At 47.8% G+C, this 70,885-nt stretch overlaps 4 protein-coding genes and 1 pseudogene across 5 annotated transcripts; 2 read left to right on the top strand and 3 right to left on the bottom strand.

Annotated features, from left to right (window-relative positions):
* Positions 1-23,109: 23,109 nt before the first annotated feature.
* LOC136515260 (uncharacterized) lies at positions 23,110-24,291 on the bottom strand (annotated as a pseudogene).
* A 142-nt stretch (positions 24,292-24,433) lies between these two features.
* LOC136515234 (acyl-CoA-binding domain-containing protein 6-like) lies at positions 24,434-30,510 on the bottom strand. Its single transcript, XM_066508890.1, has 18 exons — positions 30,133-30,510; positions 29,862-29,932; positions 29,393-29,456; positions 29,207-29,278; positions 28,884-29,084; positions 28,725-28,802; positions 28,060-28,170; positions 27,905-27,971; positions 27,745-27,806; positions 27,310-27,449; positions 26,616-26,742; positions 26,420-26,534; positions 26,093-26,181; positions 25,933-26,016; positions 25,701-25,859; positions 25,306-25,461; positions 24,911-24,970; positions 24,434-24,742 (listed from the first exon to the last, which is right to left on the bottom strand). Exons 1-18 carry the CDS (start codon positions 30,277-30,279, stop codon positions 24,566-24,568), a joined length of 1,980 nt encoding a protein of 659 aa, XP_066364987.1. The 5' UTR covers positions 30,280-30,510; the 3' UTR covers positions 24,434-24,565.
* Positions 30,511-30,634: 124 nt separating this feature from the next.
* LOC136515243 (protein GLUTELIN PRECURSOR ACCUMULATION 3-like) lies at positions 30,635-37,846 on the top strand. Of its 2 annotated transcripts, none has more exons than XM_066508898.1 (17): positions 30,635-30,971; positions 31,077-31,174; positions 31,395-31,533; positions 31,627-31,655; positions 31,760-31,856; positions 32,229-32,284; positions 32,381-32,488; positions 32,778-32,834; positions 33,319-33,410; positions 34,081-34,165; positions 35,118-35,270; positions 35,708-35,802; positions 35,885-36,061; positions 36,147-36,250; positions 36,819-36,888; positions 37,032-37,124; positions 37,238-37,846. In XM_066508898.1, exons 1-16 carry the CDS (start codon positions 30,889-30,891, stop codon positions 37,089-37,091), a joined length of 1,503 nt encoding a protein of 500 aa, XP_066364995.1. In that variant the 5' UTR covers positions 30,635-30,888; the 3' UTR covers positions 37,092-37,124; positions 37,238-37,846. The 2 variants fall into 2 exon arrangements, with proteins under 2 accessions (XP_066364995.1, XP_066364998.1); XM_066508901.1 differs by having other exon boundaries at positions 30,929-30,971; positions 31,077-31,170.
* A 1,210-nt stretch (positions 37,847-39,056) lies between these two features.
* LOC136515270 (ferredoxin-3, chloroplastic) lies at positions 39,057-41,519 on the top strand. Its single transcript, XM_066508914.1, has 2 exons — positions 39,057-39,358; positions 40,889-41,519. The coding sequence occupies exon 2, from the start codon at positions 40,905-40,907 to the stop codon at positions 41,358-41,360; it is 456 nt and encodes a 151-aa protein (XP_066365011.1). The 5' UTR covers positions 39,057-39,358; positions 40,889-40,904; the 3' UTR covers positions 41,361-41,519.
* A 1,088-nt stretch (positions 41,520-42,607) lies between these two features.
* LOC136515224 (actin-3) lies at positions 42,608-46,154 on the bottom strand. The gene is made up of 5 exons (XM_066508883.1): positions 45,941-46,154; positions 44,526-44,602; positions 44,037-44,430; positions 43,309-43,922; positions 42,608-43,031 (listed from the first exon to the last, which is right to left on the bottom strand). The coding sequence occupies exons 2-5, from the start codon at positions 44,583-44,585 to the stop codon at positions 42,966-42,968; spliced, it is 1,134 nt and encodes a 377-aa protein (XP_066364980.1). The 5' UTR covers positions 44,586-44,602; positions 45,941-46,154; the 3' UTR covers positions 42,608-42,965.
* Positions 46,155-70,885: the final 24,731 nt, after the last annotated feature.

Below are 70,885 nucleotides of genomic sequence, written 5' to 3'. Positions count from 1 at the left end.
AGTATAATTTATTTATTTCTGCTTCATTTCGGTGAGCTATATATTGGCATTGTCTGTCATACTATACAAAAACACTAATATATTATTCATCACATAAAAGCATACTTGTTAAGATTGGCGTCACATACATATATTTTTATCCCCAATAAGCAGCTGAGTGATTCGATATACAGCCTGTTCGCTTGCTCGTAAACGATCATAAATTTCCAGCCAGGAACAGTGTTTTTCTCTCACACCAAACCAGCCAACAGTAAATAATCCACGATACGATACGGCCTCCCGAACAGGCTGATAGCTTGCAACCCACACTCTCTACTGTACCACTGAACACTCCCTCCAATCCAGTCGTCCAGGTAAGATAGATTACCTTGTCGAGTAGGCTCGAGGTGTTGCCTCGCTTCAGCATGGCAGCGGCCAGACAAGCGACGTCCTACTTACAGAGTTTCAAGCAATGAGCAACCACCAATCTCAGCATCTGAAATTAATCTCTATCTCTATCTCTACCCCTATAATACACCACTTCAAATTATTCTACAGCCACCAAATAAATCCCACCTCTACAGTCACGACCTAAACTACATCCACCTCACAAAACGCATATAGAAAAATATAACATTAAAAACGTGCGCACCAAATTAACACTCATTTATTTTCTCTCCTTACTCAACCACATCTGACGACCGATATTGTTTGGATCTCCCACACCCGATCTCCCCACTTCACCGCTCCTCCCCACCCACGCGACTACGCGAGCAATCTCCGTCTTCCCTGTTATCCCCCAGCCCCAGCAAAACCTCGATCTTCCATGCCTTTGTCTGCCCACCCTGCGCCGCCGCTACCGAGAGGCCTCGGGTAGAATAGCCAAGTGGGAGAAATAGCCAAGTGGGCTGTCGAACTCATGGGGGAAACCTTGTCTTTCGCGCCTCGGAAAGCAATCAAATCGCAGGTCCTGTCCGACTTTGTAGCCGAATGGACCGACACACAGCTGCCACCCGCTCAGATCCAATCAGAATGCTGGACCATGTACTTCGACGGGTCTCTAATGAAGACTGGGGCTGGCGCGGGCCTGCTCCTGGTCTCGCCCCTCGGAGTACACATGCGCTACATGATCCGGCTTCACTTCGCCGCCTCCAACAATGTCGCCGAATACGAGGCCCTCATCAACGGCCTGCAAGTCGCCATCGAACTTGGAGTACGACGTCTCGACATACGGGGTGATTCGCAGCTCGTCGTCGATCAGGTGATGAAAGAGTCAAGCTGCCATGACCCCAAAATGAAGGCGTACTGCGCGATGGTACGTCGCCTGGAGAACAAGTTCGACGGTCTCGAACTCAACCATGTTTCACGAAAGTTCAACGAGGCCGCGGACGAACTAGCAAAGATGGCGTCTACACGGACCCCGGTCCCCCCGAACGTCTTCGCCAGAGACCTCCACAAGCCATCCGTTGACTATGCCTCAGCAATGGAAGAGGGCCCATCGGCCGAGCCCACCGTAGGGCCCGAGGCCCCCTCTGCCACCGAGACCTCGCCCGCCGAGCCCGAGGCCATGGCGATTGACGCAGAGCCTCCCAAGGCCGACCAAGGAACGGACTGGCGAGTCCCTTTCCTTGATCACCTCGTTTGAGGAGAACTGCCTGCTGACAGAACCAAAGCCCGACGGCTTGCGCGACGCGCCAAGACTTATGCCCTCTGCGACGACGAGTTGTATAGGCGTAGCCCATCTGGTATTCTCCAACGATGCATCACCACCGAGGCTGGCCAATCCTTACTTTGGGACTTGCACGCGGGAGTCCGCGGACACCACGCGGCGCCTCGGGCGCTCGTAGGTAACGCCTTCCGCCAAGGTTTCTATTGGCCAACGGCGGTTGCCGACGCCACGAAGCTAGTACGCTCCTGCGAGGGATGCCAGTACTACGCTCGACAGACGCACCTTCCGGTCCAAGCCCTCCAAACCATCCCCATCAATGGCCATTCGCTGTGTGGGGGCTGGACATGGTTGGGCCTCTGCAGAAGGCACCCGGGGGCCATACCCATCTGCTGGTAGCTATCGACAAATTCTCCAAATGGATCGAGGCTCGTCCAATTGCTCAGATCAAATCCGAGGAAGCGGTGCTGTTCTTTACCGATATCACCCACAGGTTCGGGGTTCCTAACACCATCATCACTGACAATGGGACACAATTCACCGGACGCAAGTTCCTAACGTTCTGCGACGACCACCACATCCGGGTGGCTTGGTTGGCCGTAGGGCACCCAAGGATGAATGGCCAAGTAGAGCGTGCCAACGGCATGATCCTACAAGGCCTTAAGCCAAGAATATTCAACCAATTGAAGAAGTTTGGCAAGAAATGGCTTGCCGAACTCCCGTCAGTCATCTGGAGCCTAAGAAATACCCCAAGCCGAGCCACGGGATTCACACCGTTCTTCCTGGTCTATGGAGCCGAGGCCATCCTCCCCACTGACTTAGAATACGGTTCCCCGAGGCTATAGGCGTACAACGAGCAAAGCAACCGCACTGCCCGCGAAGACGCCCTCGACCAACTAGAGGAAGCCCGAGACATCACGCTGCTACACTCAGCCAGGTACCAGCAAGCCCTACGGCGCTACCAAGCCCGGCGCATCCAAAGCCGAGACCTGAAGGTGGGCGACCTGGTGCTGAGACGGAGGCAGAGCAACAAGGGCCGCCACAAGCTAACCCCACCCTAGGAAGGGCCATACATCGTCGCTCAAGTGCTGAAGCCCGGGACCTACAAGTTGGCCAACGAGAAGGGTGAAATCTTCACAAACGCTTGGAACATAGAACAGCTACATCGTTTCTACCCTTAAATTTCCAAACGTTGTTTACATTGTTTCTCGAAATACAATAAAGAAGCGTTCTTAGTTGTTATAATCTTTCGAGGAACCCCCCTTATAGACAAGTCGATTGTATAGAACCTAAGGACCGTACGATCGTCTCAAAGGCGAAAAGGCCGGCCGAGCCGTGAGAACGGCCCACGCCTCCGGGCTACGGCAGCTCCCTCACCACCTTTTCACCCAAAGGACAGCGTAGGCTCCGAGGAAGTTCTATGCAGAGAGCGGGGCTCGACGTCATAATAGCGCTATAAGGGAGACTCGGCTCTGCCTCTGCAAAGCCGAGCCTCCCTCGGGGGCTAAAAAGGGGAAACCCCCTAAGTCCCAAAACCCCCTAAGTCCCGAAACCGTTGGTTAATGGTCTTTCAAAAAATTTCTACGCCAAACTCTCTCGCGCTCCGACGGGACCTTCACAAGAAACCCAAAGACCAAAAGTTTGTCTAGAGGCCAAAGGGCCGGTCGAGTCGTGAGAACGGCCTACACCTCTGGGCTACGGCAGCTCCCTCACCACCCTTCGCCGAAGGACGGCTTAAGTCCCGAGGGATTTCTTTGCGGGTTCCCAAGATCGAGACAGAGGGCACAGGCTCGGAAGTAGAACAGAAAATGGTTAAAAGACGCACATACGCAAATACTTTAAAAGGCCTCAACAGGCACAAAAACGTCACGATACGGCAACTAACTCAATCCGGTTACATGGCCCCTTTTGGCCCAGGTCAAAGCTCAAGGATCGGTGGCCGGCGCGGGAGGGACCACCTCTTCTTCAAATAGACCAGCTAGCGCCGTGCCAGGTGCCTCGGCCGCCTCCAACAGCTTCACGACCTCCGCATCAGCCTCCTCGTCATCTTCTAGCAACACATAGCCGTCGCTGACAGCCTCGAGGTTGATGGCGTAGTGCGAGGAGACGACGGCCAGGGCGCGCTTGACACCCGTGTGCAACGCCCCCCGGAGCCTCTCGTGGACGCGGCCGCTCAACGCAATCAGGCGGCTCCCAAGGGAGCTGGCTGATTGGACCTCCTCGACGTCCAGGGCCTCGTAGGCGGTACGAACAGCGCTGCGTAGCGCCTCGTGCTCCCGGACCTCAACATCCAGCGCCGCTTGCGCTGCGACGGAGGCCTCAGCCGCCTGGGAAGCTTCTTTTTTCAGATCTACGTCGCAACGAGGGGTCAGGAGTCAAACGCAAACCGGAGCAAATGGAACAAGGAACACGGTTCAGCGAAACTTACCCTCGGCCTTGTTCTTCCAGGCTAGGACCTCGACCCGAGAGGCCTCGGCCGCCTTGGTAGCCTCTGCCAAGGCGACTCTCATCGCCTGATGCTCGCTCTGCTCCGCACCCAGCTGCCCGGCTGTGGCCTTCGCAGAGGCCGTCGCTTCTTGGGCCCGAGACCTGAAGGAGTCTCGCTCCTCCTCCAGTTCCTTGATCTTCGCCACCAAGGGGGCAGCCTGCCCCTTAGCCGTGACCAACTCGGCCTGAAGGTCAGCACAACGAAGGCGGAGGTCCTCCACTTCCGCACTTCGCGCTGACAAAAGCCCCTGGGCGTCGGCAAGCAGGCCCTTCTGCCACCGGAGCTGGTCCCAGATATCCCTCTCCCTTCGTAGGAACACCGATTTCCCAAGGGACCGGGTCTCAAGCTCTTATAAAGGTAAGAAACGCGCGTCAAAACACTGCGAGGGGACTCGAAGAGAAAACAACTCGGCACGGGAAAGGAAAGTACTTACCTGGGTGACACCGGGCAAGTCCCGTCCCATAATAGTCATCGCCATCTACAGCGACCGCACTGCCAGTTGGCGGTACTGCTCGAGGGTATCCCACCGCCCCCCCTCTGCGATATCTTCAAGGGCGAACACAGGCTCCCCCTCGGGATCAGCCTGGTTCCGCCAGAAAACACGCGGGAAGTTCCACCCACGGGGCTCGGGCCGTAGCCGGGCAAGGGCCGAACTCCCCTCGGTGGGATCTAGGACCGGCTCCTCCGCGGTACTGGCCGCCTCGACGTCCGCCGCCTCCTTCCCTCGGGAAGAATCATCAGACGAGATTATCTGAACCAGGGGCGGCGCCAAAATTTGCTCCGTCTCCACCTCCATCGCCTCGGCCTCGACGGACCCGGGGGCTCTGGCCTCCGCCATCTCTACCTCGGTGGCCCCGGCGTCCACCACCCTGGCTTCAGAGGTCTTGGGGGCTCCGGCCTCACCCTCAATGACCTCGGCAATGGTGGACGCCCCAGCCTCCTTCGCCCCAAGACCCGCGACATCGCGAGGCGTGGGCTCCTCCTCCTCCACTCGCTCCGCGGCTGCCTCGGCACCCTTTTCCTGGGCAGCCGCCTCCTCCGAAACGGCCCCGCCCGACGCCGCGCCATGCTGCACGCCAGCCTGCGCCTCCGCTGCCTGATGGGCGGAGGAGCTAACATTCACCTTGAGCGCCTTACGGGGCGCCAAGGGAGGATCTTCCACCAGATGCGTCTGGCTGGAAGCAAAGACACTCCCAAGGTCAGCATGCAACCGAGGGGCAAACAAGAAGTACTACGGACTCCACCAGAAAAAACGCTTACCATGAACGGGGATGCAGCCGCTTCGACACCGCCAGCCTCCTCTACAACGGCGGCGATGGTGACAGCAGCGTGGCCTCGGTGTCCACCGGTGCCAGCTGGCCTCCATCGGGCCCCGGCACCTCCTCGACCCTTCGCGGAGACGATGGGGTCGCCCCCACCGTCGCCGGCTCCACCTCCACCGTCGAACCCATCGGGCTGACGGCACGCTCCTCCAACACCCGCGCCTCGGGTGTGTCGGCCTCGGCCCCAGGACGAGCCGCCACCGGCCCCGGGACACCTCCTCCTCCTGGGAGCGTCAGGCTCCTTGCCGGCGCCTCGGGCACCATCTCCCTAATGTCGGGGAGGTGTTCCAGGCAGGCCGTCCCCACCTCACGCCCACCGCTGTCACCCGAAGAATCCGACATCGACGACGAGGGAGACGGCTACAACGGGAGACCGTCGAGCTTTTGACGCCGGCGACGGGCGTCCAGCTTTTCGCGCGCGAGGAGCTTCTTCGTGCGCTTCGCCTCCTTGGCATCTTTCTTCTTCTCCTCCTCCTCGGCACGCGCCCTGTTCACGGATCGCCGTCGGGCGTCCTCGGGAACGGGCGGCGGGGAGCCTCGCACGTCTCTTATCCCCTGTGGGAACAATGAAGTAAGACAACAGACAAAAAAGAAAAAAAACGAAAAACAAGAAGGCCGCGAAAGCCTCGACAACATCCAACTTACCAGCGAGACATACCCCCGCGACGGGCGCATCGGGAACGGCATCAAATCGTCAATCTTCGGCTTCCCGTCTACCGCCTCTCTCACCCGACGCAGGGTCTCGTCATCGGTAAGGGCGAAGGCGGACATCTTGACACCAGTGATCGGATCGCCCGGCGTCATCTCGAACAGCCGCCGCCGCCGGGCCATCAGCGGCAACACCCTCCGGCGGTGAAAAGCCGCCACGACCACGGCCGCTGAAAGGCCATGGTCACGCAGCTTCCCCAAGGCCCTCAAGAGCGGTTCCAGCCTAGGCTGATCGACCTTGACGACGCCGTATCCCCATTTCTCTGGTTGACTCTCTACAACCCGCCCGGTATAAGGGGGAAGTCCTCCGCCGTCGTTGCGGAGGTAGAACCAGCCGTCATACCAACGATGATTGGACGAGGACAGCTGGGCCGGGATGTAGAGGGACTGCCGGTCTTAGCGTACGTGAAGGGTGCAGCCGCCGGCCCTCTACACCTTCCGAGCCCCCCTCGTTCCCCCCGGCTTGGTGGTGAACGTCGCTCGGAACAAGTGGAGCCACAACTCCTAGTGGGGAGCGATCCCCAAGTACCCCTCACAGACGGCGACGAAGATGGCCGCCTGCGCGATGGAGTTGGGGCTAAAATTGTGAAGCTCCACGCCATAGTAGTGCGGGAGCGCCCGCATGAAGTTATCCACCGGCGACCCGAGGCCTCGCTCGTGGAAGACGACGAAGCTCACCACGTAGCCGTCGCGCGGCCTTGGCTCCGACTCGTTCCCCGGAGCAATCCACTCTGGCTTGTCAGGGTCGGTGATCGGGCGAAGAAGACCGGCCTCCACGAGCGACTGCAGCTTCTCCTCGGTGACGTCGGACCGCTCCCAGGGATCCGCCGGGAGGATGACGGGACCACCAGCCATTGCGCGGCGGAGGACGCTGCTACGGTGGTAATCTCTCTCCCTCTCTCTTTCAGTCTCTCGCCCTTCCCCTTCTCCTCCCCGGCGCTCTATGCTCTCAGCAACGGCACGGAGGCAGCAAAGGCGAGTGCGGAAAAGGTAAGAAGGGGAAGGGCGAGGTTCTTTGCGTATTTATGCAGGGACAAGACGAAACCGCCGGGCGACGAAATCGGGGAAGTTTCCCCCAAAAGATCCGGCGCGGTTATCCAGATCCGGTTTTACCGCCCACGCGCCCACTCCCTCCTCATTAAATCGTGCGTGCAGATACGTCCCGTCGGCTGACGCCACGTCGCGTCCAACCGCAGCAGCAGCAGGCGCCGTTTCGCTACCCCGAAAAAGTCGCCTCAAAAGACGCGCCTGCCGTTGTTAGCCGTAGGGAGAGAAATAACCCCCCCCCCCCCCCCCCGATTCCTTTTAGGCAAAGGAACTAGGCACCGAGCCCGCTACGGTCCAGGGGTTCGAAGGCTGGGCCCTTAGGGGTTTCGACAGCCGCCCCAGGGCAACAGAGTCAGGGGCGACTACGGGTGAGCCTATACGAGGCCGAGGCCCAAGCAAGCGAAACGCTTGGGACGCCCTGTGTCGTGTCCGAGACCGGTAGGGAGGTCTTCGAATGGGATCCCACCGTAGGGAGGCACCGAGCCACCGAGGCCCAGCGAACGGCCTCGGCACCCACTAGAGAAACCCTCCGGTACTCTTGGAGCGCGTCTCCGGACCGCTAGCCGACCCCCAGCGAACGGGGTACGGGCCTCCACTCGGACTTACCCGATAACAGCTCACCGGAACTGCCATCGCTCGCGCCCACCGAGGGTAGCGTGGCACATTCCACCCCTCCTTCCGAGCGAAAAGGAAGCGCGAGGGTCGAGTAAAAAGTCAGGAGAATCCCTGACGGCCCTCTTGCTCCGCGCAGAGGCTAAGGGACTCTTCCTGCAAAAACATTGCCGAGGCCCAGCGACTTAGGCTCGCACACGAGGGGGCTCGGCAAAACAAACCCTCCTTCCGAGCGAAAAGGAAGCGCGAGGGTCGTTCAAAAAGCCAGAAGAGCTCCTAACGGCCCTCTTGCTCCGTGCAGAGGCTAGGGAGCTCCTTCTGCAAAAGACGCCGAGACCCCGCGACCTAGGCTCGCACCCGAGGGGGGCTCGGCACACAGACCCTCACGCGCGAGGGGCGAACCAAAAAGCCAGGGGGACCTCTGATCGCTCTCTCGCTCCGCGCGAGAGACTCGGGGGCTCCTCCTGCAACTTTGCCGAGACCCAGCGGCTCAAGCTCGCACACGAGTGGGCTCGGCAAACAGCCCCCCGTTCGAGCGAAAAGGACGTGCGGGGGACGGACAAAAAAGTCGGGAGGACCCCTGACCGCCCTCTCGCCCCGTGCGGAGGCTCGGGGGCTCTTCCTACGCCCAAGATAAAGACAAAGCGACCCAAGCCCGTTACGGTCCAGGGGTTCGAAGGCTGGGCCCCCAGGGGTTTCGACAGCTACCCCAGGGCAAAAGAGTTAGGGACGACTACGGGCGAGCCTGTACGGGCGCACCCTGTGTCGTGTCCGAGATCGGCAGGGAGGTCTCCGAATGGGGTCCCACCGTAGGGAGGCACCGAGCCACCGAGGCCTAGCGAACGGCCTCGGCACCCACTAGAGAAACCCGCCGGTACTCTTGGAGCGCGTCTCCGGACCGCTAGCCGACCCCCAGCGAACGGGGTACGGGCCTCCACTCGGACTTACCCGATAACAGCTCACCGGAAATGCCGACGCTCGCGCCCACCGAGGGTAGCACGGCATCTTCCACCCCTCCTTCTGAGCGAAAAGGAAGCACGGGGGTCGTACAAAAAGCCGGGGGAACCCCTGACGGCCCTCTCGCTCCAGGCGGAGGCTGAGGGGCTTTTTCCGCAGCATCGTCAAGGCCCTGCGATCCGAACTCGCACCCATGGGCCCAGCAAACACCCCTCACTCAAAAGAGAAAAAAGCCCCTGAAGAAGTGAAATCACTCCTCCAGGGCCTCGGGGGCTACACCCGGCGGGTGCGCTCGCGCGCACCCACCGAAACCTCGAGTACAAAACACCATCCCAACAGGAACTGTCGAGAGCCAATCCTCGTCAGAACCTCAGGGGGAGTGCCTCCACTCCCCCCAAGGCTCGGGGGCTACTGTCAGATATCGTGAGAAGGGGTACCCTAAGCAAGACCCAAAAAACGACTGCTTAGACTTCGTAAAGATCGAAACCAGCTAAACACCGCTGGCCTCGGCCGATTCTCCGACTCGCCCGAGGCCCCCTCACCGCTGGCCTCGGCCGATTCTCCGACTCGCCCGAGGCCCCCTCACCACTGACCTCGAGCGACTCCCCGCCAAAGGCCTCGGCCGGGCCACTGACCCTCCGTCTCGCGCGAGGCGGGCTCGGCAGCACTCCGCTGCCTCTTCCTTCTCCCGTCCCTCTGACAAAACGTCGTATCGCATTAACTCAGCCAACTGCTGCCCCTGACATCGGCCGCATGCTCGGCACAGTACAGCGGAATGGCCGACGGGACAGGAGGCAGGACGGGGCAGGGGTTACCCGCCACTGTGCTAACCACTATGCACATGGTTGACGCCCATGCCTCACTGAGCTGCCAACTCCTACTCCAAGGACAACGCAGCATGGGGAGCCACGTCTGGGCTACTGTGGCCTCGGAATCAGTACCCAGGACCAATAATTCCCTCCAAGGCCTCGGCAGTTTGCTTCAGGGGCTCGGCAGCCTGAGGAACCACGTCCGCCGGGGCCCCCCACGATGGCTTGGCCTCGGCACCTGCAGAGCCACAGCTCCCCACGACGTCATCACACGATGACCTGCACGTCGCCCGGACTGGGCTGGGGTTACCCGCCACTGTACTAACCACCATACACATGGTGGACGCCCATGCCTCACTGTGCTGCCAACTCCTGCTCCGAGGACAACGCAGCGTGGGGAGCCACGTCTGGGCTACTGTGGCCTCAGAATCAGTACCCAGGTCCAATAACTCCCCCCAAGGCCTCGGCAGTTTGCTTCAGGGGCTCGGCAGCCTGAGGATCCATGTCCGCCGAGCCCCCCACGATGGCTCGGCCTCGGCGTCTGTAGGGCCGCTGCTCCCTACGACGTCATTGCACGGTGACCAGCACGTCGCCCGCCATGTCCTGCATCAAGCTGTACTGGAGCCCCACGACGCGCAAAATCGAGTATGACCGGCGTGTCACTTCTGCACGACAAGGACGGGGCCACTCCATCGACCATACCACAACAGTGGCCGGCTACAGGGCTCGGACACGCCACCCCATTTACAGAAGCGCTATGTAGCAATCTATGTACGGTCCCAGGTCTCCCTTAGAGTATAAAAGGGAGGGACCGGGGCCATTTCTAGGGGCGACCGGAAGAAAAACGAACACACCGCTAGAACTACGCACTCCTACGCTGCTTGGGAACAACGCCTCAAGTAGCCCGCACCACCCACGCCGAGACCTGGGGCTAGCTCCCTCTCTCACCTAGTTTGTAACCCCCTACTACGAGCACTCCGGTGCAAGGAATACAAGATCGATCTCTCGGACTGGACGTAGGGCCTCGATTGCCTGAACCAGTATAAACCTTGTGTCTCTTTGCATCACCATTCGGGATTAGGGGCATGCAGCACAAATTCACTCGTTAGTTGAGGGACCCCTGGTTCCAAAGCACCGACATCGCGCTTTCTAAATCGTCATTTAAAGAATCATTTAAATAAAAAAACTGATTTCTATATCTTTCCACACTGTAACAACTCTTTTATATCACTCTAGGGAGTCGATCTCCATCTTTGGTTAGCGAGAAACTTAGAAAATGACTCCATTTGATATCTAATTAAAGAAGTCGTTGAAGATTATTTTCTAACTAAAATATCTATTTTTAGACCGAAGTTGACTTGGGTAGAGGTAATAAAAGGAGACTTGAAATGATGGAATATAACCTAAAGACTTAGCCTTAGATAGGAGTGTTTGGAAAACAGCTATTCATGTGCCTGAACCTTAGATTGCTTATGCTGGGTTTTAACTCTAGCCTACCCCCAACTTGTTTGGACTTAAAAGCTTTGATGTTGTTGTTGTAAAATCTCTATTTTTAACGATTAGAATGGATGCAGAGAATCTCTTATATCTATTCGATCAAATGAACCTGTTTTGTATGGAATCTATACACGATGGCGATTATTATCATTATATATTCTGAAATAAGGTACGATTGTAGATGCACAGACGCACTCAAATTTATGCGCACACACTCTACAGATGCAGGGCGCGTAGGCGAGACTGGCGTGCATGGACGCAGTGTTGAGTCGGTGGCATCATGCAGACGGCACGTGCGGCGGCGGGTTGATAGTGGTCAGTACAATAGCTGCTCAGAGCTCCGCTTTTGACAATTGAAGAACGTCCGGTTACCCGGTTCAAAATCAGCGTCCAGGGCTCTGAAAATTTGACTTTCACCTAAAGAGAACTACCGAGGTTGCGCAAAAGAAAAAAAGTGTAATGTTCACGCTACCCATATCGAGGCGACGAAGTCAGGGGCTCAGGGCAGCTGCCGATGATGGCAGTTGTCTCATCAGCGAGCTTCAGCTGCAGAGCGCGTGTTCGCAGCAAAATACAACTAAGGCCTCGGAATGATCGAACGATCTCTCCATGGTCCGCGCTACGATACACAAGACGCCGCCTACGGCCGGCCGCCACATCAGTTGACGCGCTCTCGGCACTGCCCAGCCCGGCCGTCCCGATCCTCCGCCACCTCTTCATCTCCGCAGCAGGGCAAAACCCCCGCCGGCCCGCGACCTGCATCCAAAACCTTCTCAGAGAAAGAAACATCTCCAAATTAATACGCAGCAAGCTAATAAGCAGTAAGCACCCGAGGCATCGACCTTGGACGCGCGCGCAACCAGCTGCCAGCATGGAGGTGGACGGAGCGCCGGATCTGACCGACTTCATGAACGACTGGTTCTTCGGAACGGTCGGCGCGCGGCACAGTGGTGGCGGCGGCGGCAGCTACGACCTGACTGGCGAGAGCAGCAAGAGGCCAGCATCGCCAGCGGGGAACAAGAAGCAGGGGAAGAGCGGTGGCGGCGGCAGCAGCGCGAGCAAGCAAACGCAGGATTGGCTGGAGGAGGCGAGGAGGATGGTCGGGGCCGGATCACCGGGTCGGAAGGGCGTCGGGTCGCCGTCCAGGCAGCTGCCCAGGTTCGCCGGCGGATCTGGGACGGAGCCCTCGCCGACGCTCGACCGCCGGGACCCGATGTCGCGGTCCGCCATAAGGTAAAACTAGATCACTTTCATGCGCGTGCGCTCACGTAGGCTCACGTACTCCTTATTGTAGTCCTACGACGAAATGAGCTGGTCCGACAAGTTCGTTCGATGCACTAATGTATTACTCACTTTTCTATAACCACCACAACTGTTAGCCATTGCCTGGAGTTCCTGTGCAAAACATCGTTGGCTGGTCACGGGCAAGGTCGTTTCTAAATTGATTGGAGGAGTTTGGGTAGGATAATATGATTGTAAATTTAATAAAAAAATTATAGAAATATATATCCTATTGAATATAGTATCGTAGAATCAGACCCATTGATATCACAAATTTTAACAGCTATATGTCACGGGCTCACCGCTCACGACCCACACGTACTACTTGTAGAATTAGAAGCTTCACACAGTTAATGGTGCATTTGGATGACAGAAATATTTCGGATTCTCACACACTTTGTCCAGTGAAGCTATTCTCCATGGAACCCATAAACCCACCCAAATATTGTTTAGTTCATTTCAAGGAGACTCTGGTCAATAGTCACACTTTTATCAATTCTTGCCAAGTGATTCTATTTCAGTAGAAAACATTTTTAAAGAGAATCTAAATCTTTTTTAGAAGAATCTAGATCCCTATCAAACTCACATTTAGATACTATAGTTTGGGTTCACATGTTCATTTCCGAGTACCTAGGATTGGATTCAGCTGCTTGGGTGAGCGCTCCAAACCAGGGCGATATCCAAACATACTTCGAGAGTTCTAGCGCTGTCCTGCTGCACGATTTTCTAAATATTATAAATTGAATATCCAGTCTTAAACATGCATCACAATCTTTTTTTTTTCAGAGTTATGCGCCACATTTTTTTTTGACCATGACAAATAACTTATGCTCTATCTTCAATATTTCTTTTAGAATGACACCTTCAATGGATTCGTAATAAAGGTCTTAGCTACACTCATACTCTCCTCATCCGCGTGTATTCAGATGAAAAATTATCAATCCACTTCGACGTACGTAAATTGAGATAATACGAATGCAGCCAAACAATCCTCCATGGGCCCGTTCGCGTGCCCTTAAACCCGGCTTGATCCGTTTTTTTTTTATCTGGTACAATATTTTTCTTTTACAAATTTTTCCAGATTTCTTTAAATTTCTCCAAACTAACGGGGCTCGTAAGGACGTCCTCAACAGTCCTAGACGGTTGCTAGTTAGAAGGGTATCCACGTAATCAAATAGGATAGCACACCAAATTTATTTTTCCAACAATTCACATTCTCCAAGGCAGTCTTATCTGCCACAGAGGCTGGCGCATGGAAGCACACGAGAGAGGAAGCATGCGGAGCAGCTGCTCACATGGTGGGGCCAGCACTCGGGAACCGTGCAATTGGCTAGCTATACTTGGCCATGCAGCCGGAGGCACGACGGCACAGCACGAAGCCCGCTTTTTTAGTCCGACACGAGCACGGCATGGCCCGGTGACATGCGGGCCCGGGCTGGCTCGACCCGAGGCAACAGGCCGTGCCTGGGCCGCTGCTCAGGCCCGTGGGCTGGCACGGCACGACCCGGCCTGAGTCAGCCGGCCCGGCAACGGCCCGATGCAAGCCATGGCCTGCTAAAAAGGCCAATCGCCCTAACCCTAAATCCCCCCTCCCAACGCATAGGCGTAGCCCCGTCCCCGTACCCGCGCCACACTCAGAGTCACGGACTCGTTTCCCACCTGCTCGCCACCTTGCCGCGGCCGCGCCCTGGAAGGCTGGAAGCACAGCCACCAATGGGGGGCTCCTCACCGCCGCGCGGGCGCACCTGGAAGCGCCGCCACCTGCGGGGGAATCGGCCTCGACCGCAGTGGCTTCCTCGAGAGCAAGCGCGCCGACCTAGGGGACGCCGACCCCGAGCTCTGCCCTGCTCCCTTCTCCGCTCACCCCGACGGATCCGGCGTCAAGCGCCCTGGCTACCTCCCCTTCGCCCGCGCAGCCCCCTCCCCACCAGGGCGAGCGCGCCGACGGCGGCCACCGCTTCCCGTGCGCCTCTTCCACCTTCTCCGCGCGCGGTGGCGTCTCCCTCGCGCGCCGCACGACATCCGCGGCCAGATTCGAACGGCGATGGGCGGATTCAAGCTCGCTAGCAACCACCGCCTCCTTACCTCCCCGCGCGGCCCCCACATCTAGCCTCCAGGGCTAACGCGCCGGCGGCGGCCGTCGCTCCCCGTGGCTGCCCTTGCCTCCTGCTCTCCCCTTCCCTCTCTCTGTGGGCCTCGGGCCAGCCTGGCATGCTTGGCAGGCTGTGCCTTCTCGGGCCGGCCCGGCCTGAAAAACGGCCTAGCAGGCCGTGCTTGGGCCCTTGGTCAGGCACGACGCCCGGCTGGGCACGGCCCGGGAGGCCCGCGTGCCGTGCCAGCCCAACATCCTCCGGGCCGTGCCGAGCCGGGCCGGCCCGATGGCCAAGTATACGGCTAGCTAGTTGGTCATCGCTAGCGAGGATGTATTTAGGGGCTGTTTGGTTCCTGCAGTAACTCCTAAAATTTCTGTCACATCGAATATTTGGATATATGCATGGAGTATTAAATATAGACTAATTACAAAACTAATTACATAACTTGTGACTAATTTGCGAGATGAATCTTTTAATCCTAATTAGTCTACGATTTGACAACATGGTGCTACAGTAAACATGTGCTAATGACAGATTAATTAGACTTAAAAAATTCATCTCAAAAATTAGTCTCCATCTATGTAATTGGTTTTGTAATTAATCTATATTTAATGCTCCTTATTAGTATCTAAACATTTGATGTGACATGAATTTTAGGAACGACTAAAGAACCAAACACCCCTTACGTTCTCTTCTCCACGTTGGCTTGTAGGATGACTCAGCCGGCTCCACGCTAGCCCGTTGGGGGCGTCCTAAGTGTGTAGCAGCGGAGCTAGGACAATTAAGGGGGTGTGGCAAAACCGTTTGAAAGAGCACATTTACGGAGGCGTTCGTCTTCCATTCGACATTAAGCACACCGAAAGTGAGCTGCATCAAATAGTTTCGCCGGACACACCCTAAGGGAGAACCCAAATAATCCACATTTTTCGTCCATGATCCAATAATAAGAACAAGTTTATAATACTTAGTCTATTTCATACAATAAGAGTTCTGAAAAATAAATTATTACAATACCAGGTTCAGAGTGCGGAAATTAAATAGCGGAATCAAAATGACATCTAACAATAAGATACAAGGATCCATTTGTGCCCACTAGAAGAATCATCCACACAAGTCACTCCTCAAGCTGCACCTGCAATATGGGTAAATAAATCCTGAGTACGCAATGTACTTGTAAGACTTACCTGACTAGAGGGAATAATTTCCCGACTCCAAGGGATATGATAGGCTTTATGGTTTGCTGGGTTTTTCTTTTTTTTGCAGAAAGCATTACTAATAGTAAATCCTTATGGTTGTATTTATTAGCATTCATGATTAGTTCATTAGCTAACCATTCTATGTAAGCACATGTTCTACTTTCAAGCATGAGTTGAGCAATCAGATTTATTCATCATCCTTTATCTTCTAGTTCTTACTACGGTGCTAGATCATAGCCATGTCGTACCGCATCACACGGTGATTCGTGAACCAATATATCCTAGCTAGGTACCCTGAAACACACGCCCCGCTTGTACCCCAGGCACATGCAAGACCAACCCACCACTCTCCTATCATGGGGTCCAGGTCCCCGTCTAAACTTGGACTCCAAGCCCCCGTACCCGAGTCCCGGACTCAGTACGGTGCTTAGACCTCCACCATCCCTGCCTCCAATCAGTAGGTCCGGAAAGAGCCGGAACCCATGACAAGAAAGTGACAAAGTCTTTCCGCTCCCATAAGCAAGTATGTGCTCAGGATAAAAAGTCTGTGACCTGAATACCATCCACGGCAACAGACGGTCCTTAACCGACACGGACAGGGAAAATAGTATAATCAAGCTATGCCCCGTTGGCCGCGGTACACAACCTATTACACCCACCAATACCCGTACCATATCTCTACCCGGTCTCCAATTTCCTTTTACCATTTTATTTTGAGAGCAGTAATAATAATCACCTACTTTGAGTAACGGCAGATTACTCATGCTACCGAAAAAAACTTAAGCATAACAGCTACTCGACCTAAGCTAGTAGGACTCATAGATAGGTATATCTATACATGTAGTTTTAACAATAAGCCTGTAACATAAATGCATATCACATATATATATATATCCAATGGTTATTCAAAATAAGGGTTATGCACCGAGTCTTGCCTTGGGCTGGCGGGTGGTCAGCTATGTCAGACGTCAGTGGCTCCGAGGCTCCCTCCTGTATGAAGACCTTCTCCTCGTACTCAATCATCTCCTCGTGCTCCTGCTTGCTCGCGGTCACGAACTCTACCAACTCGTTATCTACATGCATAAAATGATAATGCAACACTTAGTAATACGGCAACAACAACTCTTAAAATAAAAATACATCTTTCAAGCTACTAAGCTAACTTTAATGACTAAGACGCTAAGTTACCTATTATTCCCACTAAACAGGTATGAAACCTTTCAAACATTATCTTAGCAACTAAAGGCATCCTTATTCTTATTATCGATTTAATATATATACTAAAACAAGGAGTACTTATCTACCATATTTCTAAACATATTCTAAGGCTATAAAAATTACAGTGAGCACATAATAATCTAATGAATCTACTGTAAAAATTTCATGGCCAAAGCTTTTACCAATTTGCCACAAAAAATCCTACAATATTAATCTAAATAATTCTAAACATTCTCAAATGAATTAATAAGCCTTAGCATCAACTCATACCTACATAATCTAATCATACCATCTGATAGACAATATTTTTAGGAGCCTAACAAAATTTATCTCACAATTTTTGGACACCCAAGTGAATTGATATTAATTTCCAAAGTTTAGCTTAGAATGTAAAATATAAAACTATTTCTATTTTCTTAGGAAAAAGAAAAGGCAATTCGGCCTCGCGGCCCACGACGGCGCGACCCGTGCGGACGCGGCCCACACGCACTGACGCATTTGCACAGAAGTCCCCGCGCTTAAATGAAATCACGCGGCCACTATGCGCGCTATTCATGCAGTCAGCAATCATGCACTAATGACACAGTAATAATTCTCCTTCACATCAGGGAGGTCCCTGGCCACCCCTGCGAGTGCTAGCGCGGCAGACGCGGCACTAGACGACCACGCTGGCCAACCGAGACCCGCCCCAGCCTAGCTAGTGGGCCGACCTGCACCTACAGCCCTAGTGCCTACACTAGCCGAAGCTACGGTGATGGTTCGATCACCCTAGAACACCGCACAGCTACTGGCTAGCACGAGAGCATCACTAGCTTACCCTAGTCATGGCTACGGTGATGGTTCGGTCAGAGATACCCCGAGCAGGGCTAGCCATGTGCGGCTGGCAGGAGGCGGCGGCGCTCCGTGACGGTGTGGCCGCGTCAGCAACACCAACGAGGCGGTAGAGGTGCAAGTGAGGCGCACAGGGTGTAGTGGAGGTGGAGGCAAAGCTTGCGATGCGATTGGTTTAACGTGAGAGGCTCTGGTATGGATGAACGCTCTCGGCATTTGCCGATGCGGCCTTAGAGGCCCGGCGGCGAGCGACTCCAAAATTGAAGCTCGTCGTGACGCGAGTCAAGACAGGGTAGGGTCAGGTGGCTAGATGACTCATAGGTGGAGCCAGAGGTGCATCGACAGTCAGCAACCTTCGTTAGTCAGTGGTCTTCGACAGTCACCAACCTTCGTTAGTCATGGTCTTCACCAGTCCGTAACCTTCATCTATAATTGACTATTATTAGTCAGTAGCCTTCGTCAGTCAGTGGTCTTCGATAGTCAGCGGCCTTGGTCACTTATGGACTTCATCAGTCGGTGGCCCTCATCTATAATTGGCAATTATCAGTCAGTAGACTTCGTCAATTATTGGCCTTCATCATCTGTTAGTGGACTTCATCTATTATTGGTTCTTAGCTGTCTTCATCACTTATTGGCCTTCGTCAGTCAGCGACCTTTGTTAGTTAGCAGTCTTAGTTAGTCATTGGCCTTCATCAATCAGCAACCTTAACTAGTCAGCGGCCTCCATCAGCAATAGACCTTCGGTGGCGACTAAACCCTTGAACCCTCTAACGCTAACATTTTCCTCTTTTTTGCAGGTCATATCGTTTATTTTTTCTGTTCGAATTTTTATAATATGCATTATCCCGATGTTATTTGATCTAACCTTCATAGGAAGCTAGTACTTTTTATATTCACTGCTACAAATCATATATATGCCCATGTAGGTTATTAAATGGGAGCCTTCGCTAGCCATATAAAACTATAATCCTCCCATTCAAGAGCATTACTCTTCATGTGCAGAGCTTGACATTTGTTCAAGCATAACTATCATTTTTTGCAGGATGCACAATGAGTTTACACCTTTTAAATATTTTTGCGTAAATGCTTTCATTCTCATCATCGTATACATACATACATTGTATAAGTACATTGCACTGCAGGGCCCAGGCCACCTGGAAGAAGTCCCAAGAATACACGGGCACTAGGACTCTATGCATCAAAATCCTAGAAGAAGTCCTGAACCAACACAGGCACCAGGTCACGAAGCTAAGGCTTTCATGCTACCTTCACATATCATATAAATGACTAACCGTCTTTTGCAGTAAGTAGAAAGCCAGTGTCTTTCTGAGTGTCAAAAGACTTATAAGCAAGTCGATATTCGACAAAGCTATAACGCACAAACTTAGTCCCTAGAAAATACAGGGGATCAACTCAGGTGCATTTTCACACGACTTCTCCGGCCTTCAACACACGGCGTCGGCATCTTCATCCGTATCGCCTTTGCCAAGCTCTTCGGCACGATTGTGGCGGCGATATGCTACGCGTGGATGCTGCCAAGCAAGGGGGATGGCCACACAGTAGTGCCGGTGCTGAACATGCGCCGGAGCAGGATGGCTAGGTACAGGCAGGCGGCTTGGCTCCTGTATCACGTTGGGGTTGACGCCTCCGCGCTGCTCTTCGCCGATGAGGTACATCATGTGATCTTAAGCTCTGTTCGCTTGGCTTATAAGTTCGTACTTTTTTAGCCAACCAACAGTGTTTTTTCTCACCGCAAATCAGTCGACAATACTTTCAGCCATGGCTTATCAGTCAAGCGAATAGAGCATTAATGCGCATACACTCTGCCTCTTTAAGACATGAATGGCGATGGCTGGCGTACGGTATGGAGTTAGTTTCAAACAGATTCGACAACTGTCTTGGTCCCAGAGTTATTTGAGGCAGAGGCAGAGGCAAGGGCGCAAGGCAACAAGGATGGAGTATATACAGCAACACATTTCAGTCATGTCATGTGGGTGTCCTCATTTTTTTAGATGAAAGGTTTCCCCTGCTTTATTGGATAAAGCATTCAAAAACGTTTAAGCACAGCGTATTGGCGCGCCCGCCAACGTTTACGGCAAGTTCTTAGAAACACGGCCTAAAGGCCCATAGCCATATGAATGTTTTTCGGGACCGAACGCAAATTAAGATTGTCTTCTAGCAGATTAGGCGGCATCACATCGGTAGAGTCCTGCTCCGCTTCCTATCCCAAAGACTGAGAATCCAACATCTCCCGACTGGCTTGGTGCTTGGTCCGGTTACTCACTGTTTGGGAGTCCGGATCGCCAGTCCGAGCACACGAGCAAGTGGTCTACGCGCGGCAACGGTCGAGTTCAAATTCTGAGCTGACGTGGTGTAACATGATTCGTCGACGGGAGGATCCGGACCATGGTCCGGTTGGTGAGTCTGGATTCCCCGAGAGTGCATAACGGTTTGGAAATTTTAGGGGGGCTTTAAATAGACCTTGATCGGTTGTTTCTCACCCTCTTGGCTATTTGCATTACTTGCACTCATTCTAGAGCTAAGAAACACCACTCCCACTCCACTCTCTTGATTGCTAATCATCATGTGAGTTTGGGAGAGCATCCAAGTGCTTGTGCTTGTGTGATTTGCATCTAGTGGCACTTGTGATTGCATCGCTGTGGTTTTCTTGTTACTCTTGGTGTTTACTGACACCTAGATGGCTTGGACAGCGAGGAGGAGCTTAGCACGAGTTGGTGATTGTTCATGGCCATTTTTTGGTTGATTGTGAGGGGTGTTGCACCTTCCCTGGCGAAGAGCCAAAGGTAGCTCTAATACATTGCTCATGACATTGAGTTATCTCACTTGTGGTAGGTGCTTGGTGCACACTTGGAGGGTTTGGCTTGTCACGCCAATTAGCGCCCGCACCACCAAGTGTTGGTCAACACAACGGGGACTAGCTTGCTGGCAAGCAAGTGAACCTCGGGAGAAAAATCGATTGTCATCTTGTCTCCCTTATTGATTGGAATTCTTGGTATTCATCTTGATTGGATCATCTCACTTGCCCAGTGGTGGTATACCTTTCTATCTCAATTACGTTCTTGCAAACTAGTTGTACTTAGCTCTTTAGTGTAATTAGTCTTGAGGGCAAGCTTTTACTTGTGTAGTGATTAGTGTGTCTCTTTTGTTAGTTTTTGAGAGCACACTAATTTAGTGTAGTGACATAGCCTATTGTGTGTGCTAGAGATCATACTCACTAGAATTGTGGATAGGAGGCTTGCATCCCTTGTAGAGCTAGTGCCAAACTTGCTAAAGCCATTTGTTGTACTAACCTTTTCATTCAAGTGTTGTTGTAGAAAATTTTTATAGGCTATTTACAACTCTAGCCATTTAGGACCTTTCAACTGTTCTTCACCATATCAGGGGTCAGCTTCCCATCTAGAGCTAAGTTGCTAAGTGATACAACAAGCGTGTTCTAGCTGTCCGGCAATGAGCTTAACAACAGCAGTGCCTGCACCTTATCATCAAGATTTATCTTCATTGATGTCAGCTGATTTATGTGGCCTTGGAAGACATTTAAGTGTTCAATAACACTGCTGCCATCTCGATACTCTAGCTTCGCAAGTTGCTTTATCACCGAGGCTTTGTTAACTGCTGTCTTCCGCTCATACATAGACTTCAATTTCTACCACAACTCAAACGCAACTTTATCATTAGCAACATGGTGAAAAATAGTATGGCTGATGTGTAAACGGATCAAACCTACTGCCTTCCGATTCAATACTCTCCATTCTTCTTCCGTGACTCCGGTGGGTATCTTATCTTTCATGATTGGCTCATACAAATCCTTGCAATAAAGCAGGTCTTCCATCATGGGCTTCCATAGAGCATAATTTGAAGCATCAAGCTTGATCATGCCACTTGTAGTGTTGCTGTCCTCCATTGCCAAAGTGAGAGATATCACCTCCAACAATTAATTACGGCTTTGATATCAGTTTATGTTGGGATAACCACACTAACACAACCGTTAATGACAGCGGAAGCGCTTAATTTCATCACAATGCGAAATCAGCCCAGGTCATCACCTATTTACGGAAGGAAACATATGCATCACACACATATATGGAGGAAATAGCAGTAGTCACAACTGGTCCCAATCAGTTGTTATCACATCAACCTAGTGGCAGCTGATCGCAGCTGATTGCAACTGATCACAACAACACCAACAGCAGGCTCAACTAGTTGTAGCTGCTCAGTTTCAACTGCAGTCGCAACTAGTTGCAACCAGAATCGCAGAAATAACATGACACCAGATTTAACGTGGAAAACCCCCAAATCGGGGTAAAAACCACGGGACCAAGCTAGTCAAATCTTCTTCCACTATATGCTCATGTGATTACAACAAGTTTATCTCTAGATAGCACTAGAGGCAACCATATATCAAGATATAGCAAATCTTGGACAACAACAATAAGATTTGGGGTTGCTACTTAGGAAGTGGAAAGACCTCACCAATGATGATGGAACTTGGATTAGAGGCACCAAGGAAGTGGATCTGATGCTTCACAACCTTGAAGATGAATCCTTCTTGATCTATTGCAAGATCTCCTGTCTAATCTCACTCTTCTCCCTCTCTTTCTTTTTCTCTTGTTTTCTTCCCTTCTCACACACAAGGAGCAGGGCTGAACTGGAGCTGCTCTGTACTGCTTCCATGGAGTCCAGAGACTTTCTATGCTTCTCTTGTAAGTCAAGAGACAAAAACACTAGATGCACACAAGGTTGATCCATTTCCTTGAGCTGCACCTATGACATGTGGGCATGCTCACTAGGAGCATTTACTCTCCTCACCATCCACTCATGAGGAGGATTTTCCAATAGTGGTTCCGTTCGGCTGGCAGAATTTTAGCTGAAACTGGCTGAAAAAGATTGTTCCGGCTGAATTGTCGTGAGAAAAACATTGGTTCGACTGAAAAAAGAAGCCGAACAAACCGAATATGGAGTAAGCCGAACAGGGCCACTGTGGTTGTGTTCCTTGAGCTTATATGATCAATGGCACACATTATGCTACAATCAGTCAGTATTCAGGGATTTGTGCCCCTATCTGCGGGTTCCTCGTTCTTGAACGGAGCAAAAATTAAAGAAATTAGGAGGATTGAGATAAATGAGAAAGATCCTTTTTTTTTTAAGAATTCAAGAGTACTCCATGGAGGGACCAGCTCTTAGCTGGAGTTTCCCAGGATAAATCAGCATGAATGCATGATTGGGAAAGGCAATGCCATTGCGAATCCTGCCTGTCATGTTTCTCAATCAGGACCAGCCTGTTCCTAATCCCCAGGACAGGACGATCCTGTGCCCCTCCAGTCCAATCCTCCATGTGCACAACACACTCCCACGCATAGTCCCATGGGAAGGATTAAGGAAGGAAGGAAAGAGAAAATGGCCCCAATCATTCATTTCGCATACACTTCCATGTCCCAATAATCCATTAGTATTACATGATATGAATTATTGGTTCATAACATGGTCAGGTGTCCACTGTAATGTAGCAACCAGCTAGTGTAGAGGAACAGGAATCCTAGCAGCTCACTCAAGTTTCCATGCGTACAGAAACAGGCAGAAATCAGAGTACTCATCAGTGTGGAGGTCCGCAGCGGCAGTGGACAGCAGCGGCTCGGGCTTTGAAGATGAACAGTGCGTTCCTCATCTCGGTGCCAAAGAGCCAGTCGTGCGCGTCCCAGACTCCCAGTACACCTGCACCTTGAGGTGGTTGAGGGAGATGCACTCGTTGCCACTGAACTTCCACTGCAGGTGCCTGACGAGGACGTTGACGGAGCCGTCGATCTTGATGACCATGTCGACGTCGACGCCGACGCCGGCGCCGCTGAGGTTGCTGCTGCTGCACTCGATGCTGATGTCGTGCAGCTTGCCCCTGTCGTGGAACCTGGCCTTGGTGAGGAACCGCTTCTTGCTGAAGACGTGCTCCTTGCACATCAGGACGGCGTCCCGCAGCGACGGCCGCGACTCGGTGCGCCGGAACGCCTCCTTCTTGAGGTTGCCGAGGAGGAGGACGACCTCGTCGTCCGACACCACAGCGACGTAGTAGTCGGACAGCGGCTCGGGCTCGTCGGAGTACCTCGCGCTCCGGAGGTCCCAGACGACATCGACGGCCCTGCCGTCGACGTGGAACTGCTTGGCGCCGTACTTGCGCCAGAAGTGCCACGGCTGCATCTCCACCTTGCAGGCGGTGCTGCAGCCCTGCTTGGAGGACGCGCCACCGTCGGCGCCGTCGCCCCGCTCCCTGCTGCCGCCGCCGCCGCTCCCGCTCTTGTCCTTGCCGCCGCCCGCCGCCCCTTCGATGGACACGGACAGGCCGTGGGTAAGCAGGTTCCTGCACCACGTCACCGTCACCAGGCGGTCCTGGCCGGCGATCCCCGCGCGGTAGACCAGCGTCGCCGCGCCCTGCCCGGACCTGGTGGCCGCCGCGGACGCCGGGACGTCCGGGAGCTTCTCGCCCGCCGAGAAACACGAAGGGACCGAGAACAAGTCCTGCATCATGTCGATGCTGTGGCTGGCTTTTGGTGGTGGAACACACAATGCGATCCTAGCTATCTATCTATCTGATCGATCAAGGTATATATGCACCGGACTGGACCCTGAGAATGAGGTCGACAGGGTGGCTGAAGGAAGAAGAAGGCAAGCTTGCTAATTGCTATACATATAGGGATAACGATTTTCTATAAGAACACAATATAACGATCGCCAGAGCACCTTATTCTGTGTGGTCAAAATGAACACGAATGCCATAAGTGACAAAAAATTGTAGAGAATGTCAAATGATATATAATGTTACAAGTAAAATATATGAATCACGGCCTGTACGAACTAAACTGCTGGTGGTGGGCTTCCAGCAAGCCAACCCCACATGCCACCAGAACTTTGCCTCTGCTTTGCGTCCAGCGCTGCTTGCTCAGAAGCGGCTTTCTGTCGCCGAAGCAGTTCGACCTCCTTTTCCAACGCATCCATACTCTGAAGCTTTTGTCGAAGTTCCGCAACATCGACCTGAGGCATTTTGGAAATTTAAGTATGATCAGAGCAGAATAAGACAATGATGTCCAGATAAGATATTTGTTGAGCGATCTACTGGAGAAATGGGGGGCTATGTTGTGTTGGGAATAATGTACAACTTGTCATTTGTAGTGATTGGTGAAACAAAACGCCAGCATGTACCTCAAGTTTGAAACATCTGGATTGCTCAGAAGCAAGTTGGCCACGGACAGCTTGAAGTTCCTATACAAGGTAAATGGAAAAGGTATTATAGAATAGTGCACAACAGTTTAACTTCCAAATCACTTGCTCAGATTGCGTTCAATATGCCAGTATGTGACAAGCACATGATGTTAACATCATTTAGCAATGAATAACCCATATAAACATTCAACACAACGAATGCTTGATCTAAACATTAGCAGAATGTAGTTTAAAAGTAGCATCAGACCTCAGTATACTTCTAAACATAGCGGGTGTAGTATTTTAAAGAGACGGTTAATTAGAAGCTTAAATGAATGCGCATGATCAAAGAAAAAAAAAACTAGTAAAACATAAGGTAAGAAAAGATGACTTGCCTTTGTCAGCTCTGCATTTCTGGTCTCTGCTTGAGCAATGTCTTCTTTAAGTTGCACAGTTTGCAGCTGTTCCCTGCTAAGTGTTGCTTCTAGTTCCTCTTTCTGAGCTTTAAGATCTGCTATAAGCTGTTCACTTGCTTCATCATTTCTGTTATTCTGGAATTCAGAACAGCACAAGGCAAAAGAAGGATCTTGTGAGTATCCTGTAACTTGGATCATCATCATTGGTAACAGCAACCACCATCATGAACTTTGTAACAGACAAATTCTATTGTTAATACTTGTAGCACTATTAGCTGCATTGTCTTCCTTGCAGAATTTCGATTGGTACCAAATATGGACACATGTCATATACTTCTAGCCAACAAAGAAAAGTATCCTGGGCAGGAAATTACCAGGTCAGAATCGGCACTGTCCATGGCAATCTCCCGTATCTTCCCATCTTGAGAAATTTCAGCCTCAGGTTCTATGACCCTAGATGTAGTATCTGAGACAGTTTCTTCTTTTACGGTTGACTGCGAATCTGATTTCAGGCTGAGTTTAAGAGTGTAAACCTGCTCATCATAGAGAAAAGATGTTGGTAGAAGTTAATTCCATGAATGAAAATAAGATTTGAATGGCAATTACCTCGTTGCTGTATCGTCCATTGTATCCTCCAAAAGAGATGAGATAATCATAACCACTGTAATTGCTATGCACTAAAGTCATGCCCTAGAAATACCAAATTTCAAATATTAGCAGCCAAGAAAAATCATCTTAATCACTGCATGCTGCTCAAGAGATATACCTCACTGGCAAGGGGAACACGTCCTTCCACAGTGCTAACAACTGACCATGTTAGAGTTGACATGTTAAGCACAAGTGTTTCAGAAACACCTGTAGAGGTGAGTGTATTAGTTATGCTTGACATAAAAATGCAAAGAAAAATATCATGGGCCACTGTGTGGGTATGTTGAGATTGGGTGGAATCCCAACACATCCAAACAAGGTCTCATTGGTACAAGCTCTCAGGAGGCAAAATGTACTAGTAACATGTTCACACAAATTGAACTCCACAATGACCACACAGTAGTTATCAACAAGCATGTTAACATAATAAGTTAAGACATCTTACCACTTTTATTATTGCCACCCCCAACTATGTACCAGTTCTCACCAACAGTTGCTCCTGCATGGCCAGCTCTTGGGCTTGGAGTCAGACCTTGTTGTTTGGGTCTTGACCACTCCATCTGTAATTTCCAACAAAAAAAATTTAGTAGTCAAAGATAGCACAAAAAACCTTGGAGTTCCAGAAAGAAAAAAGTTTGTACCGTCTGCAAATCAAGGACATGTAGGTCATTGAAACATGTTGCATGAGACCCCCCACCAAAAATTAAAAGATAGCGGTCAGCATGGCAAGCAGCAGCATGATCTGACCTTGGAGAAGGAGGAGTGCCTCTAAAACACAAAACCAACATCGCGATGAGCTAAATTCAAAATATAGTAATACAATGTTCAGCTTAAAAAAAAATCACTCTGTTTTCAGAACATGTGCATAAACTGACCTAATGCGATTATGACACATAATGGAAGTTTAGAAACATGCTCCCTTTTACTATGACAATATGTTTAAGGCTTTTATGCTATCAATATTCGTTTCCCCTTTTGTGCCAGTATATAAAAGCTAGTTAATATTTCCATCGGTCAAGAATCGATCGAGTCAAACTGCAAAACTCCATAGCAGCAAAGTGGTGCAAACTATGTTGAAGAGAAATTACTGAGAAGTGTTAACCTAAGATTTCCTAGTCCTACATGGTCAGAAAAGCATCTCATTAACCAAAGAAAGCTTCTTAACTCTACCATATATGTGTGACAGTTAACATGCATCCCAATTATGTTGGGGACCAGTTCAAAGTAATATTTTAAGCACACATAGCAAAGATACATGAAAGCTAACAGCGTTTTTCTTCTTCTCACTAGGTGAACAACTGTGCATTAAAGGGCCATCAAGGTTGCTGTACTTACATTGCATCCACATCATCCCATGTCATGGTTTCAAGATCAAGGATGTGCAAGTCATTCAAGAGACACCGTTTTGCATCTTCACCACCAAACAAAACTAGTGTCGTTCCAACAAGAGTCACTGTTTGACCTCCACGTGAAACCTGCAGCAGATGAAACTTATATAAGCAAATGCACTTTCCTGCATATAACTGGGTAACTAATACCAAAGCAATTGAGCAATGTTATGTGGCACAATTTCTTTATTAGTCATTTCAAAATACAGACTCTAAGCTAAAATCAAGTACAGATGGAACTATAGAAGAAACCATCTGAGTAAGTGCACCAAAACAAAGATGTACATGCTCAAACATAAGATTAGCGGAACAAAAGAAATCATAACAAGAACTGGCCCTCTTAGTTCAGAGTTACAATAACCGATTGAAGAAAAATGATTACCGGTGGTTTCCCGTAAGTCTTGACAATCGACCAGGTACAAGTATGCGGATCAAATTCCTTCACTAGAATAAAACCACCAGAAACAACAGCAGAACAAATTAATGTATGACATAATAAGTAGAAGAGGTACCAAAATAGATTAAAACTGATTTTATCAAACCTGTAATGCCTTCAGATGGATCTTTTGTATGCCCGGCAATAGATAAAAATTTGTTGCCCCATGAAATCTACAAAATGGTACAGAATAAAAAGGCAACTGCCATTAACTACTGGATTCAAGATAAATGACTATGCAACAGTTGTGCAGAAGTTTACCAAAGAATGACCAGCACATGGAGCAATTTGTGTGGTTTTAGTGGAATCAGCAGATTCTGCTTGCAATTTGGCATCAACCTTGGACCAGGTCAAACTCTTCAGATCCAAAGCCTATTTTGGTATAAATTACGAAAAAGAAAAATCATTCATTAGATCAACAATATTTCATGCTGACCTGCTTTCAGGTGACATTTGAATTGCCAGTGCATTTAAACGAATTTGTTTTCCCTCCCCTTGAAACTCCTCTTTCTCACTCCTAATATTATCTTAACAATTTTGGCTAAATAATTAAAATGCAGGAAATATCCAAAAATACATAGATTTGTTTGCAATATTCTGGGGAAATAGCAATTATCTCTTTGCATAAGAGTCCAATAGCCCAACTTTGGCATAAGGAAACACATTGAAGACTCAAATTGTGGCAAGAAACACACTTTGACACCACACTAATATAAGGAAAAGGTCAAGGTTAAGGATCATGAACACAAATGGACAATTAACCCAGACAGTGTATGCAATAAGGCAGTCTGTTTAAAGATGGTTTGATCAAAAGCAGTAGAACAGCATATGCTTACAGAGTCACATGCTTCCAAGTCATAGCTAACACTAATAACTTAGGATGCATACATATGGTGTTAGGGATTGTTTTATTCAACTTCACGTACCTGAAGGTCACTAAGGTAATGTCCATTATGGTTTCCACCAAATATATACATCTTATTTTGCAAAACAGCTGCTCCATGCTACAGAAACCAAACTTCTCATTAATGCTACAAAAGTAAATAGAGAAAAACGATGGAAGAGGAATGAAGTATCTGGTGCACCTCATAACGAGGCTTCGGACGGAGACCACTGACAGATAATGGAGTCCACTCATCATGAGAACTAACAGTACTAAGGCCTTCCAGAATAACATCTTTGTCCTGAGTCTCCACAGAACTTCCATTTTCAGAAATGATTTTTGGTTCTGGAATTGATGTTCCATTTGTTGAAGCCGGTACACTCTGTGGCTCGTCTTTTGGTTTCTAACAAAAAGAAACACAGATGGATAATTTGATAAACCTGCTAAGAAAAAAAAACTAGAGAACTAGACATTGGGACGGTGCACTAAATGATAAGACCAACAGTGAACAATAGCATGACTTACATGCATCTGAATATCTACAACAGGCTCAGGGTTGAACTCAGGGACCCTAGAGTACCATCCAGGATCTTCTTCCTGCCAGAATACCAATACATCTATCAAATCTATTTGCACAGCCCCAACTTGCTTGGGACTAAAAGTCTTTATTGTTATTGCACACACTGAACAATATCATGTAATTATTCATACCTCTAAGATTTTGACAAAAAGACGCATCGCCTCCGCTGAAGGCATGCTTCCAAGCCCATGCCAGCTAAAAACACAAAATGATATAATCGATAAGTACCGTTTTCAGAATACACACTTCAACGTACAGTATTTATTTTCTGGGTATTTCCCACTATCAGCCCTCCAGTCTAACTATCCATAATCTAAATTACATGAGTATCATGGTTATTGCAGCATAAGCATCTCATTTTCTATCTTCTGGCTGGGGACCAAATCACATTTCAAATTTGGGCAAATCAATAAAATAAGCCGACAGTACATGAGAATGAACTACTCAACTCGCTGCTAGCGTGTAGACACAATTCAAGTTTTAAGAAAATCACTGAGGTTTCACTTTTTCATCATTGATAAAGAAGAACCTGCACAGAAGTTGGATCGTACTGTGACTGTGGCAAAGTGAAGTTTGATTGCAGTTTCTAGTGGTACTAACCTCGTCCATTTGCTCTGCTCCACGGGGTTCCACGCTCTTGGCTTGGGCACATTGCATGGCCCAACCGTGGCCTGGATCAAAACGAAACCCAAAATCACCAACCGAATTGCGATCATCAACCAAAGCAAATCTCTCCCGAGGGACGAAGAAGAGCAACACAATTTAATCACAACCAACACAAATTCGGCCTATCTCACGCTAGATCCACGCAATTTCACCCCCACACCCGAATTAATCGCAAAATGATAAAAAACAACGTCCGACGCGTCACCTGCTGGTGCAGGCCGTAGAGGAGGAGGGCGACGTCGTTCTGGAAGCGAGAGATAGCTGCGGAGGAGGTGGCCCCGCCGGCTCCGAACCCAGCGTAGGCCGCGGCGGCGTAGAAGCGGTCAGGGTAGGCGAGTCCGGAGCTCGCCATGGCCGGCGCTGCGCCCTAGATCTCCGCCCGGATCTCGCCTGCGCACCGGGCAACCGGCGCGAGACGGCGGGTAGGGTTTACTCCTCCGCCGGACCGCAGCTCTTCTTCTTCTTCGCCGTCGTGCTGGAAATGGAAATCTGCAGAGTGAACTCGCGCCGAGATCTGGAGGGAGGGAGACGGCGAGCCGACGCTGGCCTCGTTCCTACGCGGGCGACGCTTTAACGCTCCCCGCCGAGGTGGCCGTAGAATGGAAGGGAGACACGGAGGCAGATGCTGACGGGACCCGCCACGTGTCAGTGACAGGTAGTCCTGAGTCGGGCCCAGTGACGTGGTAATAGAGTTGCGCGTGTGTCTCCGGCCCGGTCGTGGTCGTTTCGTTTGGGCAGGCCGTGCGTTGTTTCCGTCCTCCTGCTCTGACTTCTCTGCTTCGTCCGATCCCCTCCTCCACCTGCCAGACTCCCCGCCGTCCACCGCTCGCCGCCCCCCGGCCGCCATCCAGTCGCCGGTGCAGCCGTGCAGCACCCATCCTTTGGAATTGTGTCCAGCTGCTTTGCGAAACGAGGCGCGTATACTGGGGAGCTGGAGCGAGGACGAGGAGACGAGGAAAGGATGCAGCAGCTGCAACCGAAGCAGATGCACTGGGTGAGGGCCGACTCCTCCGACTTCGGGGGCGACCGCCCCGCCCCCCGCAGGTATCCATACAGCTCCTCCTCGCCGCCGCCGTCTCGATCCCCCCTGGAGTCTCACCCTACCCCTCTAACGAAGTAACAACCTCACGATTTTGCAATTTCGTGCAGCGGGCACACTGCGGTGAGCATTGGCAAGTCCAAGGTGGTCGTCTTCGGCGGATTCGCCGACAAGCGCTTCCTCGCTGACGTATCCGTCTACGACGTCGGTAATCTAATCCCTCTCCAATTCTCCGACGGTTCGCTTGTTGTGCCAAATTTGCCTGCCGACCTCTGTGGGCAATTTTGCACACGCAGCAACTCATCTTAAGGGTTATTAGATTGAGGGATACATGATTGCGATTTTTATGGATGGAGCATATGCATTGGAACTTTGGAAGGAAGAAAGAGCTTGTCCTTACAAACTTCTGAATTCAACTTATGTTGCAGAGAATAAGCTGTGGTACACACCTGGGTGCACTGGTAATGGGTCGGATGGGCAGGCCGGCCCAAGCCCAAGGGCTTTTCACATAGCTGTTGTCATTGACTGCAACATGTTCATCTTTGGTGGCCGTTCTGGGGGCAAGCGGTATGCTGTCCACATAGCTTATCTAGCAGAATTTGGAAGCTTAGCATGAATAGTTTCCTATATGTTACTAACGATGTGGTCTTTATCTTACAGCTTAGGTGATTTCTGGATGCTAGACACCAGTAAGCCTCTATGTTTCATCAAATTGTCAAGATCCCCTTCTCTGGTTCTGTGTACACTTATTCTAGGGGTTGCTGCTACATTCATGATACTGATGTACATTCAGACTTATGGCAATGGTCGGAGATGATTGGCTTTGGTGATTTGCCGTCACCACGAGAGTTTGCTGCTGCTTCAGCCATAGGAAACAGAAAGATTGTTATGTAAGCATTATTTGATATGCACACCCCTGTCATACGTTCTGTTTTTTTTTTTTTTGAGAAAATTGACGCTCACAACACGCATGCACACTCACCCCTATGAACACACGCACGCAAACCCTACCCCTATGAGCACCTCCGAAGGACTGAGCCGGCAGATCTCGAGATTCACGAAGTCACCACAGGCGTCTCGCTGTCGACGGAGACGTCGCCTACCACTGAAAGCATAGCGCCGTTTAATCCTGGAATAAATCTAGGAAAATGCGAGCACTCATGCTAAGTCGAGGACTTGAACCCGGGTGGGCAGGTTCCACCACAAGGAGCCTAACCAACTGATCTATGATCAGTTTTGAAGAACATTCTATCTTTATTCAGGTATGGTGGATGGGATGGCAAAAAGTGGCTTTCAGATGTATACATCATGGACACAAGTAAGCAAACTGCTTCTTTATCCAATCACTGCATTTTTTCTTGAAGATGGCAAGGAAAACGTAGAGCGCTGATTTTTTGCATTCTCTATTGTATAGTGTCACTGGAGTGGACAGAATTAGCTGTTACTGGATCTGTGCCTCCTCCAAGATGTGGGCATTCCGCAACCATGATTGAGAAGAGACTGCTTATATTTGGAGGCAGAGGTGATTGTTATTTCTTGATTTTATTTGTGGGTTTCTCAAAGATTGTGTTTTATGATTCCTTTTGTGAAAGTAAATTTTGTTGATTGTTTTAATTTTTTTTGGAAATCTAAAAGCACAAACTAATTATTTTCATAATTGTCTTGTGGAAACCAAGTTATTTTCCTTGTGAGAATTTGTAGTGTGAATGTGTTATGACGGTTTCTACTTTCTAATGACTCTTCAGTTAATTCGTAATCTTTTGGCCATCAACACCCACATTTCCAATCACTTCAAATCTTCTTTGCCACAGGTGGAGCAGGGCCAATAATGGGTGATTTATGGGCTTTAAAGGGTATTACTGAAGAAGGTATCTCCTATTTATTCATATAAAATCTGTTTGAGTTAAAGGAAAGATGCATCCTAAGCCCCATAGTGCTATGTGCAACATATGCGTGGTCAGTTGATGATGGCGCCAGTCGAACTAACAGTGCACGTTGAAATAGCCTATTTGAAATTTGAATGATTGTGGATCATGAATTCATGATCAGATGTGGTTTGATGCCTTTTTAAAAAAAAAATATTGTAATACTTAAGACAATCCATGGTACATACCCTGCATCTTTCTTGTCCTGTTTGATTGCTCATGCCTTATTGGAAGTCATGTAGTTTAAGATGGCCCATCAGTATTATTTAACCTCTGAGGACAACTAAAATCACCCATTCTATTTGATGTATGTTAATACTAGTTGAAAAGTATTATTGTCAACTTTCTTCTGATTTAACTATCTAGCTCATCATTCATTTGTATTTTAGTTCAGTTAGTCAGAACCTAATTTTGTCTACTTTGGAAGACAATGAGACGCCAGGTTGGACACAGTTGAAACTTCCAGGGCAATCTCCCTCACCACGATGCGGTCATTCAGTAACATCTGGTGGACCTTATGTATGTAATTTGATCCCGCCATACTTGCATTTCTTTTTTTGGTCTCTCAGTGCACTAGTATGAAGTATTCAGTAGCTGGTATCTCATATATCATAGTATTTGTAAACTTGGGCCCCATTGGATGTCCATACTAGATATTAACTAATTATCATTGCTATATTGTACAAACCATATGCACCATTGATGTATATTTAGAACTCATTTATGCATTTTGATCTACTATGGACTAGTAGGCACTTTGTTTGAGTCCCAACCCTCTTTCCGATGAGGCCAGGGTTCTATTTCCTGCTATGATCAATGCAATAACAGATAGGCTCCTGGGTATGCCTTCGGTGACAATGCTAAAAAATATTTGTGTTCTGCAGAGTTTCATCCTTAGTTTTAAGATCTGAGGTATCAGTATGTGCAACACATCATTTATTAACTTAGGTTGGTGATGGAAGTAAATTTTTAGACACAGCTTTAGCAGAGTTTCTTTGTCATTAACTACATAAATGAAAGGGTGTAATCATTTATTTAAAAAATAATTGTCTTTATTGTGTACTGGGAGTCTTTGCAGCCTCAAATTGTTAATCAGCTAGATTATGTTGAATTTCTTCTAAAATTTTTCCATTTAAAGGTCTTGATTGCATGATTGGTTAACTGAAGATGTATAGATCTTTCTTGTCAGCTCTTGCTGTTTGGAGGACATGGAACTGGCGGTTGGCTAAGTAGATATGATGTGTACTACAATGAATGCATTATTTTAGACAGAGGTAAGATGTGATTCTAATTCCTTTTTTTTATTTGCATAGGGATTTACTGAATTGGAATGTGTGTCTTTCTTGTGGGTGTAATGCTGCATCTTTTAAAAGGTTTTTTGTTTAAGTCCAACAGTTTTTATTTCTTCAGTACAAAAAATGTTTCCTCTTATTAACATAAGATGTGGTTCCACAAGTAAACTTGTATGACTAACCTTAAGAAGGAAATTGTGATGCTGGCTGAATCTGTGCTGCTTGGGGCATGTTTGTGGTTGCTTTACACTGAGTTGTGCAATATAATTAGTTGATAGAGTCTTTAGCGAACCAGTAAGATTCTTCCAAAAGTAACTGTTATATCCTATAAATGTAATCGCTTTTAAAAAGCCTTGTCAGGCCTATGCAAACCCATTTTTCTCGTGATTAAGATAATGTAGTGTCAACTATGGATCACATACTAATGGCAATCAAGAACACTACCAAAGTTAGTATGTCTTAACTTAATGCACCTTACGTAAGTCTGATTACATCATAATACTAACCTAGAAGACTAGAAAAGCTAGTTCTGTAGATATGGCTTAAGCAGTCATCATTGATCAAGATATAAAATAAATGTCAGATAAGTCTGTGCATTCATTGCTTGGGTTATCTTTGTAGGTAGTTGGAAGGTGTTAAATATGGTTGTCAACCACATCCATTATAACCAGTGTTGGAATTAGTTGATGATGCAGCTAGTAGGTATATTATACTTGCTGCACATAATATAGCCTCAGAAGGCCAATCTTGTAACTCCGACTGATCTTACCACTGTCAACTCAATGGCGACTAACTAGGTTATTGTGGATATACTGAACACAATGCTGACAGCTAGTACCATCTCCATGATTCATTGCTTTTGTTTTAATGCTTTCATGCCACTTACTCAATCAGCACATGTATCTTTGTTGGCTGATACTTCAATCCTTGACAGTGTCTGTTCAATGGAAGCGCCTACCAACAAGCAATGAACCACCTCCTCCTCGGGCATATCATTCCATAACTTCCATAGGGTCTCGATTTCTTTTATTTGGTGGCTTTGATGGAAAGAATACATTTGGTGATTTGTGGTGGCTTGTTCCTGAAGGTATAGTCATCTCATGCTTTTCTGAAAAGGAACACTTCATTCCTATATACTTGGTATCTTGAGGGCTGCGTAGAGTGTACTGGGATATAAAACTCTGCACATAAATTCTTCAATTCATAGTCCTGCAGTCGTACCCTTTAAACTTCCATGCATGGTTCAGTAGTGAGAAGTGAGGAGTTTTGTCAATTTCCAAGATCACAAGAAAAAGGAACTCATTTGACTAATTGTTTCTATAATTTGCTGCTTTAACTGGATGTATATTAGGAAACTGTACCACTTATGATGCAGGTTCATTTACCAAATAGTATGAAATGAGTTGTTGGTTTTTTATAATGTAAACTTCCCCCTAATGCTCTTGACTTTTTGTCTTTCTCTGTGATGCTTGACGAAGAAAGATCATTTTTCCTTTTCTAAATTGCACCGTATTTTATGTACAGATGATCCTATTGCGAAACGAGACTTAGCTCCTAACATCGATTCAAACAGCAAACCTAGTGCTGTGATTGGTGATAACCAGCAATCCAACTTAAAGGTACACGCTTGCATGTGTGAGAGTTCACTTTGAAAATTTCAGGTGATAGAAAATTCTATAATTTCTAAAATATGTTTTGCAGGAGTCACAGGCTCTGGAGAATCCAATAACAGAATTGGCCAAACGACTGGGGATTCCACTTTCTGAGGAAGTTTCAGCAAGTTTTGTTGACGAAGCCAATGATAAAGAACTTGTGGAATTGTCATCTAGGCTTGCTGGTCAATCGCTTCCAGCTAGTGACCAGGTTGCATCAATTCAGGTGCTTGTGCAGTTATGCCTCGCTATTAATGTAACTCACCTGTATTTGCTTCTGAGAGAATTTTGGAATTTTGTGTGATGTCAAGGTACTTCGTGATCACTGGAAAAGTTCTCCAGCAAGCTCACTACAATTGCAGGAACTAGGACCTTTGCTGAGGGACTATCAACGTCTCATCCTGCGACGCTATTCGTATAGTTTCACTCTTCAGTCTTCCCTCTGCATCTGTTATTTGCATACTTCATCATCCACTCTTTCACAAATCTAGAAGTTGCCTGTTCAAGGAAAAAAAATCTAGAAGTTGCCTGTTAGAAATTGAATGATTTGTAACAGTTTCTGTTCTGGTCCATGGATTATTCTCTTTTGCGATAGCCTGAATTGCTTGAAATGAATGCATATTTGATGTTTTGGGGGAATAGGAGTAATTGTGAATTTTTACACTACAAAATCTTGTGAGTTTGTCTTGTCAATTATACTTTATCATGGCCATGGAACTTACATATTCATGGTTTTGGCCTGTTTGATATCAATAGGCACATAACAGTTCAAAAATAAACTGTGGCATCTCCTGTCAGGTTCTTTCTTGTGGTTAGTTAGAAATTGAGCATGTGCAGATAACTTGGTTGTTGCCAGAGGTTGATATGCCTGAAAATGATCATTCTTCACTATCCAATCATCAACTTCTCCATTAAAGCAAAGTATTTGTTAGCAATATTTCTGCGTCGATCATGATTTCATTTTCTTTTTGCAACAAGTGCAGGGGAAATCCATTGCCAGTTTTTCGTGAAATGGAAGCTCTTCGTTTTTTCCATTTGAAAAGTGTTTCACAGGTATGCATAGTAGTGCATACAATCTAGTTGTCCAACACAAACGACCAGCAGTCAATTGAGAATATCTTTACACAATACGATCTCTTCTTTTTCATTCTCCTACTTATCAGTTATAGCTATGTTGTACCTGTGATATATCACAGTTGCGCATGGATGACATTCCGGTCTTGTTGAGCGAGTATGGAAGGCTGCTTTCCCCATGAGATGGCATCTTGCAAGTTGTGCCCTTTTGCTTGGTAGGTGCTTTTGAACATAACCGTTGTGTCAGACTGTTAGAACATCGTTTTCTGCTTGCAGTGCCAAACTGTTTCAGCTTTTGGTCTCATATCAACTTTACTCTTTGCTTCAGGTTCTAACAGAACATTGGCTTCATGCAATTTGTGGAGAACTTGCGTGCCTGACAAAAGCACACCCGTGGAGCCATTCCTTGCCATCAGTTAGTCTGTTAGTGCAGGTCATAGTCGCATCAGTGATAGCGCACTGAACTGAATTCCTTTTTCTTTCGAGGACTGGGACGCGCACAATTTCGTGCAGCCTGGCTGGGCGCTGAATGGCCATCAACACGTGGTTAGACCTAGGCGAGGAGCTGAGGCGGCGTGGCAAGCCGTGCATGGTCGCGTGGAATTCCAAGAAAACGGGGTTTGTGTGAGGTTGGAGCCTGGAGGTCAGCGGCACATGTTTTCGGTTTTCATTCACCTGCGCTACATCTGACCAAAAGGACGCTCCATTGCATTTTACTATACTAAGGCCCCGTTCGTTTGCAAAAACAAGCCAAAGCTGAATTGTTGTGAGAGAAAAACACTGTTTCGGTCGAAAAAAAAAAGCTGAACAAGCCGACTTTTAAGGTAAGCCGAACGGAGCCGACTTTTAAGGTAAGCCGAACGGAGCCTACCTTTTGTTTAAAAGTAATGCACATCTCGCTTTTCAGCTGTCAATCAATTTCAACTTTAATTAGATTTATAAAAAAGTATGGTATCACTAAATAGTTTTTTTATAAAAATATATATTGTATGATCAATTTAATGATATTGTTAGTATCGTAATAAATATTAGTTCTTCTTTATATATATTTGATCACATTTAAGATTAGTTGACTTTTAAAAAACAATATGCATATTTTTTTAAAGAAAAGTGAAGGGCGACCGTGGTGGGATGTGTCATGTGCAGCTGATGTGTGGATACCAGGCGTGTGGATAGAATGATAGGGTGGTCCATGTATCAGCTGAACATACCGCACCATGTTCTCGTAGGATGGGTCTCACCGATTTTTTTTTTCGACCACTGGCCGCTCCTGCTCAGCAAGTACAAGTAGAGCCGCCGGTCGCACATTCAAACGCATGTGCTCGTTGCCGCTGCCCTCGCGTTGTACAGAAAAAAGTGCGGAAAACGCCGTCTTCAGCTTTCCAAACGACACTACTGGACTTTCGTACAAGAACAGCTAGATTCATGCAAGAATTCCGTAAGAAAGCATTATACGGTTTCGCACGATCACGCGTTCTGGCTCTCCCCGTGCGTACCTGGCATTTTGTATGCCTTTGGTAACATAATAAGAGTACTCTTGGCAAGGCTTCTATGGGCTCTGGATCCTCTGAACCAGTACTGTAGCAGGAGCCTTTTTCTCTCTCATCCCGATGAGCTCGGAAAAAACACGTTTTCTAGTTCATTCGGCTTCGGCTCCTTGGTACACTGTAGCATGGAGTCGGAGCAACCCTGGTCTAAAGTTCAGTTGAACTAGCTCGGCCGGACTACGGAGTACTGTTTGCAGGTGACGGTTCGTCAGGCCCAAGTGAGCGTGGCCCAGTCCTCCCTGTCGCAGGCCCAAGTAGAGCCGGCGTCCGTGCTGGCAGTTCCAGAACCTTCCTCAGATGGGATCGTGAGTCGCAAGCCAAAATTAGAACGCAGTTTATACAACAGAATTAAGATCCAGCAACTTTCACTCTTCTTTTGCCTCATAGATCACAGATTATATTTTTTTTTTATAGAAAGACAAATCACACATTTGTCGCTGTCATCGCCGTCGCCGCTGCCATGGCCGGCGCGGATGCGGGGCCAGGGTGAGCTCGTCGGTCGCCGTCGTCGGCGTCGGTGATCACTGGTGAGAAAGAGAGAGGAAGAAAGATAAAAAAAAAATTTATATATTATTTTTTTTCTAAAACACATGCGCGTTGAAACCACCGCCAGCCCCACCCGGCGGCTAGCGGAAGGCGGGCGGGGCGCGCACCCGGGATTTCCATTCCGCTCCCACCCGAGCCCGACCGCGCCGCGCAGCCGGCCACCCAGCGGAGCCGCCCCCACTAAAAACGAGGGCCTGGCCGCCGCCTCGGCCGCCCACTCCCACTACGCCTCTCCTCTCCTCTCCCCAGCCTCCACGCCGCGAGGGTGACGGAAAGCGACGCGGCGCGGCGCGAGTGCGAGCGAGGGAGGCACAGCACCAGGACCCTCGTTCGCCGCCGCCTCCGATCTCCGCGAGGTACCTTGCCTCTTCCCCCGCTCTCCCCTCGTACGCCTCGGTGGTTTTGTAGGGTGGTAGGATCTCTCTCCGCTCTCCAGCCGGCGTTCCACCCTAGGTGGTGGGGTGTTTGGTCTGGCCGCTCGACTCTCGGGAGTCTAGTGGATGGATGATGGGATCTCGCGTTCTGTTCTCCAATTTTTGGGTTTCGTTAATCCCTAAGAAGAAGAAAATTACTGCTACGGGGCGCTGTTGCGTGGGTCGCTTGAACCGCATCAGATTTCGGTTATTTCCGCATGTAATTCCTTCCCATCTTGAGGAGAAAGTAGATACTGGAGAACTTTGAGATTTTCTATCCTGGGGTGGTGGATTTGGGGGTTTATGGGAGGGGCCGTTAAGGGGCTGTGCATCTCCAGTGAACCCCTCTCCTGGTTTGGCAGTTCTTCGCCGGGGAACTTTTTTTAAAAAATAAATCATCAAGCGGATTGTTCTGTGAAGTTTCGGCAGAAGAAATAAATTAAATTAAAAATAACCGATGTGTGGTTTACTGATTCCCGTGGAGCTTCAAGTGAAGGGCGGGGAGCATTAGCGATGCCTGCCTTTTTCATACCGCTCCGTAGATCAACCTACCCCTTCTCATGGAGGGGATGGACTGCATGTGCCCATTCTCCTCCTTGGTAGCGATACCACTGGGATACATCAGCAGGTGCCTGTTTGTGTGTCTATGTGTTAGTAGTATTACCTATGCATTGTGAACAAATAGAGTCGGTTTATGACGTTTGAGATTTTTGACCAGGAGATGGATTTGGTATTTATGGAGCATGTTGATCTGTGCGCATGTTCAGTGAACCTCTGGTAGTTCTTGTCCAGGGGATTTTTACAATAAATCATCTATTGGATTGTTCTGTGAAGTTCGGAAGAAATAAATAAAAAGAACCTATGTGTGGTTTACTGATTTCCCTGGAGCTTCAAGTGAAGGGCAGGGAGCATTAGCTATGCCTGCCTTTTTCATACCGCTCCACAGATTAACCCTGACCCTTTAGATGGAGGGAATGGATGGCATGTGCCCGCTCTCCTCCTTGGCAAAGATACCATTGGGATACATCAGCAGCCCATGTGTGCCTCTATGAACTGGATTAGTAGTATTACTATGCGTAGTGAACAAAGGGATTGGCTTATGAAGCGTGGCAGAGGAAGCATGACTTTATCTCATATCTTTGTGTGGATATTAAATTGGTCGTTGCTCTGTAAATCTAGGTAATTTTCGTGCCAATGTCAGTAATTTGTTTAAAAATGGTATTTTGGTTCTGATTATCTGGATTCAAGCATGGCACTGTATGACTTTCAGTGTCGATTATTTGTTACTCTGCTGCAAGCTTTTCCTGTTAGTGTCTGGCAAGATACTTTTTTATATCTAGATGCCTGAGAATAGCTTCCTGGTCTCAATTGTTGCTTTGTGTTTTATAAGGAAAGTGCGATAGTTCCGTAGTTGCTTAATTTAGGCCAAGGTGGTTTTGATAACTGACCATGTTCCTCCCCTTGAATTTGAAGGTTGCCAGGTTTCAAGATGTCGACCAGCACATTTGCTACTTCCTGCACGCTGTTGGGCAATGTTAGAACACAGGCCTCCCAAACAGCGGTGAAGAGCCCTTCATCTCTAAGCTTCTTCAGCCAAGTTATGAAGGTTCCAAGCCTGAAGACCTCCAAGAAACTCGATGTCTCTGCGATGGCTGTCTACAAGGTGAAGCTTGTCACTCCTGAAGGTCAAGAGCACGAGTTTGATGCTCCAGATGACACCTACATCCTTGATGCGGCCGAGACTGCCGGTGTGGAGTTGCCATACTCGTGCCGTGCTGGGGCTTGCTCCACCTGTGCTGGCAAAATTGAGTCTGGTGCGGTTGACCAGTCGGATGGATCCTTCCTTGATGACGGGCAGCAGGAGGAGGGCTATGTGCTGACATGTGTCTCCTACCCAAAGTCCGACTGTGTCATCCACACCCACAAGGAAGGTGACCTGTACTAGGGCTAGGGCTTTTCAATTTGGCAAGGGACCAATTGCTCTCAAGTGTGTTGTCAAGCAAGCTCCATCTGCCCTACCAGTTGTGCGAACTGTTTGGCATCAAACTTTTGTGGTTGCTGTCTTCTATGTTCTGCTAGTTTATGTTCGGGGTCGGTGCATTAACACCCTGTTCGCTTGATGGGAGGAGGAGGGGGTTGGTATGGTGACGTGTGCTCTTGTTGTTCCGTGGTCTATTTTGATGGAGGGATGTGAAACATTAAAATTTGTTTGGCCCACAATGGTCCCGTTTGCACCGCTGAAAAAACAAGCCGAAATACTGTTTTGGTTGATTTGTTGTGAGAGAAAAACACTGTTTTCGCTGAAAAAATAAGTTGAAAAGTACGGATTATAAGATAAGCGAATAGGTCGAATGTTTTACCTGAAGTTAGTTGATGCAGGCGAAAGGATCTTTTTTTTCGTGACTTCTATGATTAATAGGAGGGCATACAAATATGGGTTGAATTGGGCTCAGACAAATATGGGTTGAATTCAGGGCATCTATACATCAAATATTGGGAACCCATGGGAATACTAGCTAATCAATAAAAAACTGATGTGATGCCATAATAGTATAATTTAATGGCTTTTTGTTATGTTTGGAAAAGTGTTGAAGTTATTGATTCTGAATGTCACTGCGGCATGCTGGCACCCGTTTAGTTCCAAACACTTGTGTCATGTGATACCTGTTTGCCAAATTGTAGCGTGTTGTTGCTTGGTCTGGATGCACGCGCAACTGCGTACGGATGAGAACAAAAATGCATGACATGCTGAGCCACAACGACCGAAATTCAGTTTTGCGTGCAAGACATGCTTTCTGTGCCAAGAATCTTGAATTTCTCATTGAGCGGGGATGCTTAAGGCAACAGCTCGCTCGTGTCATCTCTGATAGCGAATGCTTTGGTAGGTGGCTGATAGCAGTGGCAGATTTGAACTGGTGGACTGCTTGCGTTTGGCTCCTGTCCTGTCTAGCCCAGTTGAGGACGACTTGGGCCCTTGTTGTCCTGCCTTGGAGTTGCACTAACGACGGCAATTCACATGACCTAATTTTCCTTAACTAACTCTCAAATTTGATTCATTTCATGTGCCGTTATATTTTCCCAGATTTGATTCATTTTCTGTGCCGTTATATTTGATGGGCCACAAATAGGTAACTAGAATTTAAGAGAACATAAAAAACTGTGAACTTAATACCATATCGAGTCTTCTGCCCATAGGGAAACCGACCAAATAGCCAATAGTGTATGCAGATATTGATAGATACATAGGTAATGTTACGCACAGATGACAGAACAGCTGTAGCCAAAACCAATACATTGCTCGCACACTAGTATCGACATATCACTGGAAGCAGCACCATCTGGATCACTAAAGCAGGGCATTTGAAAGGCAAATGCTTAGTTGGATGTACTCTTTCCCTCATACAATCATGCTCGCAGAAACTATATGTATTTCACAAAGACACTCAATAATGCAGATCTCAACAGCTTGACACACTAGGAAAGGCGCGGCTGAAAGCTCAGAAGCATTTTCGGTGGACGATAGCAGGGCCAGATTGGCGCGGCTGAAAGCTCAGAAGCATTTTCGGTGGACGATAGCAGGGCCAGATTCATCGTACTCTTCCTTGGATATCCACATCTGCAACAGGAAAATGATTGGAGTAAGAAGCCTATACTGTGAGAAACAATACTTCAAAATTGAACGGAAATTAGTTCGTATTCATAACTATGGCAACAATCAAAATCACTGGAACATTGCCATTCACAATTTACTGATTTAGATGTGTTCACATGCACTTGTCAATTTGATTGATTGTTGGTTTCACTTAAAAAAGGAAGATGGTCAAAAGGCACCTAAGAAACCATCTCCATGATAAATGCTATGACAGCAAGGAAAGGGCCATGTTAGTAAGTACCTGCTGGAATGTGCTGAGCGAGGCAAGGATTGAACCACCAATCCAAACACTGTATTTTCTCTCTGGAGGCGCCACTACCTTGATTTTCATACTGCTCGGTGCAAGGGCAGTAATCTCCTTGCTCATCCTGTCAGCAATGCCAGGGAACATGGTTGTTCCTCCACTGAGAACGATGTTGCCATACAGATCCTTCCTGATATCAACATCACATTTCATGATAGAGTTGTAGGTGGTCTCATGGATGCCAGGAGCTTCCATCCCAATCAGCGACGGCTGGAAAAGCACTTCTGGGCATCTGAACCTTTCCGCGCCAATTGTGATGACCTGCCCATCAGGCAACTCGTAGCTCTTCTCGACAGAGGAGCTGCTCTTAGCAGTCTCGAGCTCCTGCTCGTAATCAAGGGCAACAAAGGCCAGCTTCTCCTTTATATCTCTTACAATTTCCCGTTCTGCTGTTGTAGTGAAGGAATAACCCCTTTCTGTGAGGATCTTCATTAGGCAGTCAGTCAGATCACGACCAGCAAGATCCAACCTAAGAATAGCATGAGGAAGCGCGTATCCCTCATAGATTGGCACAGTGTGGGTCACACCATCACCAGAATCAAGCACAATACCTGCACAAGAGTACAAGACATAGGTAGTAGAATGGGGTCAGATAGCCAATGACGAGAATCAAAGATGAAGTCCTAGAAAAACTCATCAGTTAATAGGTGAAAATGAACACGTGCCTGTTGTGCGACCACTGGCATATAGGGAAAGAACAGCTTGTATAGCAACATACATTGCTGGTGCATTGAATGTCTCAAACATAATTTGGGTCATCTTCTCTCTGTTTGCCTTTGGGTTTAGTGGTGCTTCTGTCAGCAGAACTGGATGCTCTTCAGGAGCAACACGCAGTTCATTGTAGAAGGTGTGGTGCCAGATTTTCTCCATATCATCCCAGTTGTTCACAATACCATGCTCAATGGGGTACTTCAAGGTCAAGATACCTCTTTTTGACTGTGCCTCGTCACCAACATAGGCATCCTTTTGGCCCATTCCAACCATCACACCCGTGTGGCGAGGGCGGCCAACTATACTAGGGAATACTGCTCTGGGCGCATCATCGCCAGCAAAGCCAGCCTGCAGAGAGGAGAAACATAGGCTGGTTATTCTGCAACAACTCCTTTTAAAGGTTTCAGAGATTAATGAATGAACAGATAGAATGAGCATCGAACCTTGACCATTCCAGTGCCATTGTCACACACAAGTGGCTGGATATCCTCACCGTCAGCCATTGATCAGCACAGACAATCTGAATTCAGAGACCATCTCAAATATTCACTTGTGAAAGCACAAAATTTTGGACCTAGTTCATGCTAGATGGCTTGGAAATTTAAGTTAAGATTGATAAGGGAAAAACCATATAATTTTCAGGTACATGATGACAATTAAGAGCAATTTGTGATAGCCAAGTAAAAGGAATGCAAGGTTGTATTTAGCAGGCCTTAGGTCAAGTTGCAGCAAGATTATTACCATTAATGAATCTTTGAACAAGGACCAGCTGGTAAATAGGACTAACGACTTGGAAAAACATATCACACTGCGATCAATCATAAAGTGGATTTATTATGCTCAGTATACTAAAGAGAGCTATATAAGCTGGCATAAGCTGTCCTGTCAGGCAGAGACTTGCTCACCCATGTGCTACTGAGCCTAACAAAAATGAATAAAACTACAGCTGTACTGGATCAGAATTATTGCTGTTGCTGCACATCCAGCCTATAGCTGGATAATTCATTTAGCCATAGACTATGGGAGTCTAAAGTCAGTGTGCCAGCAAGAAGTCAGTAGTGGCGCCCATCATTCCGATTCCAACTAGCAAAAAGTTATCAACTGGATTGTTTATGCCAAAATGAAAGGGGGGAAAAACAATAGCAAGGCTGTTTGACAGATTGAGCTGTTTAGACCAAGATAACCTGACAAAGATTCAGGTCAGGGTTAGCAGTATTTGACATGAAGATACATATTTTTATTAGTTAGGATTAGGAAAAGCTAAGTAAGGTTTGCCCAATAAAAGCTCAGTAAAAACCCAGTTAGGCCGCCAAGAAGATCACAAGTATGAAGCACTGGGTGGGATCTAAACCAACCCGGCCTCAAGATTTACAGAAACTATTGTAGGCTAACGGCCATTCACACGATTAGCAAAAACATCCAACTGAAAACATTTAAGTCAATTCATTTCCCACGAGTATCCTCCAAGTAACCGACTTGGCACACCAAAACCAGCACCATGATATGAGATCTAGGAGCATGCACCTCCACCGCATATCAAATCCATTTCTGTTCCCGAGGATCCGGGTATGACACATGAAATTGTACTACTTTTTCCCCCTCTTAATCGAAGGGGGCGGAAAACACTAGCTAACACGTACTGCTTATTACAGGATCCGATCAAGCAAGCAAGATCACTGCTGCATATTCGGACATACTGCATAAACTCTTCAAGAATTGCAATTGCGCTGGCTCTAATAACGAAGACCGATCCAAATACAGATGCAATCGCACGCTAGGACTGAGAAGAAACCGCCTCTAATCTAATCTAAGACTAAGAGAGCAAAGGCACCTCTCAGGGCATGGTAGGATCGCTTACCAACAGAAGGATGGAACCGAACCAGACAACTAGTTGATGCACAAATCGACAGCACTTAGAGAGGAGCAGCGACTGTGGACGGCAGGAGCGAGCAGAGGTGCGGTCGGTCGGTGGTGGATCCCGACGGGGAGAGCCGGAGAGGAGACGAGGAGGGCGCTGCGGTGAGGTGTGCGGTGTGCCGGTGTGCCTGCTCTCCTCTGCTCTAGAAGGGGAGAACGCCAGAACGGCGTCCATTTCATTTATATGCGCGGCGACAGTTAGCAGAAAAGGCACGGGGGCAAAGCCAAAATTCAGGCGAAAACCATCCAATTTGACCGCCGTTTTTTGATTCTATAACTGCTTCCAAACAAATTGAGGCCGAATTTCCTACTCATGTGGCCGTGTGGGCAAGATATAGGTTCCTGCCTGCTGTAGATTTGTGAAGCAAACACCTCACAAGGCCTTTTTTGCATTATTATATGTTCGCATCACTGACTTTGTTAACCAGCAACATATCAGGTGCAAACCAATCAACCATTATAAACTTGAAAACTATCAATTAGGACCACTAGATGTTGATCCAATGGATGAGGTGAGGGGGCTTAAGCGCAAAAAAAAAGACCGGCGGGTGGGGGTTTAAGCGCAAAAAAAATCCCACCTTTCACCCTATCCATTGGATGTGCATCTAGTGATCCTGATTAGTAGTTTTCAAATTTGCATAAGTTGATTAGTTTATACCTGATACGTTGCCCTGTTAACAGGCCGATCACCACGATTTTAGCCCTGTGTACGAGTTACCTTGCGTGATCTTCTTTTTTGACTAGGGGGGAGGGGGGTGCTCGTCCACCTCACACACTTCCTCTCCCTCCTTCACTTCTTTTTTTCTCTAGGAGCTCCATGGGTTTTACGCTAGTAGAAGGGGCTCTATGAGTTTTTCTAGCGCGGGCATTCACTCATGAATCCAGTTATGTTGATTTCGAGTTTTTCTTTTTTGCTAGTACCATTGTACATTTGGTTTACCGTCCTACCATCAAATACAATTAGTTAGTGTTTCATTGTCCTGTAGAACTACCTATTGCCAAACACTATAGCACCTAAAATGGTGCATGAAACTTTTTAACGGAATTATAGATAGAGAATACAATCATTTATGTTTGAGCTCGAACAAAAACTTGTACAAGGAGAAATGTCAAAGAGAAAATTGTATCTTTTTATTTCTTTTTTATAATAAGAAACCAACACTTGAATAGTTGCGAGTGCGTGTGCCTGATCCACAACAAACAACTATCCATATAGGTATACTTTGTTCTTCTTTCTTGCACAAGTTTCTTTTTATTCAAATTTAAAATTTGCATGCACACATAGATAGTTGCACCCTTCACGGCTCTATCCATCCTCTTTTTCTGCAGTAATTTTTCATAAAGGTATTAGCTAGAAACAGAACAAACTGTGATTAAGCACTAGGATTAGAAACTGATTGTTAATTTTCATTGCAAAAATAGACGGATCAGCAGGATACTAATTACTTCCATACACTACCGCAAAACATAGTAATTCCAAGAACAGAATTAGAGCAATCCATGACATGCCTGCATCAGGCGCAGTCCTTAGATTTTGGTGACATTGAGCAACACTAAAAATATGGGCCCCTTAATATAAACATCAAAATATTTGACATGCTTGTATGCAGTTCTAAAAATATGCTCCTAGTAAAAACATCAACATAAAATTTCCTACAACTTTTGTATTCACCGGTCATCTACTATTTTTAATCCAGGCTACAACATATTCAGTCAGATCTGAGAGAGTCTGCAACACAACTTCAAAATTCCATAAGTTCTGACATATCCAACCTCTGCACTACTGAAATTGTAGATAAAAAGAATATCTACAGACCTTTGGTACTCTGGCTCACTTAAAAGCGACAAAAGTAGAAGGCAAAAATGAAATTGATTTGCTCACTTACCTAAACATGATCTCAGTCTATTCTTTTGTGGTGCCTAGACCCAGACTAGAGGCCAAACGTGGGGAACAGAAGGGAAATCGACTTAGTAATTCCACATATTCATGAGTTTACTTGTTGGTTGTTGTATGCTTGCTCCCACCTTCCGACCAGGAGCCATGGTGCTCTGACCTTGAGTGGGGGGAGGGGGGCGCGGATTCTAGAGGGGGAGCGAGGGGGGTCGCAGCTTCTGACGGACGGCGCCTGCTGTGTGGCTCGATGTGAGGAGGGTGGAGTGAGGAGCCAGGGCCTGGAGGAGCGGCGCCTGGAAGTCACAGTCGGGCAGAGTAGGCGTCCTAGAAGGCGCCGCCTGCTGCGTTGGGTTAGATAGAGCGAGGGGCGGCGATTTGGAATCAGGGGGAAATAGCAAGCGCGCGTCGTCGACGGGAGAAGAAATAGCGAGCGCGGAGGTGGCGGGAGAGAAAAAGATGGCGGTAGATGAAAATTTTGGGGTTTTCATGGGGAGAAAGAGGGAGCGCGCGGCGTCGGCAGGAGAAGAAGCAAGCACGATGGCTTTCATTGGAGAAAGAGAAGGCGTGCGGCCTCGGCGGGAGAAGAAGCGAGCGTGGTGGCGGCGAATGAAAATTTTGGGGATTCAACAAGCTAGGGTTCGGTGGGACTGCTGGGCTAAATGGGCTAGTCTTTTAGAATATAAAAATCGACGATGGAAAAGAAAAAATGTTTTTGAAAATAAAAAAAATGAGGACAAAAAGGGAAAATATTGAATTCGTTTTTTAATAGAAAAAATTTAGGATGGAAACCAAAAAATGTTTTTGAAAATAGAGAAAATGGGGATGAAAAGAAAAAAAGGTTTATGAAAATAAAAAAATGAGGATGAAAAAGAAAAAATATTGAAATCGTGGAAAAATATGCATGTGCGGTCGATGGGATTTCAACCTCTAATTTATGGCCTCGTGTGTAGCTCTTCAAATCACTCCACCTCAAAGCCATTTAAGATTAAATAGATGATATTTTCCCATAGTATTGACTTTTCTAGACATTGTTGATCTCATCGAGATATAGAACATTTAGTTTTGGTCATTTATCAATCCAAGGTAGTTTGGACAATTAAAAAATTGTAATTCAAAATATTATACGTGTTTATCATCTTAAAATTCACATCATAAATTGTGACGATTGTCTATTAGCAGGCCATGACAAATTGCAAGTCGTCGTAATATGGAAATCCTTCCGTTTACGACGATTGCTTCTAGATCTTAGTGACGGACACATAATTTTCATCGTAAAGTCATACTCTCAACAAATAACGTCGTAAAACATAATGACTTAGCGACGAATTTAGCTGTCGTCACGAGGAAATCGTCATAGAAGGTCATATTTCTTGTAGTGGTTGTGCACGGATGTCAAACGCGTGATCTTTGATGAGGGCAACTTTAAAGGATGTGCTCTCACGCTCGAGGATCGAATCGGTATGTTTCCATGATTAGTGTGCCATGGTCCACCTACAGAGTCTGATGGAAAATCATATGTTGCACATGCGGGGTTGACTGGCAGAAGCAGGCGACGGGGCGAAGCACTGCCGCACAGACAATTCCAATTTATATTTTTCTGTGCGCTGCAAAGAAAAAACTAATATCATAATAATTCAATGCTTCAGTTGTAAGGAGTCGGAGACCAGCTGTAAGAAGTGGATGCACATCTTAGGCTTGAAAATCTTTTGAATTGGTAACCACAGCTCGATGCTCATGTAAACATGTTTTTCTAGTCGAACTATTATGATATTGGATTTTAAATTTAAAACATATTTTATATGAAGTGGTCCGCATGTTTGCCATTTTATCTTTTGGGTTTTTTTTATCACGCCATTGCAATTTTACAAGTTTAGAGATACGCCATTACAATTCGTCTATTTAAAAAACTGCTATTATAATTTTATCTCTCACTCGTCCGTGCCATTTTGTACACATACAACGTATATGGCCTAGTGTGAGGCATGTATGCCTACACAAACGCATATGGACGTTACATCCCTCTTCCTCCGTTAGAGTAAGCTCGCCGTCGCTCTCTACCACGTCGTCGCCGCGCTGGCCGTCGACGAGCTCCACGTCGCACAGTGCCGGCCGCGAGCGAGAGCCGCTTCGCACACGGGACGACGAGTGCAGGCGTCCTGGCAGCACTACTGTTCGCACTCTGACTTAGGGTTAGTGGCGCGCTGCCGTTGCCCCTTGTCCTCTGCAATACGGTGCGCCTCGTGCTGGTCCCCTGCTCACCGTTCTTGTTCCAGTTGTGGGACGTGTGCGCCGCCACGTGCGCAGCCGGGGTGGTGGAGGTGGCGTCCATGGCGGATCCACACCATCGCGGTGGCGCACGTGCTCAACCGCCAGCGCGAGTTCCCCGCCGCGGCCGCCATCGACAACCTCGTCGTCATGTCCATCAGCACAGGGACGTCCAGCATGGGGTCGCGGGGCATCGGTCGACCATCGCGGCGCACCTGTGCTTGAGCGCGAGCCTGGTGCTGGGCTACGCGTCGCGCTCCGACAAGGCGGCCACCGCCCGCGACTCCCTTAGGGCTTAGGCCGAGGATGCGCCTGGACGTGGCTCGGGCACGCGGGACGGCGAGCTTGGTCTTGGCGAGCGACAAGCGTAGGAGCGCTGCTGGGGGGCTCAGCAAGTGAGACGGCGAGCTGCAAGCGTAGGCGACTCGGGTGGCTTGGCGTGCGCGACGGCGAGCAGCAAGCGTAGGCGTGCTAACTTGGGTGGCTTGGTGTGTGCGACGGCGAGCAGCAAGCGCAAGCGGACTGACTCGGGTGGCTTGGCATTCACAACGGTCGCACACGGGACGACGAGCGCAGGTGTGCTGCTCCAATGGCTCGGCGCGCGTGAGTGCGTGCGGCGATGCCCTCTTTCTTCTTCCACCCTCTCTTGCCTACATGCTTCGATGGCGTCTACGGAGCTCCCACATGCCAACCATCACCTTCATATCCTCCAACCCCGTGCTCCTGTGCATTTAGGAGGTAGGAGCTCGCCTTGGGAGGAGCTTGGCGAAGGGGACGGATGGGGCTCACCCAGGGAGGAGTCATGCCACGCCACCGCAGAAGGCCGCTGTGTCACGGATGGGGAGGAGCTCGCCCAAGGACAGCGCATGTCCCATGCCCTCACTTGCTCCATTCAGCACCACAGCCTTGTGTGTCGCGGTCGACACGTACCCCGCCGTGTGCCATGGTCGACACCACCACCAAGGCCTTCGACCGCGTGCTCGTCGTGAACCTACACGAGTTCCCCACAGCGGCCACCATCAACAGCCGGCACGAGTTCCCCGCCGACACAGACCGTGGGGCAGATCCCCGCAGGGAACCCCGTCGCTCTTGCGCGCCACGGCATAGTAGCACGCGGCGTCGATGCGCACGTCGCGGAGAGCAGCGATGTCGACCATGGTGAAGGCCGTGGCGTCCGCACGACGGTAGACAGGGTCAGGAGCAACGCCGAGCGCGGCATCCGCGGCGAGGCGAAGCAAAGGTTCTGTATGGCACGCAGGCCGCCACTCACGCGCAGGTAGCGAGCGCTCGTCCGCCACGGGCGCGCTGGTTCCGACGGAGGAGGCGGAGGACTTAACGTCCGTATGCACCCATATGTGCCTGACGGTGGGCCCATATACACTAGATACGTAGAAAATTGCATGGACGAGTGAGAGATGGAATTATAATGATAGTTCTTTAAATAAATGAATTGTAATGGCGTATATTAAACTTGTAAAATTATGATGACATGGATAAAAAAACTTTTATCTTTACCTGGCTACCCTGTGCCTGTATAGTCCATGTGCATGCGACCGCAAGAAGCTCGGCTTGATGCAGAAATCATCCGGAACGAGCATGCGGCATGCGGTTTGGCGGCTACAAGCGCGTCATGGAAAGCAGGAGCCTGACAGCCGTGACAGCTCGCGGTGCCCTGGCCACGCTCCTTGTCTATGTGTGTTGGCTAGTTTCTGAGGAGGAAACCGCTCAGCATTCATAGTTTTGAGTCTCTAACGGGTCCACCAGTCAGCCCGGTGGGACTTCGGTCCCAGCCTCGCAGGAGCGTGCATGGGAACTGAATTTTTTACAATTTGATCTTTTTTAAAGTTTCTCACAAATAGACCTTTGGCAGAAAGAATCCAGGAAATGGACCCTTAGCTCGGAGCCATTGGTGTTGTGCACCGAGCTCGGCGCCACCGTCACTGGCGCCGAGCTCCTGGGCACGGGAAAATGACCTGTTAGGGGGCTCGGCGCTAGTCACTCTGGCGCCGAGCTCCCTGCATTTAACCCTAGGCCAACCTTCTTCCCCGAGCGTTCTTCCTCTTCTTTCTCCTCCCTCTCGGGTTTTTCTCTCCCCACTTCACCCTACCTCACGAATCGACATATTGGACCTTGAAAACCTTGATTTGATCCGTAGATCTTCGAGAGCAAGGTATACTCGCTCACCTCCTTCTTTTTTCGCATCGATTCGATATATATTAGTCAGATTTTTGAACCTAAGAATCGTCATCACTTAGTGTTTCATTGTATTCCTCAATATATGTATTATACAACCATAGGTTGATTCCAATACGTGAAAAAGCTAGCAAACCAAGCCGCATGTAGTTATGTTATGGGTTCATTATTGTGGATGAAATGAGAAACCCTAGGTTTAGGGTATAATGTTAACTGCTTTTGGTTCTTAAAACGAAATTGGTTGTATTGTATTTATGGTTCTCATTGATATTTTTCTGTGATGTTTTGATGTATGTTTGTTAAATTACATCCGTTTTGTTAGATGCAAGAAATGTTTCGGGAGGAGTTTTGGCGAAAATGGGGTCGTCCTCGAGAATTATACCCCGACGCGTCTAGCAAAGATGCCCCCGTCCCTCCTGACCTTCTTGTCCCTAACTGTGACTGTGGTTTCATGGCCCATATTTTTCAATCGAAACATCCGGACACAGCCGCGCGTTGCTTCTACACATATAGTCGGTTTAATGTAAGAAATTGTTTGTACTATCCTTTTTCTTTATTTGTTTAAGTATGGTACTAATATTTTATTGGATCTTGTTGTGTAGGACTGTGAGAGGTGCTTTTTCTTTCAGTGGATCAATGGTGCAGACAAGTTTGATCCTAGGTACCTCTTTTTTAACGATTGGTTTAGAGGGAGACATCCACGTGAGCACTTCAAGCGGTGGGTTCCACCCCCCTAACCCTCCGGCAATGATGGCTAAGGAGAAGCACCTAGCCGCAGTTAGACAACTCGAGGAACCTCCTCTGTACGATTGCGGAGATCGAGCTGTGATAAACCCTGAGAATACGTTGGAGTTTGTGTGTCTAAACAAGCATGAAGTAAGTGCAAAGTGTATGTGTTAAAATCTTGAGCTATATGTGTTCATGCACTAATGTCTCATTATTTAGGCGTATTCAATGGCGAAGTGTCGTTTTAAGGAGTGGTTGTATGGTCCTAAGAACCAATGGCCGGAAGAACCGCGGAGGGTTAAGGAAAAGAAGAAAGAACGGGTAATCTACAAAGCACCTCCTGTCATGTGCGAATGTGGTGTAAAATCCAACTATGGCCTAGTCCCTTCGGAGCTTGGAATAGGCCATTATTGCGGCCATATGATTGAGTATGATAAGGTTCGTTATTTTTCTAGTAAACATGAAATCGTATTTTGTTTGTTTTGCTAAGACATATATGATATAATATTTCTTTTGAACAGAGCACTAGGAAATGCAGTTGGGAATGTTATGATGGTCAAGCTAAGTTCTTGGATGAACTGAAGAAGAGGCAACTAATTGCATGGAAGAGGGGATATGGACCTGACTACGTCAACCTATTCGTTAAACATCACAAAGAAAAGATGCGTGAGTTTGCTAGACAACGCGGTATTTGTAACCCGATCGATGTTGGGCTTAACAAATGAGTCGATGGAGCATCATGGAGCTGAGAGGGCCCAAGCTCATCATGCCTCTTGTCCATGTCATCGTTGTCGTCGTCCTCCTCGTCCTCGTCCCCGTCCCCTGTGGCTGCTTGACTAGAGGAACCCAAGGCTCCTCTTCCTGTGGAAGGAACGTACACGTCTTGCGTCGTGTCTGTCCTACAACCACAACGACCAGCCGCACGGCGTAGACGACGTGACAGCCTCTGTTGTATAAAACTATGTTAACTGAAAGAATATAACGTATTAATGATATGTTTGAAAGAATATTTTAAATCTTACGTCTAGGAAGCCAAGTATGTAGTCATCATTGACTCTCGACCGAACGCGCTCGATCTCTTCAACTGAGCATTTCAGTGTATTGCCCTACAACAAAGTTTTCAATAATAAGACTTCTGAACAGATAGCATTTAGTTTTGTTTTCTTTTGTACAAGAATGTAACTTATTATAAGGGTTATATGGCTCGAAGGTTGCAATAACTACAATAGATAACTCCTAATGTCGGTCCAAGAACGCCTAATGTATTGTTATGTAACTCAACGTAACAAAATAAGGCGATTGGCTTACCACTCTGTCCAAGATCGGTCCTGCCTCCACCTGCCTTCCTGCACGAGTCGACTGGTCGTACGCCGTGTCTTCATCGTCGGAGGACTCGATGTTGGTGTAGTCAGTTTCGGTCCACAATAGCCTCAGCCTGCACCGTGTCGAACGCTGGTACCAAGCTTGTGTCGATACGGGACCCACAGGATACCCCGCAAGGGAGAGAGAAGATCTAGTTCAACTAGGATTCTTCCCATGTAAATTTTAGTAGTAGAACTATCAAGTAATCCTACTAGGAAATCTTATTGTAAACCGACTAGGACTCTGGCCTCCTGACTATATAAAGGAGGGCAATGCTCCTGTCAAAAGAGAGAAGAGAGCAGATCATAATCAATCCAACGCAAAGGCTAAGGCCGACTGGACGTAAGGTTATTACTCGATCTACGATCGAGGGCCTGAACCAGGATAAATCGGCTGTCTCTTGCGTAAACCATCAAGTTCGGCATACGCCGAAGCCCGAACATACTGCCTCGGGTACCCCCATGGCAGGCTATCAGTGGTAAAACATCGACAGCTAGCGCGCCAGGTAGGGGCTTTCGGCGACTTTGCTTCCGAGAGCTCGATGGACCTCGACAACATAATTTTCCCGGCGGGATCAACTTTCATCTTCGGCTCATGGATCTACGAGGCAGACAACAACGGCAAGCTTCAAAGCCATCTCCTCGAAGATCCAGATCATCTAAAAGAAGTTCCTATTTCAACAACTGCAACGGATCAGCTCACCAGAAGATTCGCACAGCTCATAGTATCCGAGTCAAATCGGATTTCACGACCACTCGTATCCGATTCGAATTCAAGCTCCAAGGCAAAGTTTTATCCGAGTGCTTTCAAGAAACCGAGTTCTTTTTTGGCAAGATTCCAGAGCACAACCCAAAACAACTCGGATTACCCCCAGAATTCTCTCAAGAAGTCGAGTTCTTTTCTATTTGGGCTCGACAACATGACAAAATCCTATCAGGGATAGGTCGAAAGATTTTTCAATCCAAGATTCAGGATACCACTGACAGGAGCTCAGGAGGGTCTCATGCTAACGATAACATCGCAGGACTGTATCATCCACTGGCCGGATTCCGTTCCTGAGGGTAGCGGAACCCAACTAGTCAGCACAACAACAACAGCTATTTTTTACTTTACCAAGAAGGAGACTCGATCTACGACACCGAGGCATCCACTAAAGTTATCAGCGACTCCGATAGCATGAAAACTAATGCCAATAACAGAACGACTCATGCACGAGAAGTGCTCATGGTTCGACGACCGCGGTCACCATTAAATCCCCCGGAAGCACCCGATGTCAGATCATCAGATGAATCAGAATCCAACATATCACCCTTTGCCCAGGGCTACGACGGAGAAACAGATAGTCAAAAACAAGCTAGAGAAAGAAAAAACAAGTTGAAGCAAGGGCGCCAACACCGTGCTAGGCAGCTCAGGGAAGCTTGGATCAGATACGAGTCAGAATTGGCTGAGTACGACAAAAGAAAATCGCAACGAGAAGTCGAAGGAAGACGCACAGCGAATACGCCTTACGATAAGATTCGAGAAGCATTAGAAGAACTCGGAGCAACTTCACATCCTGGTGAGAAGTATGAACAGCTCCAGGACTTGCTCCGATCGACAATCCCGAGAACGCATGAAGAGAAAGCTCGATCAAGACTGCCCGCCAGATCAACAACCCATCGGTAAGAAGATCAAAATCAAAGGAAATCCGCTTTCGAAAGACTTGGGCCGGGTGGAAGCCATGACGGAGGAAGTAGGAAGGAACATAATCAAGGCCACCAATTTGAACAACTAAGGAAGACTAGGAGCAGGGTACCTACCCAGACAACCTCGCAAGATTGTTCCCATCAGAACAACAGTTGGCTAGAGGAAGGCGCCGAATCTGAATTCAAAGAAACCAAGGCACACGACAGGTTCTCCTGCTTCGCGAACAGGCTCGCATTGGTGCGATTACCTCACAAATTCAAACCGTCTAATCACTCCAAGTATGATGGCAAAACTGAACCAAAGCAATGGCTCAGAATATATTCACAATCAATTGAACTAGCTGGAGGAGACGATGATATCAAAACCCTTTTCTTCCCCATGGCACTGGAGGCCATGCCCCTCCAATGGTTCGATAAACTAAATCCAGGATCTATCAGAAATTGAGAGGATTTGCAAAGAGCTTTTTATGAGAATTTCGCAGGAATCATTACACACCCAATCACTCATGGAGAACTAAAAGGACTCAAGCAAAAGGGAGGTGAAAGTCTTAGAAACTACTATCGACGATTCGGCGAACTACGAGCTCAAGTGCATGACATAACCGAACAAGAAGTAATTGAAGCTTTCTCTCACGGAATCATGGCTAGATGGCAATTTCAAGACTTCTGTAAAGAAAATTCGAGAAATAATGAAGAATTCAGACGTACAGTAGAAAAGATGATTACTGCAGAAGAAAAAACACGAGAGAGGTTCCCGGACAGAAGCAACCAAGATAACCCGGACAAGCAAAATCACCGAAATAGCAGATATCAAGAAAGAAAATGTAGACCAGACAATACTGTGGCAATGGCCGACAAATCAAAGAAGTTTCCCAAACCCAGAAGATATGATGACATTGAAAACATACGTTGCCCATTGCACCCTAGTGGGAGGCACACCATCGGAAATTGCTACACTTTCAATGATCGATACACAAGAAAAGATAGTAAGGAAAACACCAAAGAGGACAATCAGAAAAGAGAAGAAGACAACCACGAGGACAAAGGATTCCAAAAACCTAGGGGAACGGTAGCAGTGATTTTCTCAGGGGCTCCGGATTGCAGAAGCAAACATCAAGAAAAACTAGCACTGCGGACCATTATGACAGCAGAACTGGCTACACCAAGATACCTCAATTGGTCATAGTATCCTATCTAATTTACCAGAGAAGACCAATGGACTAGCGTGGGAAACACAGGCCATTATCCACTGGTTCTAGATCCGACTATTGCTGGTATGACCGTCACCATAGTACTAATCGATGGAGGAGCTAGACTTAACATCATCTTTTCATAAACTCTAAGGAAAATGGGACTACAACTTGCCGGGATGATTACGCCAACAAGCACACCTTTTTACGGAATAGTACCCGGCAAAGCAGCCATGCCACTCGGACAAATTACTTTACCTGTTACCTTTGGAACTCCTTCAAACTACCGAACAGAGTTTATCAAATTTGAAGTCGCCGACTTCGATTCATCATATCATGCAATCCTCGGACATCCAGCACTGGCCAAATTCATGGAAATACCACATTATCTGTACTTACTGCTTAAGATGCCATGACCCAACGGTATCCTTTCTCTTCGAAGCGATTTAAAGCGCGCTTTTGACTGCGACATTCAGGCGATCCAAATTGCAGCTAAAGCGCAAGCCGACAATGGAAGAAAAGAAATAGCCGCAATCGCTGTAGAAACAAGCCAAGAAGAATTAGAAATACCGGCTAAAAAGCCCAGCATCATCGCACCACCAAAAGAAGCCAACGTCAAGCAAATCGACTTAGGCACAGGCGATACCTCCAAGACAGCAACTATCAGTGCTCACCTCTCGGCAAAATAGGAACTCGCGCTCACCAACTTTCTTCGGGACAACAAAGATATCTTCGCTTGGAAGCCAGCCGACATGCCAGGAGTCCCAAGGGAGTTGGCTGAGCACAGAATTGATGTTAACAAAAGCTCCAAACCTATAAAACAACGGCTATAACGATTCTCACCCGACAAGAAGGCAGCAATTAAAAAGGAAATAACAAAACTGATGGCAGCCGAATTCATCAAGGAGATCCTTCATCCAGATTGGCTAGCAAACCCGGTCCTTGTATAGAAGAAAAACACGGACGAGTGGCGCATGTGCGTCGATTACACAGATCTCAACAAACATTACCCAAAAGATCCGTTCGGGCTACCACGCATTGACCAGATAGTTGACTCGACAGCAGGATCTGCGCTATTATCTTTTCTCGATTGCTATTCAGGATATCACCAGATCACACTAAAAGAAGAAGACCAGAGCAAGACATCTTTCATCACCCCGTTTGGTGCCTACTGCTACAAGACCATGTCGTTTGGACTAAAGAATGCTGGCGCCACGTACCAAAGAGCTATTCAGACTTGCCTTGGGAATCAAATCGGTAAAAATGTGGAGGCATACGTGGACGATGTGGTGGTGAAAACAAAGAACCCAGACACTTTAATTGAAGATTTAAAGCAAACCTTCGAAAACTTGAAGAAATGGAGATGGAAATTGAACCCAAATAAATGTGTATTTGGAGTTCCCTCAGGACAACTACTCGGATTTTTGGTCAGTCTGCGCGGGATCAAAGCCAGCACCAAGCAAATTCGAGCTATAACAGAAATGGGCCCACCTAGAAGTGTCAAAGATGTGTAGAAACTAACAGGATGCATAGCGGCCCTCAACCGTTTCATATCAAGACTCGGCGAAAAGGGGTTACCTTTCTTTAAACTACTAAAGAAGACAGACAAGTTCGAGTGGACAATAGATGCCGATGAAGCTTTCAAAAAACTTAAAGAATACCTCACTTCATCGCCTATCCTAACACCTCCAAAGAAAGATGAAGATATGATGCTATATATTGCGGCAACTCCTACAGTAATCAGCACAGCAATAGTCATAGAAAGAGAAGAACAAGGGCGCGTGTATAAAGTGCAACGTCCCGTATACTACATCAGCAAAGTGCTGTCAGAATCCAAAATCCGGTACCCGCATGTACAAAAACTACTCTACGCTCTACTCATTACCTCATGGAAGCTTTGCCACTATTTTGAAAGCCACAAGATTACCGTGGTGACAGATTTTCCACTCGGAGACATCCTACACAATAAAGATGCCACGGGGCGCATATCCAAGTGGGCAGTTGAAATTGGAGCTCTTGACATCAATTTCACCCCACGGAAAGCAATCAAATCTCAAGCCCTCGCCGATTTCGTGGCCGAATGGACAAAGATTCAACAGCCTTTATCAGATACAATCCTTGACCACTGGAAGATGTACTTTGACGGATCACTCAAACTAGGTGGGGTCAGTGCAGGCGTTCTCCTCATTTCTCCAGAAGGAAAACAACTCAAGTACGTCCTTCAGATATTATGGCAAGCTACAAATAACGAAGCAGAATATGAAGCCCTCATCCATGGGCTACGAGTGGCGATTACCCTCGGAATAAAAAGATTACTCGTATACGGTGATTCAGCAGTGGTCATCAACCAAGTCAACAAAGATTGGGATTGCACCAAAGAAAACATGGGTGCTTATTGTGCTGAAATACGGAAACTTGAAAAAAAAATTCCAAGGATTAGAAATTTTACACGTCCTACGCGATTCCAACATTGCAGCAGATGTCCTTGCCAAGCTTGGATCAGACAGAGCAAAGGTTCCACCCGGCGTATTCATAGAAGAGCTATCAGTTCCCTCTATCAAACAACCCATTGAAACAACACATGAAATTCAGGCTAAAGGCGTTCAGATCTTGATAATCAACACTTCATGGACCCAAGTTTTCATTGACTATATCAAAGAAAATAAACTGCCAGCAGATAAAGCAGAGGCCACACAAGTTGTTCGCAGAAGCAAAAACTACGTTCTAGTAGGGGATAAACTCTACAGAAGAGCAGCATCATCAGGAGTACTACTAAAATGTGTCTCATTTGAAGAAGGCAAAGAAATCCTAGATGAAATACACTTAGGTTGCTGTGGAAATCATGCCGCTTCAAGGACACTAGTTGGCAAAGCATTTCGCACCGGATTCTACTGGCCAACCGCTTTGAAAGACACAGAAGAGCTTGTCAAAAAATGCAAAGGATACAGAAGACTGACGGACAATATAAGCTACTCAGTCCATGGGAAGGTCCCTTCATTGTCACAAAAGTCACCGGACCAGGCACATACAAGTTAATAACCGAAGATGGAAAAGAAGTCAGCAATACATGGCACATCAACCAGCTAAGAAGATTCTACGCGTAGAAACAACTCAAGAAAAAACAGATATGCAAGCCACAAAGGACCAACGTTCACAATCGACGAAAAGCAATACTCTTCAACAACATATGTAGTAGTTTATACTCATGATCAATAAAGACAGCATTCATCCACAGCATGTCTTGTCATGACCTTCAACGAGTTGTTTTCACGAAACAAAAAGCAAAATGGCTGAAAACATGCCTGAGCATCCCGGCCGAGAGCAAAATAGCTGAAAAAACGCTTGAGCCCGCCGATGAGGGTAGCTAAAAGCTAACACCCGAAACAAAAAAGCAAAATGGCTGAAAACATGCCTGAGCATCCCGGCCGAGAGCAAAAAAGCTGAAAAAACGCTTGAGCCCACCGATGAGGGTAGCTAAAAGCTAACACCTGAAACAAAAAAGCAAAATGGCTGAAAACATGCCTGAGCATCCCGGCCGAGAGCAAAATAGCTGAAAAAACGCTTGAGCCCACCGATGAGGGTAGCTAAAAGCTAACACCCGAAACAAAAAAGCAAAATGGCTGAAAACATGCCTGAGCATCCTGGCCGAGAGCAAAATAGCTGAAAAAACGCTTGAGCCCGCCGATGAGGGTAGCTAAAAGCTAACACCCGAAACAAAAAAGCAAAATGGCTGAAAACATGCCTGAGCATCCCGGCCGAGAGCAAAATAGCTGAAAAAACGCTTGAGCTCGCCGATGAGGGTAGCTAAAAGCTAACACCCGAAACAAAAAGCAAAATGGCTGAGTCGACTGAAATTTAACTTCAAAAGACCCTCCAGCACTTCGTTCCGAAAAGCAAGAGGCTCGGGGGCTACATCCAGATAGGAATACTTTTTCCTCAGAAAAGCACAAGCGCCACTCAAGAAAGCACTCGGATGCCGAAGTTTGTTAAGGCAACATTCTATACCGAGTCGTTTTACATAGCGCAGGCGAAAGGTTGTTAACGCAAAGATCTACATCTAACAAGTCATAGCACGGACAAAGCACTCGACGGATCACAAAGGAGGAAGAAAAGAAAAGTACTCGACAAATCGAGGGGTCTCGTCAGAATAACGCACAGAGTTGTTTTGCGGAGCAGAGACGAGAACAGGACAAAGTACTCAGCAAGTCAAGTAACTTCAACCGCACCCAGGCAAAGAATACATCAACAAAAATAAAGAATCTTCATTTAAAAAGGAGTGTAATATTACAAGGGGATGCTCAATCGAGTCAGGCGTTGTCATCAGAAAGGGAAATGTCAATATTTAGACTGTCTACAACCCTACTGGCTAGACCTTCGACCTTAGACTCCATCCTCTCAATGGCGTTAAGATATTCTTAGCTTTCAGCTTCTTCTGCTATCTTGGAGAGAGGCGCCTCTGGAGCAAGGACCCGGACCTAGGCCAACACATTCTTGGTACATACTTGGGCACACCTCTTCGCGAACTCTTGGAAATGAGTCGGAATCCGGGGAATGAACTATGCCCAAGATTGCCCGTCATCCGCTGGAGTCCGGAGGACATCGGCTACTGAACGAAAAGATTTCCACAAAACATTCGAATTCTCAGTAGCCGTCGCCAACTTCCCGGACAAGCCTTCAATAGTTTTTTGGGCCTACACAAGATCTCTGTCAGCTCCGCGCCTAATCAGCTTAGCAAGGGCGAGTTCTTCCTCAGCATGAGTAATTACCTCCTTAGCTCTATTATGACTAGAACGGACAAGGGCCCTCATTTCATCAATACTCTCCGAGAGCTTCTGCTTCTTAACTTAGAGAGCTAGACAGGATACCCAAGAACAAGTCAGTGGAAAAAGAAGTCAAAATACAAGAAGAAACAGGCAGAACCCGCGACACCTTTGCATTCATTCTTCGCAGACTCCACTGTAGCATCTCTCTGTTTCTCCATCTCCACTACCTAGGCGCGAAGGGCTTTCTCCTCCTTTTGGTGCATTTGACGCTCCGTCTCCAACTCAGCCTGGAGGAGGTCAAGATCGACTTTCAGAGCGTCCACCTCCGAAGACAACTTCCTCTCATTTTCAGATGAGAAAAAGAAGCCAGAATGATCACGAGAGAAAGACTGAGCAAAAAGAGGCAAAGAGAAACAAGGCGTAAGGATAGAAGAAAAACAAGCATGCAAAAGAGGAGTGGCAGTAAAACCTACCTGGAGCTTTTCACCAAAAGAAGTCACGAGGGTTGACAAGCTCCCCCAGGCTGCGATCAGCTCCGATAACCGATGAGTGGCATCAAACTGTTGCACCACGTCACCGAAAAAGGAGGGGCCACCGGAAGCAAGAGAAGGGGAAGGAGAGGCCGGCTGGGGCGAAGAAGGAACGACCAAAGCAACCTCCAGGGAAGCCAGAGCCAAACCCTCAGAAGGACCCGGCGCGACGGCCACAGTTACCTCCAGAGCGACCAAGTCCGCAACTCCGCCAGGTAGCTCTGAAGCCCCCGCGGTGACTTCATCAACAGAATGTTGTGAGTCTCGAGGCTCGGAACTCATTGGCACGACGGGAGGCAGAGAAGAAGTCGATGAAGAAATTAGAGAAGACGAAACACTAAAAAGTGATAAAAGGAAGCACCAATAAAAACCAGAGGAAGGAAGATAAAAGCCAAAAAGATAAAGCTAGAATCTACTCACCCGACTACTTTTTTCTTCGCGAAGCCAAGAGAAAGCCTCGCAGGGGGAACCACGACGGCGAAGACGTCCCCGCCACCCGGCGACAGGAGCGGGACAGCCGACAACGGAGCCACGGAAGAAGCCGAGGCTGGAGCCGTGGAAGAACTCCGCACTAGAGGAGCGGTACAGCTCGGGACAGAGGCAACCAAAGAACTCAACACCGGAGCTTCAGAAGAAGTTGGCGTGGGAGCCTCGGAAGATCTCACACCCGACCTCCGATTACTTCAAAAAGTTCAAGACTAAAATTCAAAACAAAGAGGAGAAATTCAATGCAACAAGAATATGAAAAACAACTCACCACCGCATGATGAGGGGGACTTCATCATCCTCTTCTTCCTCAGCCAACGAAACCAGAGCACCTGCTAAAAAGGAGACGAAAAGTACTCGGTTCAAGAGAGAAACATGAAAATAAAAGAACAAAGAGTATTAAATGTGCTCACCTAAGAGCATGCTAGCAACAACTGGAGTACCTAAGGGAGTACTTGGTTTGCGAGGCTTCTTGGAGACAGGCAAGCCAGATGAAGACCCATCCATTCGCCCCCTCTTCGGGACACTGCAAGGACCGCGAGGGACTAGACGAGGAACATATTCTTCATATACATCAACAAATCTGAAAGAAACCCCAGGAAGGGCTGTAAAGGTTTGAGACTTACTAATTGCAGAAGTACTAGCTAGATGATCCCCAGTCTCCGCCACGGCAGGGAGAACATCAAGGGGGATCAAATCGACAAAGTTCTACCCAAGCTCCTGCAAAAAAAGATAAAACACCGAGACAAGGAAAAGCTAAGCAAGAACGGATGCAGCAAGAGTACATAAAGAACTCAAACAAAAAGATAGACAACTCACAGCTGGGGGCGGGTTGATGGCCGAGAACTCAGAGACGGCAGGAGGAATGACGCTCACTCCTTTCAGCATCTTCTGGAGACGCTCGAGTACCTCCTCACCGGTTAGCTCAAGAGCTGGGACCATGCGTGAAGGATCCTCGGCCCCAGAATACTCAAAGCCGAGATGCTCCCGCTCTTTCAAAGGCTGAACCCGGCGACGAAGGAAGCTTGAAACAATACCAAAGCCGGTCAAACCCTGCTGTTTCAGCATGCTAATCCTATCAAGGAGTGGCTGGATCACTTGAATCTCAGCAGGTGACTCAAGCTTCTTGTCCCATCGGTCATTCACCACAGGACCAGATCCGGAGTGAACGACAAGAGAAGGGATCAAATTGGCAGCGTAGAACCACTCGGCACACCAATCTTTGATAGAATCAACCAGGTCATAATCAAAAAACTTAATTTTGAGATCCTGGCGAAACTAAATCCCGCAACCACCGAGGGCGCTGGTTTCTTCACGGTGGGGTTGAGGTTTCAAACGAAAGAAAAAGCAAAAAAGAGATAGAGAAGGAGGGATCCCAAGGAAGGCTTCACAAAGGTGAACAAAAACAGAAAGATGGAGAACGGCATTGGGGGTTAGATGGTTCAGACTAACCCCAAAATAACCAAGAAACTGATGAAGGAAGGCGGAAGCAGGAAGACAAAGTCCAGCGCAGACAAAGGAAACAAAAAGGACAATCTCACCAGGACCCAGAGCCGGAACCCGATGCTCGCCCGGAACTCTCCATTCAACGATGACTTTGCTTTGGATCAAGCCATCGCTAACGAGCTCGCGCAGCTGGTCTTCACTTGTTGTTAGAGCCGGCCAAACCTTCTGAGCTGCCCTCATGGCCACGAACTCCTGGTTTTCAATCAAAGACAGGGATGACTCCTTGTCCATGAAGGTCACCTGAGACTTGCTTGCGGTTTTCTTCTTTCCCATGAACTGGCGGAAGCAAAAAAGGCACTAAGGAAGATGAAGCTAGAATGATGGTGCTCGGGTGAAGGCGACAATGACGGCAGTGGATTTCTGAGAGCTAGGGTTTAAAGGCAAGAGCTGGGCGACAAGGGAAAGGAAGATAAAAGGTCTTTAAATAGATTTTTCAGTGATACAAACGGCCCACAAAGCCCGTTAAAACACAATGTGGGAACGCAATGGTCCATTTACTGACGCAGCTAAAACGACGGAGGGCATGAATCCTCACAACGGTACAAACCAACGGGCAGATTTCAGACTTATCCGTCCAACGCCACGGCAGGGTTATCAGATTGATACAAGAACAACCCATCAAACCAAGAAGAAAGAAAGAAGAAAGAAAGGGCTACTTCACGAGGAACAAAAGAACCCGGTTATGTAAGAAAGAACTCGGTAGTCTCACGAACAACAGGGATCACAATAGAAAAGTCAAAGACAACTCAGAAGACAAGATTCGTTACATTACAAGCGACTTCAAAAATAGAAGATTACAAATCTTACAAGACCCAACGAACTCGGCACCACGAAAAGCAAAGTAGCAAAGAGGAACACGGACACGACTAGGCTCTGGAATGACTACGTGTCCCAAATTGCTACTCGGAAGGATAAACCGCCATCAGTTACACTGTTTTCTTCAAAGGACGGACGCAGTGCATCCAAGGCGGAAATCGATAGCACGGTAGGGCAACATGGAGCATAGAAGGCCGACAGGCATCTGTCTACCCAAGACCAATGTGATGCTGGATATGATGTTGATCTGCGCTGGACGGTCTCAAGACAGGCGACGAGGATCAACCCAGAACTACCGGATGAAGGAACGAAGCCCACATCACAAGACTTCCTCCAACTACCACTACGTACATCCTGGCACAATGCTGTCGTGGGATTAGCCTACCTCTAATCCCTATCACAAGACTTCCTCCAGCTACGACAAGACACACAGGAACTACAAAACATGCCCGGGGGCTGCTCTACTTCACAAACTACCATGTTCATGACCACCAAGGTTTCAACAGAATATCCAATGAATGAAAACAAGCACTCCGGGATAGTATTTATAGACCAAAGGATCGGCACACATGGACTAGGAGTACCAACGAAATAAACCTAACAAAGGACACAGTGAAAAGACAGGACTCAATAATAGATGACTCAGGCGAGAGGAAGCAGTACTCGAAGACGGGCATATTCGGAAGAATATACCAGCATAGTACAACCCATGAACAAAAGGCATTTACACTCAACCACCACCATACAACTACATCTGGCAACAGTAGACCATCAAAGAATACGCCAGGACCTAGCATCCGATTTCTTCCTGAACAAAACAACATGGATATACGCTCAGAGGCTCGACCAGCACCATAGCCTAATCAACACTAAGCTAGGGAACCCGGTTTTCATTTCAACTAATTCCGGAGGCTTGGAACCAAAGACAAAGGACCAAGAATACAAGAAACTCAAGACTACAACGACGACGATACATCAAGACTCTTCATCCAACTTCTTTTCTAAAGAGAAGAACTCGAAGAAAGCGTGGAGCTACGGGATAAACCCAAAAGCACGAGGCTCGTACACTCAGTGAGTGCAATTTCACCAAAAAGGAACCCGGACATAAGCTCGGAGGCTGCATGCCACAAAACTACTCGGATGATGGTTTAATCCAAGACTAAAAGGCCGCTTCAGAAGGATGCCGCGAGACTACTCGGATGATGGTTTAATCCAAGTCTTGGGGACTACTTCAAAACACAAATTTTCAAACAACATAAAGGATCAAGACCCTCCAACTTTTTGTTCCAAATAGCAAGAGGCTCGGGGGCTACACTCAGTGAGTGCACTTTTTCTTCGAAAAAGCGCACATCACCAAAAGACTTCCTCAACACAGACCATTTCAAGACATTACGACAAAAAGAACCCGGAACGAGCCATATTCGAGTTCTTTTTGATAAAACTTCAACGAACAATCTAAACAACTTCAAGACAAGATCCTCCAGCTCCTTATTCCAAATAGCAAGAGGCTCAGGGGCTACAACCAGATGGATGTATTTTTTCTTCAGAAAAGCACTCACCACTCAAAGATCCTAAGAAGCGCTACAAGGTTTCACTCCAGAAAGCACTCGGATGACATCTTATTCCTACTCAACAAGACTTGAAGGGGCAGAGCGAGACTTTCAGAGCTCAACCATGAAGTGCTCGGGGGCTTGTCGATACGGGACCCACAGGATACCCCGCAAGGGAGAGAGAAGATCTAGTTCAACTAGGATTCTTCCCATGTAAATTTTAGTAGTAGAACTATCAAGTAATCCTACTAGGAAATCTCATTGTAAACCGACTAGGACTCTGGCCTCCTGACTATATAAAGGAGGGCAATGCTCCTATCAAAAGAGAGAAGAGAGCAGATCATAATCAATCCAACGCAAAGGCTAAGGCCGACTAGACGTAAGGTTATTACTCGATTTACGATCGAGGGCCTGAACCAGGATAAATCGGCTGTCTCTTGCATAAACTATCGAGTTTGGCATACGGCAAAGCCTGAACATACTGCCCTGGGTACCCCCGTGGCAGGCTATTGGTGGTAAAACATCGATAGCTTGGTACCGCCTGAACTCACGGTTTATGTGCGGCTCGTTGTTGTCGTCCACGTTGTCATGTATCTCCTCCCATTCCTCAATGTAGGACTGGTGGTGCCTCTCCCAGTCAAAAATCTCCTTGTTCCTCTGACGATCTAACCTGCACGTATGTCATCGTTACATTAATCCATGTATGTGGCACCATATTATAAAAAATGGACCATCATTATGAGACATTTGAAATATCAAAACACTTACTTGTGTAAGTCAATGCTAGTTGAGAACAGAGGCATAGGCCAAAGCTGTCTCACTCCAAATTGGCATGCAACCCTATCTGGCAGGTGGTACTCGACAGCATAGAAGCAGATTAGAGGGCACCTCATCCTATAGAAGTAGTCATCGGCCCCACAGACGTTGCTCAGCTAAAAAGGAAGTGCGTCCTCTCCACCATACGGCTCCCACTCCACCTGCAATATGTCCAAATAAGATGTTAGATGGTATACTAATCCTTTTCAAAGCAGCATGGAAAATAAAATTTACTTACACTAGATGCCATCAGCGTATCTAGCTCATTCGTGTACTCAATGTACGTCCGGTCAATCCTCATGTGCGGAACCCTGACCTGGTCCCAAAGGTACGCCCACATCGGCTGGCGACTTGGAGGCTAACCTTGGAACCACTCACGACAAGCCAGAACCTCTGGACGACCAACTAGAAAACGAGCCCACATCCACAGCTGTAATAGGTACACGCATCCACCAAGTGATGGGTTGGACGTAGACCGACGACACCCCTCGCACAGCTGCCGATATAGAAAACACAAGACTGCAGAACCCCAGCTGTACTAACCCGCCTAGTCCCAGTCACTGAGGCAGTGGATCCACATCCAGGACGCATTGTCACCCATAGCGTCGGGAAAGAGAATGCAAGCAAAAAGGTGTAGGATCCATGCCTGGCAATAGTACCCAACCATCTCCTCATCTGCCTCCTCGGGGCACTGTGTGAACTCTGCACGTAGTCATGAGATGGGAACTCCAGAAGTGCGAGCCCCTTGCTCGCCAAGCTCACGCCCAAGGAAGGCCTCCACTCGTGCTCTCCAGCCCTCTGACCTGCACTGCCCGGTGACTGGGTTCCCATGAATCCTTAGGCCTAGCATCTTCTGACAGTCCTGAAGCGAGACTGTCATCTCCCTAAAAGGTAGGTGGAAGCTATGAGTCTCCGGCCGCCACCTATATTTAAGACAAAGCAAGATTACTTGTCAAAAAGTCAATCGCATGAACAAATGGCCATGAATAGAGGCAATGATTCACTTTAATACCTGTCTACCAACGCAGTTATCGCCGCTGAGTTGAACTTGGGCAACCCACAATGAACCTAAAAGGAGATGACATCCAGGCCAGCTCTTTGCAGGAAAGGAGTATACCTGTCGTCGTACCGAATGTCCAAGAACCCACTATGGGTCCTAGAACGAAGGTGCGGAAGGTCCTGCATCGAATAAAACATAGTCACATGTTACTTCATGAACACATGTATGAATAAAACTTATAGATTATTACCTGCCCTAGCGCAATGAGATGTCCTCGGTGGGTCTCCTCGTACGTCGAGTCGAGCAGGTGGAATTGCTCCATCCGACAAAAAAGTGAATGAATTAGAATTCCAATGTACAATGAAACATGAACTTATAAATGTATAAGTAATTGACACAAATACAAGCATAAATTGAGACATACATAATTAAATATATGAATAAGACAAATATAAAATAATATTATAAACCAATAGTCCTACCTCACTAATCTGCCAACGGCAACTTCATGAGTTGTGGCCAAGTCTACCGCACTTGCCGCACTCGTACTGCTCGGGATCAGTAACAAATGGAGTTCCTCTCCCACGCCTAGTTCTTCTAGGTATCTGATCCATAACCATCCTGTGGCTCATCCTCTGCCTTGATCCACGCTTGTTCCAACGGTAAGCTGGATCCGTAATGTACTTTGGCCCATCATATGGAGGCCACTCTCTAGGGTCCCGAAAAGGCACGAAGCGAGGGCTCCATGTGTTCACAAGCGTGTTGACACTGAACTCGTGAGGTATCCTCCTCTCGATATTATAGTTATGATGCCTAGCTACTACCACCAAATCAGAACATACAAAGTGGTATTGCCTTGGTTTACCACAAGTGCACTTGAAATCTTGGAGGACAACCACATGTATCCTCGACTCTCGGACCTCATCGTCGGACATTGTACCGCCCCTATGCTCGACCGGATAAGTCCCTGTGGCATGGTCAAAGCATGCAACCTCATGTGTGCTAGCCCTTTCTCTTGCCTTCTCTAGGTGTGCCTTTGGTTTCGGAGCCCATATCTCTCCATCACTCCTCAACTGCAATGCATGGGCGTGTCTATCGTTGAACCAGGCAACAAGCTTATAGAAGGTGAATTGAACAATTGCATTCATGGGCATACCATGTATCCCCAATAGCAACTTATTGAATAACTCTACCATGTTGCTGCACTGAAACTCGTACCTCCAGCCACCGGCGTCGTGAGCTCTCATCCATTTCTCCAAATCCCTCATCAAACCTGTGAGCCATTGTCTACCTTCTGCATTTGATGTGGTTCTAACCTGCTCCAACTTTTCCCTAAAGTACCTGTCCTTAAGCTATCGAGGAGCCTCCTAGAACAGATCAAAGTTACCCTTAACACCATCCTTCCGGAGTAGATTCTCGGCAAGGTGTCGAGTACACAAAATAATGGTGCAAAGGTGCATACCCCGCTAACTGCTCTCGTACGGCATTAAGTATGCCCTAATGCCTATCAGATATGATGCCAACCTCCCTGCCAGGCCCAACCACGTGTATTCGGACTAGCCTCAAGAACCATCCCTAACTGTCATTGTTCTCCTTCTCAATCAAAGCAAATGCCAAAGGAACCAACTTGTTGTTTGCGTCATAGGATATGGCTATAAGAATTGTGCCCTGGTATTTGCCAATCAAGAATGTACCATCAATGGAGAAGATGGGATGACAGTGTCTAAAGGCCTCGACACACTGAGGGAAGCACCAGAAGGCACGGAAAAATATCTGCCTCCCATCCTTCCATGCATTAGGTTTTGGGATGTACTCATAATGCATGCTTGGATTGACTACTTTGATCGCATTGAAAAGAACTGGCAGCTGCTCATACCCATCCTCCCAGTCCCCATATATCATCTTCCGCGCTCGCTGCTTAGCCCTCCATGCTTTACCATAAGTTATCACATATCCTCCATACAACGCCTCAACGGTTCTGATAATTGTTCTCACCTTCATGTTGGGTTCTCCCTGCAAAATTTCCATCAACCGCTTGGCAATGAGGGTAGATATCAACTGCCGATGCCTCAGTGTCAGCTCATGGTCAGCACAATTGTGTGGC

This window comes from Miscanthus floridulus, chromosome 2 (assembly GCF_019320115.1).
Source record: "Miscanthus floridulus cultivar M001 chromosome 2, ASM1932011v1, whole genome shotgun sequence".
NCBI lineage: Eukaryota > Viridiplantae > Streptophyta > Magnoliopsida > Poales > Poaceae > Miscanthus > Miscanthus floridulus.
Note: the sequence above shows the minus strand (reverse complement) of the source record. Positions and strands in the feature narration are given on the sequence as shown.

Coding starts and splice junctions, on each gene's coding strand:
- LOC136515234 (XM_066508890.1), bottom strand. CDS start 30,279: ATGGCGAGCTCCGGACTCGCCTACCCTGACCGCTTCTACGCCGCCGCG. Junction 26,743..27,309: donor TGGGATGATGTGGATGCAAT/GTAAGTACAGCA, acceptor TTTGTGTTTTAG/AGGCACTCCTCCTTCTCCAA. Junction 26,182..26,419: donor GGGTGGCAATAATAAAAGTG/GTAAGATGTCTT, acceptor TCACCTCTACAG/GTGTTTCTGAAACACTTGTG.
- LOC136515243 (XM_066508898.1), top strand. CDS start 30,889: ATGCAGCAGCTGCAACCGAAGCAGATGCACTGGGTGAGGGCCGACTCC. Junction 31,175..31,394: donor CGTATCCGTCTACGACGTCG/GTAATCTAATCC, acceptor CTTATGTTGCAG/AGAATAAGCTGTGGTACACA. Junction 31,534..31,626: donor GGCCGTTCTGGGGGCAAGCG/GTATGCTGTCCA, acceptor TTTATCTTACAG/CTTAGGTGATTTCTGGATGC.
- LOC136515270 (XM_066508914.1), top strand. CDS start 40,905: ATGTCGACCAGCACATTTGCTACTTCCTGCACGCTGTTGGGCAATGTT.
- LOC136515224 (XM_066508883.1), bottom strand. CDS start 44,585: ATGGCTGACGGTGAGGATATCCAGCCACTTGTGTGTGACAATGGCACT. Junction 44,431..44,525: donor ATGGCACTGGAATGGTCAAG/GTTCGATGCTCA, acceptor TCCTCTCTGCAG/GCTGGCTTTGCTGGCGATGA. Junction 43,032..43,308: donor CGCTCAGCACATTCCAGCAG/GTACTTACTAAC, acceptor TTCCTGTTGCAG/ATGTGGATATCCAAGGAAGA.